General features: G+C 43.2%; 8 protein-coding genes across 19 annotated transcripts; 4 read left to right on the forward strand and 4 right to left on the reverse strand.

The window, feature by feature from the left end:
* Positions 1-5893: 5893 nt before the first annotated feature.
* Positions 5894-7977, reverse strand: foxd1 (forkhead box D1). Its single transcript, XM_054757262.1, has one exon. The coding sequence runs from the start codon at positions 7674-7676 to the stop codon at positions 6657-6659; it is 1020 nt and encodes a 339-aa protein (XP_054613237.1). The 5' UTR covers positions 7677-7977; the 3' UTR covers positions 5894-6656.
* Positions 7978-10705: 2728 nt separating this feature from the next.
* btf3 (basic transcription factor 3) lies at positions 10706-13350 on the forward strand. 3 transcript variants are annotated; one of them, XM_054757264.1, is made up of 6 exons: positions 10706-10766; positions 11424-11492; positions 11985-12098; positions 12172-12373; positions 12833-12889; positions 13005-13350. In XM_054757264.1, the coding sequence occupies exons 2-6, from the start codon at positions 11424-11426 to the stop codon at positions 13049-13051; spliced, it is 489 nt and encodes a 162-aa protein (XP_054613239.1). In that variant the 5' UTR covers positions 10706-10766; the 3' UTR covers positions 13052-13350. The 3 variants fall into 3 exon arrangements, with proteins under 3 accessions (XP_054613239.1, XP_054613240.1, XP_054613241.1); XM_054757265.1 differs by having other exon boundaries at positions 10730-10829; XM_054757266.1 differs by lacking the exon at positions 10706-10766 and adding an exon at positions 10836-11335.
* A 64-nt stretch (positions 13351-13414) lies between these two features.
* ankra2 (ankyrin repeat, family A (RFXANK-like), 2) lies at positions 13415-16388 on the reverse strand. The gene is made up of 8 exons (XM_054757263.1): positions 15759-16388; positions 15512-15670; positions 15385-15450; positions 14879-14976; positions 14676-14801; positions 14541-14607; positions 14387-14467; positions 13415-13894 (listed from the first exon to the last, which is right to left on the reverse strand). The coding sequence occupies exons 1-8, from the start codon at positions 16057-16059 to the stop codon at positions 13839-13841; spliced, it is 954 nt and encodes a 317-aa protein (XP_054613238.1). The 5' UTR covers positions 16060-16388; the 3' UTR covers positions 13415-13838.
* Positions 16389-20364: 3976 nt separating this feature from the next.
* On the forward strand, positions 20365-27545 carry tor1 (torsin family 1). Of its 4 annotated transcripts, none has more exons than XM_054756851.1 (5): positions 20365-20677; positions 22036-22301; positions 22363-22538; positions 23511-23638; positions 23719-27542. In XM_054756851.1, exons 1-5 carry the CDS (start codon positions 20488-20490, stop codon positions 23961-23963), a joined length of 1005 nt encoding a protein of 334 aa, XP_054612826.1. In that variant the 5' UTR covers positions 20365-20487; the 3' UTR covers positions 23964-27542. The 4 variants fall into 4 exon arrangements, with proteins under 4 accessions (XP_054612826.1, XP_054612824.1, XP_054612825.1 ...); XM_054756852.1 differs by lacking the exon at positions 20365-20677 and adding an exon at positions 20906-21209 and having other exon boundaries at positions 23719-27543; XM_054756849.1 differs by having other exon boundaries at positions 23511-27544.
* nsa2 (NSA2 ribosome biogenesis homolog (S. cerevisiae)) lies at positions 21909-28522 on the reverse strand. 2 transcript variants are annotated; one of them, XM_054756854.1, is made up of 8 exons: positions 28355-28522; positions 27067-27254; positions 26855-27005; positions 26598-26777; positions 26055-26247; positions 24503-24716; positions 23708-23923; positions 21921-23617 (listed from the first exon to the last, which is right to left on the reverse strand). In XM_054756854.1, exons 1-6 carry the CDS (start codon positions 28355-28357, stop codon positions 24649-24651), a joined length of 783 nt encoding a protein of 260 aa, XP_054612829.1. In that variant the 5' UTR covers positions 28358-28522; the 3' UTR covers positions 21921-23617; positions 23708-23923; positions 24503-24648. The 2 variants fall into 2 exon arrangements, with proteins under 2 accessions (XP_054612828.1, XP_054612829.1); XM_054756853.1 differs by having other exon boundaries at positions 21909-23617; positions 23708-24716.
* Positions 28523-28656: 134 nt separating this feature from the next.
* Positions 28657-41160, forward strand: gfm2 (GTP dependent ribosome recycling factor mitochondrial 2). Of its 4 annotated transcripts, none has more exons than XM_054756843.1 (21): positions 28657-28993; positions 29071-29143; positions 29231-29276; positions 29357-29454; positions 29526-29651; positions 29727-29815; positions 29898-29986; positions 30053-30113; positions 30199-30384; positions 31093-31173; positions 31260-31408; positions 31594-31734; positions 31804-31903; positions 31969-32155; positions 32221-32297; positions 32367-32505; positions 32569-32739; positions 33640-33755; positions 33844-34026; positions 34132-34278; positions 34445-41160. In XM_054756843.1, the coding sequence occupies exons 1-20, from the start codon at positions 28985-28987 to the stop codon at positions 34258-34260; spliced, it is 2250 nt and encodes a 749-aa protein (XP_054612818.1). In that variant the 5' UTR covers positions 28657-28984; the 3' UTR covers positions 34261-34278; positions 34445-41160. The 4 variants fall into 4 exon arrangements, with proteins under 4 accessions (XP_054612818.1, XP_054612816.1, XP_054612819.1 ...); XM_054756841.1 differs by having other exon boundaries at positions 28681-28993; positions 36278-41158; XM_054756844.1 differs by having other exon boundaries at positions 28681-28993; positions 36308-41158.
* On the reverse strand, positions 34317-44434 carry hexb (hexosaminidase B (beta polypeptide)). Of its 3 annotated transcripts, none has more exons than XM_054756846.1 (14): positions 44104-44429; positions 42849-43000; positions 42528-42593; positions 40493-40539; positions 40302-40412; positions 40116-40217; positions 39463-39595; positions 39202-39382; positions 39021-39107; positions 38867-38939; positions 37357-37537; positions 36328-36418; positions 35829-35933; positions 34318-34534 (listed from the first exon to the last, which is right to left on the reverse strand). In XM_054756846.1, the coding sequence occupies exons 1-14, from the start codon at positions 44361-44363 to the stop codon at positions 34471-34473; spliced, it is 1653 nt and encodes a 550-aa protein (XP_054612821.1). In that variant the 5' UTR covers positions 44364-44429; the 3' UTR covers positions 34318-34470. The 3 variants fall into 3 exon arrangements, with proteins under 3 accessions (XP_054612823.1, XP_054612821.1, XP_054612822.1); XM_054756847.1 differs by lacking the exon at positions 37357-37537 and adding an exon at positions 37684-37858 and having other exon boundaries at positions 34319-34534; positions 44104-44427; XM_054756848.1 differs by lacking the exon at positions 40116-40217 and having other exon boundaries at positions 34317-34534; positions 44104-44434.
* Positions 44435-45453: 1019 nt separating this feature from the next.
* enc1 (ectodermal-neural cortex 1) lies at positions 45454-59046 on the forward strand. Its single transcript, XM_054757619.1, has 3 exons — positions 45454-45760; positions 51304-53112; positions 56153-59046. The coding sequence occupies exon 2, from the start codon at positions 51310-51312 to the stop codon at positions 53083-53085; it is 1776 nt and encodes a 591-aa protein (XP_054613594.1). The 5' UTR covers positions 45454-45760; positions 51304-51309; the 3' UTR covers positions 53086-53112; positions 56153-59046.
* Positions 59047-68739: the final 9693 nt, after the last annotated feature.

Here is a 68739-nt window from a genome sequence, read left to right on the forward strand (position 1 = left end):
TCTTTTCTGTGCGTTCGAAAGATATACAAACAGCTAAAAAGAGGCAGCTAAGAATGCACATAATGACATGCAACTATTCCTCCTATAAAACCTTCTGAAAAAACTCCAAAAAGTGCTCAAAACTCTCCATTTACATAATGTGACCCTCAAATGTGACCCTCAAAATACAGCAAAATACTGTAAGTATTCCATGTTATCATGAATGTACCTGTTACTACATGCTCACAGCATAGATATAAACCATAAAACCCTGTTGGAGGTTTTTGGAGGTGTTTTAATAGCGGGGCTTTCTCGGAGGAATAAGCGTGTCCCATTACGTGCATGAATGAGCTTCCTCTTTTTTTAAGAAATTACCATAATTAATTACTAACAGTCTAGTCTCTCTTGGCTGCTCAGCTTCCAGTCGTGTACGTAGTGTACTGTGTGTTCGGAAACTGTGTTCGCCCACTCAGATTTCAGCTTCTGTGTGTTGCCATGTCAGTCTAATATGCCCAGGGCCTTCAGAATCAGGAGTGCTGGCCCATGTCACTACACTATTAGCGCTATTAGCGCTGTTGTTACTATTAGCAATGAGATTGTTTCTTTAACCAATCAAATTTAAGATTCACATCATAGAGCCAGCTAGCTGGCCCTCAAGAAAATCACCATTTCTCCATCCTCTGATTGGTTGGTCAGAGCGAAACTGTTGGAAAACCACAGTGACTGATAGAGGTGGAAAAATCAACATCTCTGGCGAGTAGATATATTTTATTTTAGCGTTTTATTTTTATGTTTTTGTCATATAATTACATAAATATTGTGTTAGACTTCATTATTTTTGTAAGTGACTGGCTAGCTCAGTGAGTAACAACGTTCAAATTCCAGTCAACATCATTCATTTATTTATTTTTTTTTAATTATTCTGAGAACAATTGTGGTTGTTAAGTCCTCACTGAAGGCCCAGATGCCAAATGCACCGCCCGCCACCGTTTGCAGCTAACGTGTGAACAAGCCGTGATCAGAACATGACATGTATGAATCAAGTAACTAACTAACTGCCGTCACCACAAAACACCATTCCTTGTGTCTTTGCAGCTCACTGAGATGGAAACATCACCAAGCAACCAGCTCGCTAACTGCTTAACTGACCGCTCAACTAGACACACTGTGTCTAATAACTTCAAAGCCGTGTTTCGTATTTGCAACTAGCTAACTAACCAGCTGGTGATGGTAACATAAACCTCTCACTTTGCGTCGTTGCAACTAACTAACCACACGCCACTGACTCATTAGCAACGAGCTAACGGTGATCAAAACATCAACTTTGGCAAGCGTGTCTGTGCAACCAGTCAGCGTCAAATGGAAACAAATGATGGAGCAAGAAGGGAGGAAAGGAAACACACCGTAGGACGTAAGGAAATAAGGATGGATGAAGGAAGGAAGCAAACTGCACGTTGTAGGATAGGGGTCAGGGGTGTCCAGAGTGCGGCCAGGGAGCCATTTGTGGCCTGCGGTTGTCTTTTTATTGACACATTCTAAGATTATAATGTAACAAGAAAAGTGCAACTAAAAAAAAACAAACAGCAAAAATGGAAAAAAACTGCAGTAATTTTACAATAAAGTCAAAATATTGAGAGAAAAAAGTCTTAATTTTATGAGAACATCATTATATAATGAGGAAAATAATATTGAAAGTCATAACGTTATGAGAAACAAAACAAAATAAAGTTGTATGAAAAGTTACATGAAGGGAATCAAGTCATACGAGAAGTAAATGTACAAAGATTATTTAAGATGAAAGTGTAAAGCGTTAGGGGAAAAAAAACAGCAAAAACGGGGAAATGTTTTTAAAAAAAGGCAAAAATGGGAAAAAAAAGAGCAAAGACTGACGTTTATACTAAATACGCTTTATCACCTACAAAATATCAATGTGGCAAAGTTGCGTCCTTTCATTTTTCACGCCCTGGCCCCTCGCTGGAAGACGTTTGGGCACCCCTGGTGAAGGACATAACGGGAAGACCGACGGAAGAGAAAGAGAAAAATGAAAAGAAGGCGCAGCGTCGAGGAAGGAGAAGTATGGCGTGCAGCAGTGATGGTAAAAGAGCGTGAAAGCGTTTAATGAGCTCGCCCGCTTGCAAAGTGGACTGTTGAACGTGAAAAGATTGAGGAGCTTTTCAAACACTTTTTTTCTGTACTTTTTTTCTTTTCTTTTACTTTCAAGACTCGGTCTTCTGTTCTCTCCTTGGTTTGCTGTCTTTTCTTTCTTCACTCGGGCCGTCTTTTGTCAACCTGCGACACTTTGTCTCTCCTTGAAAAGACATCAAGTGAAAACTTTTTCATCAACTTTCCAATGAGGGGATCATGTGACCACACGCACGACATCAAACCACGCTGGCACTTTACTACTTGATCCTGAAGAACTCTAAATGACCTACATTATTCTTTTTAAACATTAGCACACGTAAATATGATAATAAATGTGTAGGAGTTCCTTCATATTTGGGATTTATTGTCATTTTATTGTAATTGATGTATTTACTGTCACAAACAATCTAAATGATATTTTTAACGTCGCACAGAATTTCCTACCACACACTTTTAGTCATAGTTCAATAATTCACGTCTTTTCTTCTTCTTATTCCTTACGAGCGTAAAACACAACTATTACTCTCTCAAACCTTTTTCTGTCAATTATGAATTCTATTTTTTGTCAAGGAAATGTCTTATTAATTATATTTTAATTGTATTCATCATATTTTCAATTGACTGTCACTTTTTCAACTTTAATTCCGTTTTCATTTAAAATCATGTACAAACTGAAGCTCTTAAAAAAATAAATACACACACACACACACACACACACACACACATACTTTTTTATAGTGGGGGGGGGGGATCCCATTTCCCATTTGGACGGTGAAGACAAAAACAAGGAAAAAATCCCCAAATTCTTGTTGAGGAGCCAAAGAGTTGAATGTCATAAAAATAAAAAAATGATGAATGGTGTGGGGGGGGGGGAGTCCTCTGTGGCTTCTCGGCGTCTCGATGAGTCTGAGAGTGTTGCGTGCTATCCCCTCTCCTCCTGCCCTTTGACCCCGGCGGGATCAACTGCTCAGCAAGCGTCAGTCATGCCCCTGCAGGCTGATAGCCACATGATCTGGACTGCTCGTCGTTTAAAACAAAAACCAAAACAAAAAGACATTTGCAGGCATTTTGAACAACTGGACGTTTAATGAGACTTTTCAGATGTTCACATTTACATGCAGGAGCTGTCATTCATCCAAAATGATTTGACAGAAAAATATTTTATACTGGTTGATTTTTACTATTTAGATTGATGTTGTATTTGGTAGTCTGGTGTAAAAGAGTATATCTTTCTCATTTGCTTCTACACATCACAGGTATTATTGTATACATGCTTTATATGTTATTTGTATGTATTTTTCATCATTTATATTTCATATGCTTTTAATCAGGCTGATTATAGTACTTCAACGTTTGTGTTTGCATTTTGCGGTGGTGTATAAAAGTACATTTGCAGTGTTTGCTTATTTAACCGGACATCACATGTATTATTTTATACATAGTTTCTATTTTATGAATGTTTCATATGTAATATTGTGTATATGATGCAGCGCTGCATAGCTTATTCAGGTCTCTCTTGCTCCATTACTATGCTTACAATGCTTGTCTTTCCGTTCTTCTTATTTCATTTGTATTATTTTAGCACTTTTTAGCTTTAACCCTTTTTATGGATATGGATTTTATGTGCCTATTTACTTATTTGATTTGCTTATACATACATATATGTGTGTGTGTGTGTGTGTGTGTGTGTGTGTGTGTGTGTGTAAAATGCTGTCTGCACTGTGAAATTGGTTATACGTTCAGCCTACATATTAGCTAAAACTTTTACAAAGTTGAATAAATGCTCTGCATTTTTTTATTTATTTCAGAGCTTTTCTAATATTGGTTTAATTCTTTGCTTACTTAACTACAGGTCATGGGTTATGTATAATCTAATATATAATGCAGCACCACAATACCTTACACAGGTCTCTGTGTCATTAAACCATGTGTGCAGTGTTTATTTTAGAGAGTTTTTTTTAACAATTATTTGATTTATTTTACTATATATTACTTTTTACTACTTCTTAATCCTACTAAAAGTACTTTTTAAAAAAATAACATTTGTATGTATATTTTTCCCCACCACAAGCTTAAAAAACAACAGTAAAGTTGAGTCAATTGTCTGCATTATTTGATAGTTTTCTATCTCTTTCTAATATTTTGGATGATTTGCTTATTGAACTGCAGGTCTCAGGTTATACGGTATGTGATGTGTACTACAGCACCCCAGCACCCCACACGGGCCTCTGTTGCGCCTTGTGTACAATGTGTGTTTCACATTTACTTCTACTTTTTAACACTTCCAAAAGTACTTTTTTGAATAGCATTTTTTACTTCTTTTCTGGTCTACAAACTTACAAAACCGTAAAGTCGAGTTCATGGTCTGCATTATGTTAGTTTTAGAGGTGTTTCTTTTTTTTGGATGATGTACTGATGGAACTACAAGTCACAGGTGTTATTTTATATATAATGCAGAGCTGTGCAACCCCTTACGCAGTGTCTATCATACATGTTTGGATTAGTATGCATGTGTGTGTTCAGGGTTTTTAAAAATGATTCTTTAGTGTTTTTTTCTAATGCATTTCAATGACATTCGTAACTTTCACAGTACTGTACTTTATTTCCATGGCTGCATGGTTACAGTGTCTGCTACCTATGTTGGCTGTATAGGACAAAAAGAAACGTTGAGTTGCTGGACTTATACTGTTTTGAGTGTTTTAGAGCTGCTGCTTAACCTAAACCAAAATATTTGGAATCGACAGTGTTTTTTGTGAAATGAAAAATGATACTATTGTCAAAGGCGGAACTGTTGATGCAGCTGTGCACGTGTACCTAATATTACCACTTCGCGTGTGTGTGTGTGTGTGTTTCGTGCACACCAACACATTATGCGTGTGTGTTTTCATGCAAAACACGAGACTTCTTCATTTGGCTCATCAGCAGACAATAAGGTGCGTGTGCGTGTGCGCGTGTGTTAGTGGGTTTACTGCGATAACTGTCACACGTTTTGTTGTATTTTTATTGCGTCCTCCTCCCTCTTCGTGTGTTTTCTTAGTGTGTTTGTTTGTCAATACGTCACACTGACCGCCTCCCACGTTGCGTGTGACATCATCACGCAATGCGTGTCCTCTCTTGGCCCAGTGAACTAGCTGCGAGCGATGCACCGATTTAGCTGCTATCTACGATACACACTTTGGCTGGGGAGTGTATGGCCTTGTGGGAAGGGGGGCGGCGGGGGTTGTGATGCAGACACGCTCAGTGGACGCGTGAACGCAGACAGTCACGGAAGCAGGCGTGCACAAACGCTGCACGTGACGCACACATTATTACACTTTCAAAAAATAAAAACACAAACATCCCCGATTTGTGCAAATGTTGCTGTTGGGAGAGTTGAATGAGAGCAGAACATTGCGTGAGGAGTGCGCACATCACATGCACCTGAGCGTGAGAGGGGTCACACGCAGCCCCCACCCCCACCCCACCCCTCCAAGTGTGTGACATTCGTTCATAACAAATGTTGATAAAAATACGCGTTGGTACTTCAATTAGCAACTGCATTACTACTAATAATCAGAACACTAATGTGTGGAATAAAACACATTATTAGATGTGTAACATATAGCGCATCACTTTAAAAAGGGGCTTAAAAACTGAAATTAGCGGCTGAAATACTATTAATAATGCTCATAATAAATATAAATATTAGGCCACCGTTAGATTTGTTCAAAATGTGACACTAGTGCATCACTTAAAAAAACACTTTAATGATTAAATTAAATGAGCAACTAAAAAGATGCTAACAATAGTATACGGTATACATCATGTGAGAAAAGGTCTAATACCACCAAGATTTGTTCCAAATGTGACATTAGGGCATCACTTTTGTAATAAACGAGTAAGTAGCTGTTGACGTTGGTAAAGATGCAAGTGTGGAGAAAAGTACTCGTCCGCCGTTAGATTTGTTGGGTGTAAGATCGCATTGCATTTGACGTAAAAAACACATGTATGTAAAGCACCTACATTTGAAGGCATAAGGATAAATGTGAAAGACTTTTTGCTGAAAGCGTCGTCAAAAGAACAAAACTACATAGTGATGGCCCAATACTTGAACTGCACTTGAAACAAATTCTTCCTCTAAAAGAAAATAGCACACGTCATGTCCACCATTCTTGCCCAAAAATGTTAAATTTTTATTACTGAAATAAACACACACTGCATATTATAAATGTATGACTTTTTTTTACTCTTTTTGTTTTTTATTACAAAGTTTAAAATCAAAAAAGCTTCCAAATGGTGAGATTTGCCAAACTAATAATAATAATAATAAAAAAACACGTGTTTGCCACAAATCCATGATTATTTTTTGTCTTCTTAAACAACATGTGATCATTATAAATCCTGAGAGCAGACAAGGTCAACACGTCCTGATTGAAGGTCAAAGAATTAACATAAATATCTTCTCAAACTGTCCCTCCAATAAACATACAAAAATAATCCTACCTTCACTTTATTTGTGTCTTTGTGTTTTTCAGTCTCTGTTCCGCAGCATTTTAACTCACCACCCGGCTGGGGAAGTTCTCCAGAGGGTGTAAGACGGCTCCAGGGTGCTGCTGAGGCCCCAGCGAGGAGGGCAGCACCGGCACGACGACCGGGGAAGTCCTGGAGGGGCTCGGCGAGCCTCCCCCGATGATGCTCTCTATGGAGAAGGGGGACCTCTGCACCGGGGAGCTGGACTTGTTCACGCCCTGCAGACCCGAGCCGAGCTGGGGGTAGAACCTAGTCCTGGCTCTGTCCGTGGAGGGGCCGGTGGGCATGATGGAGGGTGTGGGTATGATGGTCCCGGTGTGTCTGGAGTGCTGCTGTTGCTGCTGCTGCTGCTGCTGCTGGAAGGCCAACAGTGCCGAGTGTGTGTGGTAGGACTGCAGCTGGAGGCCGTACCCCCCACAGCCGTAGCCTCCGTAGCCGTACGCGGCTGCCGCCGCCGCCGCTGCCGGAAGGAAGCCGCTGTGCTCCCGCAGCAAGTCCTGCGTCTGCTGCCGCTTGAATCGTTTCCTCCTCCGCAGAAAGCTGCCGTTGTCGAACATGTCCGCCGACTCCGGGTCCAGGGTCCAGTAGTTGCCCTTGCCGGGGTTCCCGGGCTCCCTGGGGATCTTGACGAAGCAGTCGTTGAGGGACAAGTTGTGCCGGATGGAGTTCTGCCAGGCCGGGAACTTCTCCCGGTAGTACGGGAAGCGGTTGCTGATGAAGTCGCAAATCTCGCTAAGGGTGAGTCTCTTCTTGGGGCTCTGCAGGATGGCCATGGTGATTAAGGCGATGTACGAGTAAGGCGGCTTCACCAAGGGGTTCTTGCCCGCTGACGGCTTGTAGGCGTCCCGCCCTGACACGGAGCTTTCTAGGCACGGAGGAGGATGAGGTGGAGGTGGAGGATGCGGAGGAGGAGAGCCGCCCTGCACGAGGATGCCGTCCGAGTAGGAGCGTCCGTGCTCGGCCTCCTCCCCCTCGCCCACCACGTCGATGTCGGTCTCTTCCGAGAGGATGGAGGCATCCGACATCTCTGAGCTCAGAGTCATGGCTCTCACGCCCGCCTGGGTCCACCGAGGCCGGATGGGGAAGAGCCGCCGTGACCCCCTCCCTCGACAAAACTCATGTGAGGAGGAGGAGGAGGGAGGAGACGGTGAGTGACGGAGGGCTCGAATGGGAGACGAGAGCTTGTCTGTCCCGCTATGTCCATATGCTTCCAGGTGGCTCGGCGTCCGGGGACGAGCCGGGCCGAGCAGGGAGACGCTGAACGCCGCAGTGGGGCCCGAGGTGAATCCGGGAGGGGGCGGACCATCCGGGCTTGTTTATACAGCCGGCTTGGTCACGTGACGGGCGACGTCACACTGGCCAATGAGAAGACAGAGAAACAATAACAAAGTGAGTTTTTGTAAAAAAAAAAAAAAAAAAAAAAGTCATTATCTAAAATTAGTAGGTGTTGGTCATGGGGGGCCAACGTTAGACTCTTTATATGAAATCTGTTTCACATGAGGCATCAGACAAAACATGTTTAATAACAACCAATTAGTATATTAGAGACAATTGTGAATGTGTGCCACGCAGGAAAAACAATTCAAAGACAAAATAGTGCCTGCAGGTAAATAACCACTGCACGAAATGTTGAATCCGGTGTTGTGTTATTGGAAGGCCATCCTGCAGTGTTTGCGTGATGTGCTGCTTATCAACATGATCCGCCAGCCATTTGTAACGGAAAAGAGTCAGCTGTTAACTCCAATCAGTCACCGGTCACGCAGAGCATGCAAGACCCACATTTCACCGCCTGTGTCGTGCGTGGAAACATTTTTCTATGAATGACATTTTACTGTGTGTGTGTGTGCGTGTGCGTGTGTGGCGCGCCCAATCACACGCTTCTTTTGCTCCAACGAAACAAAAAATATATATTATTTTTTTCCTCTTTTCTACCCCTCAGGGTCGCACTATCCTGTTAATAACATCAAAAAGTGTTTTTAAGGCTCTGAATTCAAGTAATGCAGTGTGTAGTGACTTATTAGAATACCATACAAATAACTGTCTTCTTTGCAAATTCATACATATGAGATTATGGCACAACTGCATCAGAAGGTTGGATGCAATATGTTAGTTTATTTCTGACATAGTGACAATAATAATTGTCTTGTTTTTCTCCCTTAATTTCGTCAGCAGCTATTGTTCTACTTGTTACAAACAGGCGTTTAAAAGATATTAAATTAAGACATCACATTCTGTTGAGGTGACAAAATAATAATATGATTGTACAGTACATTCTTCCTATCGTTTGTTTGTGAGTTTTAGTTTTCAACATTTATGTGCAAAAACAAAAATTATAAAAGCAGTTAAATATAACGTATTTGTGATTTATTGTGACTGTTTCTGCTCGGATTTGAAAGGTGGAGTGTGTGTGTGTGTGTGTGTGTGTGTGTGTGCAGATGTTTTCTTTCAGCGCCACCTGGTGGCGATTATTTCCTCACATGCCACATTTTTAATTCACGGCCTTGTAGTATAAAACTGTTCAATGTCCCAATTTGATAATAAATAATATTTTTTCTTTTCAGGTAAAATTTGAATTAATTAGTTGGCATGCAGGTAACCATGAATTAAACTGTAAATATTGCTTCAAAAGTACAATCATCATAGGGAATAAACACGTTAACATCGCTGCTAAATGACAAAGTGTGGCATTTACAGATAGTTAATGCTATTTTTCATTTGGACAAAAAGGCAAATGAATTAAAAAAGGATACCATTTTTAAAAATCTGTGAGGAAAAAAAATGAAAATACACATCCTGTACATTTAACCTTTTAATTATGAGCAGTGTTTATTATAGTATAGTAGTATATATATATATATATATATATATATATATATATAGTACTATATATACTATATATGCATACGTGAAAAAAACACCAAAGTTGATGAAGCTCTTGTTCTTGTGTCATATGTTGTATGTTTTAAAATGTAGTTTTCAAGTTAAGTAATACATTTGAGTAATTATATATGCTTTAAAAGAGAACGCGTAAATCCACTTTTAACCTGAACACAACGTACACTCTCTGTATTTCCATCATACCTGCGTGTTAAAGACATCAAATGAACACTTGCAGGAGAAAAATGCAAGTCTCGAGCACATTTTCACACGTTTGGTGTTGTAGCCAAAGGAACCGAATGTCGCCAGGGTCTGCGGGACATGTGATTTACAGTGTGTATCACACACACACAGCATTTCTGTGCAGACTCACACATAAAGGAAATGCATACAATAGGAAAGAAATTGTCCCTTAAACTGAGGAATTTATACTCCTAAATTGTTGTTAGACTTTGCATGTGATAAGTGTGCTCAGCTTTCAAAATAAAGCAATGTTGTTAAAGCTGTTAAAGGAATACTGCACTTTTTGGAATTTCCTTTAACGTCACAGGCAGGAGAAAAAAAGAGCGCTTGATTTGCTCACCTGCACAGTATGGGTATTCTTGCCTCATCAGAGCGTTTTTTTTTTAAATTATCGGTTATCAGAGCTATTTTAAATTTTATCGGATTTATCCGTATGACGTCATAATTCCCTTCTATCGGCCCGGTACTTATCGTGCACCCCTAGTTAACACAGTCCTGTTGTGTAAAATTAGTTCACATGAATACTCCACGGCTACTAACCCTGTCTGTAAAGAAGTCAGCAAGGAACTACATCAGCTTTCAGTTGGCTAATCTTTTCGTACCTGACAGGTTCGACAGCCCACTTGCGGTCTCCCTCAGAGTGGACACGTGAAAAGAACTATTTAGAATATACAGTTTAAATGTTAGACTAAATGAAACTCATTGGACTTGTAACACTTATTGCAGGTATCAAAACTAAAGGAAATGTCATGTAAAAGAGGCTTGTTGGGCATATTTATGTTATGATATGTCAAATGTTTCCACAAAACGCAATGATTAAGAATAAACGTGTACAAATCAAGTTAAAACAAACAATTATGGCGAACCTCGCTGCCTGCAAAACTAAACGCAGGGCATACAAACCCTGTTACGGCGCATGCGCAGATTTTCCCCACTTTTTTCGCCGACGTCACTTCCGCCATCCTCTCCAGCCTCCATCTTGCTTCCCGCATGTGACTGCTGTTAGTTTGCAGGTCAGTGTGGAGCCTTAAATACCCTTTTGGCCGCGTTGTTTGCGCCCGCTCGGACGGCAAGAGGTAACCCAGAAGTCTCTCCCAGTCCTCTAGAGTTGGCAAATCCGACGGAAGTGTCGTTCTTAAGCTTGCCCGCGTTTATGCCTCCGTGCTAAACGTGCTGGGAAACAGCAGCCGACAAGTAGACGCTTCCGAAGCTCAACCGCACTTTCTTCCTCGTCTTCTTGCTGTTAGGGTGCCTAAGAACCTCCCCGACAGCTATAGCTTCATTATTTATCCTTTTCAAAACACAACAGCGTGAAACTATTCGGCTGTTTCCGTTGTAGCTTTTAGCTTAGCTTCCAAGCTAACAGCACTTGACCTAACATGGTATCTTATTAAAATGAAGTGCTTCATATTGCGTCGATATTGATGGACGCCATGTAGAAAGATGGTTTGATTTGGTGAAGGTGTGTACATTACCCTTGGCAGGTGATGGTATGGTAAATCACGTGGTGTTTGCTGGCTAATGCAATTGTAGCTTTTTTGTGCTCATAAGCATTAAGTAGACGGACTGGCCACAACATTAGGTACACCTGCACACCCTTGCAATTGTATTGTGCAGGTCTACTTAGTTTTGAAATGTAACATTAATATCTGCTGTCTTTTTGTTTCCAGATGAAAGAAACAGTTATGAATCAGGAAAAATTAGCTAAACTGCAGGCGCAAGTTCGCATTGGTGGAAAGGTAAGACAAAATGCAAACTTTGTCTTAAAAGGACAACTGCACATCCACAATCCTTATGTGAGACATGAACACACATCTCTCTTTATTGTGCTTTCTAAAGGTATAAAAACAGCTGAAAAGAGGCAACTAATGAATGCCCCAGATGGGACATGCCTATTAGGCCTAGAAATCCTGCTATTAAAAAAAGGTTTTATGGTATTATATCCATGCTGTGAGCAGGTCCAAACGGGCACATTCATAACATGGAATGCTTACAGTATTTTTTGGTCCTTTTGAGCATTAGCAGAACTTCCTTCTTGTGTGCATTGATTTCACATAGCAACATAGAAAGGAACACTACACCAAGCGTTAATTTTTGCAAAAACAGCAGCAGTGACGGCAGCTCCACTATGTAGCCCCTCACTGCAAGGCGACAAAGGCTTCTGCCGTTTGGACAGAGGGTCCAAACTCAGTTTTTAAAAGAAGTCATGAAGAGTTTTTGGTGTGTTGCAGGGTAGCGCCCGGCGAAAGAAGAAGGTGGTCCACAGGACGGCGACGGCGGACGACAAGAAGCTGCAGTTCTCTTTGAAGAAACTGGGAGTGAACAACATCTCTGGCATCGAGGAGGTACGTCCCTCCACGGCTGGCGTTGATCTCGTCATGCTCAGCCTTAACGGTGCACGCACGTGTGTGTTTGCAGGTGAACATGTTCACCAACCAAGGCACGGTGGTTCACTTCAACAACCCCAAAGTGCAGGCCTCACTGGCCGCCAACACTTTCACCATCACGGGACACGCGGAGACCAAGCAGCTGACGGAGATGCTGCCTGGAATCCTCAACCAGCTGGGAGCAGACAGCCTGAGCAGCCTGAGGAGGCTGGCTGAGGCCTTGCCCAAACAAGGTCAGTCTGTCACTTTTCCATGTCACCGTTTGAGCAGACGTTCCAGGGGGGACTTTATGGTTTTCTGTTTTTTTTAAGAATGATATAGTTTAAGTTTTCTAAATGCAACACTACTTAAAAAAAAAAAAACAACCTCACTTCCTCTTGTGAAATGACAGTATGTCATATTGTCATTGTTGCTCTTTGAATACGTGAATACAATTTAGTCTCAATGGCTTCCATACTGTATTTGTGTTTTAGTTCATTTAGCCATTGGTATGCTTGAAAATGTGGAGTGCAAAAAATGTGTACTATTTGCTCAAATATGCAGATTTTTTTGAATAATAGGCTGTAGTCGACCACGAAACAGCCATCATGTTTGAAAAACCACGATGGACTGAGGGAGCAAAGTTGGAATCGTGATGTAGCGAGGGACGACTAATCTGATTCAAACTCTAAAAATGCAATTTTTTTTTTCAGCCACAGATGGAAAAGCGCCAATCGCTGCAGTCGAAGAAGAAGACGACGAAGTTCCAGGTGAGACCTTCATGGTCCTCTTCAAAGATAACCACATCACTCAACAGATGGACTCGTTAGCGTCACACTTTGAGTGGTGCAGTTCCAAATTGACACCTTATGTTGCCTCTTTCAGATCTGGTGGAGAACTTTGACGAGGCGTCCAAGGATGAGGCGAACTAACGAGAGGAAGTCTGAACTCTCTGGAGCATCGCAGCTCGAGGCGGTCGTGTGGGATCTTTTAAAACTTCCAGGGGACGTAACGTCAACATTTACCTGAGAACGTTGTGTTCAGGTAAAACGCGCCTAGTTAGGATCCTTTCGCCTCTTTCTTTATTGGACTCTCCCACTGCTCCTTGTGGTCCAGCCCCACTGAACAATCGTGTGTAAAATGTCTTAATGACTCCATTACTCAACCCTCACGCTGCTTCAGTGGCCTTGTTAATACCGCCGTGTCTGGAATTAAAGTGTATCTACTGTCACTCATCCTCTTTGATCTTGTTTCCTCACGTTTGTCTGACAGCCAAGGAAGTGCAAAGACAGCTTGAAACATGAACATTTTAATGACATGTTTGCCTGTAAAAAAACAGCCAACACATTTGCTCATCTATTGGCCAGGGAGGCTAGTTTACTCTTGCAGAGAGTATCAGGCATCTATTAGGGCAGGATGTTACCCGTTTCCAATCACTTAATCATTTCAAGTCGACAATTAACACTTTGTCTCAACACTCCAGTTATCAGCTTTGCATGTCAGCACATAGTCCACTATCTGACTAAACACGAGGTTAGTGACTCATAACACAAACAAAAATACAGCTCGTCTTCATTTAACTTATTCAAATAAATTAAAAAGTACTCAAAGTGCACTCCTACATAAGTAGTCTTACTTTAAAAAGTAAGAACATTAAATGCATGAAATAAATAAACGTGTCCAAACCACAATAATAAGTGTGCACGCGGGGGGGGGGGCTCACTCTCTGATGGCCATCAATAACCTCAGCAGGTGTCCTTCCATCACCTGTTGAACTAAACACACACACACACACACAATAGCATTAGCAGCCAACAAAGTACATCACCTGCACATTATTAATCGGACGGGCACAGTTTGACGCTAGGGGTGTGATGAGACGATATGAGATTGTAAGACTGCTTTTAAGAAAAGTACAATGAAAATCTGACTAATTTCCACTACATTAGATTGCATCGCCCATTCACGCTGCTCTATGGAACAAATGCACCAAGGTGCTGCAGCCAATGCACAGAGTGAACTCTCTTTCTGCCTGTTTAGAAGCAGGGACGAGGAAAACATGCACATGGCAGTACAATGAGTATCCAGTTCACTTTCATTTATTATCGTCCCAGGCCTGTTGCCCACGAGGCCCCAAATGAAAAATCTTGTCCTGTTTTAATGTAGTTAGTTCTAGTGAGCCATCTGACACAGGAACAGACTATTTCTGATGCTCTTACATTGTGTTGGACCTCGGGTTCCAGCTACAAAGATTTTACTTTACATACCGTTGCGATGGCCCATGGCCACGGCCATGTCCATGGGGTTGAAGCCCGAGTCGGACTCCACGGTGGGATCAGCGCCGCTCTCTGGAGAAAGAAAGGGAAAAAAAATTGACATGGATGGAGGTGTGCAGGTAGGATTTGTTGTGTTTGTACCCACCGAGCAGCAGTTCCACACAGCGCACATGGTTCCCGTGGACGGCGTACAGCAGGGGGGCTCCGCCATTCTGAAAGCGGTGACACTCATCAGGTCACATGGTCCCACGGTTAACAATTTGCAGAACGTGAAGCTCACCCAGTCATACTCGTTGACATCCACGCCGCAGTCTATGAGCATCTTGACGATGTCCGTGTATCCTTTACTGCACGCCAGAGACAACGCGCTCTCCCTGCCTTTGGCGAGGACGTTGGGGTCTGCGCCCTGCAGCAGAGGACGGAGTGTGTAGTCTTTAAATGTACGCAAACATTACACACTTGATGCTATGACATGTTTCTTACATTCTGGAGGAGAAACTCCACGACAGCAATTTGTCCATGTGCAGCCGCCCACATCAGAGGAGTGAAACCTTCCTCGTCCTGCAGGTTGATCACCGTTTCTGGAAACATCAAAAGACACGATCACTGTATTCATTGTGTACAAATACATGCTACCGGTACGAGTAGGATGCACCCATCCACACTCTAACTTCAGATCCCAATGCAGTAATGCCTGGTTAAATACTTCCAGACCAGACTGCGATAATTGACTGTCTGCAAAATAGGATTCAATATTAATAAATGGACACAGTATTTTATTTTGTGTGGCCGTGAATGCTTCAGGCGGGGGGTGTTTGAAGCGCTACAGAGGACAGGACATGGTTAATTAATTACGCATTGCATTAACGAATTACGCATTGCGTACCAAAACACACCCTAACTCAGCTGTTCAATCTCGAAATGAATACAAGTGGTCTACTGGCGGCGTACGCATTGTATACAAAAGGAATGCGTGAAGATGTTCCCACCTTGTTCGATCCTGCTGGCCAGAAACACCATTTCACCTTGAGCTGCCAGCTGATGGATGGATAAAGCTACAAGGATACAAATATTCATAAGAAATGTGAACGAGAAAGCTCGAGAGAGGTGACGTACAATGCACCAGGAGAGGTGTGGAGGACACTTCGTTGCCGCGGTGCTTGTTGGTGAGGGTGGTGGACTGCTTGATGGGGGAGAAGTGTTTGGTGGTGGATGGAGTGTACACATGGCGCACTTGGATCCCCGGTGAGGGTGATGTCTGGATGTTGCATTCAGCTGAAATACAAAACATCATCATGACACGAGGGAAGAGCAGAAAAGTGTCAATCAAAAGTGACAATGAGAATCTGAATGGGATTTTTACCTTTGAAGAGAACCGACGCCACCTCCAGGTCAGAGTTGACCTGGTCCTGGATGTTCTTGCTGTCCTCCTCGTTGAGCGACTTGACGAACCTGGAGCAGACGTTCATGTCAAAGCGGTTGGGCAGGATGAACTTTATCCCCATGGCCACGTTGGGGTTGCCGGCCTCGTCCGGGTGAACGGGCCCTGACTGCTCGGTCTTGATGGCGCCCAGGTGAGGCAAGACGCACAGGCCCTCCATGTCCTCGGGACCAAGGGGGCAGCCGGGTGTGCCCTCCGAGGCCGACCCTGACACACTGTCCATCCTCGGGTCAGGGAGTTGTTCCGCTGTGTACCAGTATCACTATGAAGTTCACTCGCCACTGCTAACAACCAACTTTGGTTAACACGCTAGCTACATACTAACATAGCAGGTGTCGCTATAGTCTCCTTATTTACAACGAAGGATCCGAATGTCCAGTTAACGACTCGGAATAAACTAATAATTATCTGACCTGCTTCGAATAAAATAAAAACTGCAAAAGCGCTCACTTATTACTTTCAATTATTTCCCAAACAGCAAAACGATTGTTTTTCTAGCTAGCGCCATCTTGCTTGTTTGCCTTCTTCGTTGGTCAGAAGGCATCTAGCTGGCGGCGTTAGCGCCGCCTGCTGGTATGTATTTTACCCTCAAATATACCAAACATCACTGTTGAAAGATAACGTTTTAAAAAAATCAAAATTAGGCAACCTTTTTTTGTTGAATTTTCTTCCCGCTAACCTTTTTCTTGATTTTATATATATATACACAGATATATACAGACCCTTTCCAAAAAATTAGAATGTCATGGAAAAGTTGTTTAATTTCCATAATTCCATTCAAAAAGTTAAACTTTCATAGTTTATAGATTCAGGGCCCACAATTTAAACGATTTCAAGTATTTGTTTATTTTTACATAATTTGGGCTTCCAGCTCATAAAACCCACGAAAACAGGAATTCCAAAAATTAGAATACTGTGAAGAAATCACCATTTACTTCTCAGTTTTTGCAGGAAAAAAAAAGAAAGAAATTAGGATCACATCAAATCAATCAAAATATGGTACTTTCAAAACGATATGCCAATCTTCAATACTTGGTTGGGAATCCCTTTGCCTTAATCACTGCCTCGATGCCACGTGGCATTGAAGCAATCAGCCTGTGGCATTGCCTGGGAGTTATGGAAGCCCAGATTTCCTTGATGCTTGCTGTCAGCTCTTCTTTGTTGTTGGGTCTGGTGCCCCTCATTTTCCTCTTGAGAATACCCCATAGATTCTCAATGGGGTTTAGGTCCGGTGAGTTTGGCATGGGCATCAAACCAGGTTTTGGTGCTTCTGGCGGTATGGGCAGGGGCCAGGTCCTGCTGGAAGATGAAATCTGCATCTCCATACAGATCCTCAGCAGAAGGAATCATGAAGTCCTCTAAAACATTCTGGTAGACTGTTGCGGTGACCTTGGATTTAAGAAAGCAGAGTTTACCAACACCTGCACCGGACATTGCACCCCAAATCATGACGGACTGTGGATATTTCACACTGGACCTCAGGCAGCTTGGGTTCTGTTCCTCACCCGTCTTCCTCCAAACCCTTGGACCGTGATTCCCAAATGAAAGGCACACTTTACTTTCATGGGAAAAGAGGACCTTGGACCACTGGCCAACAGTCCAGTCCTTCTTCTCCTTGGCCCGGTGGAGACGCTTCCTACATTGGCTCAGGTTCAGAAGTGGCTTGACCCGAGGAACCCGACAGTTGTAGCCCATCTCCCGGATGCGTCTGAATGCCTCATTCCACTCTTTCTGGATCTCTGCCAGATTCTTGAATCTTCCCTGTTTGATAATCCGCTGAAGCCCACGGTCATCTCTTTTGCTGGTGCATCTTCTCCTGCCACATTTTGCCCTTCCTCTAGACTTTCCATTGATATGCTTGGACACAGCACTCTGAACAACCAGCCTCCTTAGCTATGAACTTTTGTGGCTTACCCATCCTATGGAGGGTATCAATGATGGTCTTCTGGCCAGTTGTCATGTCTGCAGTCTTCCCCATATTGAACCCAACTGAGACAATTGAACCAAACTGAAGCAATTTAATGACACCTGGGGAAGCCTGTGCAGGTGATTTGAGTTTAGTAGATGATTAGTGTGTGACACTCAGTTTAAAACATTCATGCCCTGCAAAATTTGGGCTGATTTCTTCACAGTATTCTAATTTTTTTAATTCCTGTTTTCGTGGGTTTAATGAGCTGGAAGCCCAAATTATGTAAAAATAAACAAATAAATACTTGAAATCGTTTAAATTGTGGGCCCTGAATCTATAATCTATGAAAGTTTAACTTTTTGAATGGAATTATGGAAATTAAACAACTTTTCCATGACATTCTCATTTTTTGGAAAGGGTCTGTATATATCTGTGTATGTATATATATATATATATATATATATATACACACACATATACATATATATATATATATACACACATATATATATATACACACACACATATACATATATATATAGACTGCTCCAAAAAATTAAAGGAACACTTGGAAAACACATCAGATCTAAACTGGGGGGAAATGATGTTGAATATGTTTCCTGATAATAAGTGGGTGATGTATTAGTAACAAAATGATGCCACATCATTTGATAGAAATGAAAATGATCACCCTATAGAGGGGGAAATCAAAGTGTGGCCCCCACGTGCTTGTACGCATGCCTGACAACGTGGGGGCATGCTCCTAATGAGACTACAGATGGTGTTCTGGGGGATCTCCTCCCAGATCTGGACCAGCGCATCAATGAGCGCCTGGACAGTCTGAGGAGCAACCTGGCGGCGCCGGATGGACCTAAACATAATGTCCCAGAGGTGTTCTATTGGGTTTAGGTCAGGTGAACGTAGACGCCAGTCAACGGTATCAATTCCTTCATCCTCCAGGAACTACCTGCATACACTAGCCACATGAGGTCGGGCATTGTCGTGGACCAGGAGGAACCCAGGTCCCACTGCACCAGCGTAGGTTCTGACAATGGGTCCAAGGATTTCATCCCGATACCTAATAGCAGTCAGGGTGCCATTATCTAACCTGTAGAGGTCTGTGCGTCCTTCCAGGGATATGCCTCCCCAGACCATCACTGACCCACCACCAAACCGGTCATGCTAAATGATGTTGCAGGCAGCATAACGTTCTCCACGGCATCTCCAGACCCTTTCACGTCTGTCGCATGTGCTCAGGTTGAACTTGCTCTCATCAGGGAAGAGCACAGGGCACCAGTGGTGTAGTTGCCAATTCTGGTGGTCTATGGCAAATGCCAATGGAGCTCTACGGTGCTGGGCAGTGAGCACAGGGCCCACTACAGGACGTCGGGCCCTCAGGCCACCCTCATAGAGCCTGTTTCTGATTGTTTGGTCAGAAACATTCACACCAGTGGCCTGCTGGAGGTCATTTTGTAGGGCTCATCCTGTTCCTCCTTGCACAAAGGAGCAGATACCGATCCTGCTGAGGGTTGAAGGACCTTCTACGGCCCTGTCCAGCTCTCCTGGTGTAACTACCTGTCTCCTGGAATCTCCTCCATGCGTCCAGGTACCGCAGTGATGCCCTGGTCCAGATCTGGGAGGAGATCCCCCAGGACACCATCCGTAGTCTCATTAGGAGCATGCCCCCACGTTGTCAGGCATGCGTACAAGCACGTGGGGGCCACACAAACTACTGAGAATCATTTTGAGTTGCTACAATGACATTTTAGCTAAATGGACCAGTGTGCTGCATCATTTTTTCACTTTCATTTTTGGGGTGTCTTTGATTTCCCCCCTCTATAGGGTGATCATTTTCATTTCTATCAAATGATGTGGCATCATTTTGTTACTAATACATCACCCACTTATTATCAGGAAACATATTCAACATCATTTCCCCCCCAGCTTACATCTGATGTGTTTTTCAAGTGTTCCTTTAATTTTTTTGAGCAGTGTATGTGTGTATATACAGTATATGCTCCCATTGTTATGAGATCAACTCAAAGATCTAAAACTTTTTCCACATACACAATTTCACCATTTTTCTCAAATATTGTTCACAAATCTGTCTAAATCTGTGATAGTGAGCACTTCTCCTTTGCTGATAAAATCCATCCAACCTCACAGGTGTGCCATATCAAGATGCTGATTAGACACCATGATTAGTGCACAGGTGTAAAAATGGGAGCAAAAACAACAAACAAGTGTTGCGTTTATATTTTTGTTGAGTGTACATATATATACATACATACATACATACATACATGTATGTATGTACATAGGTACAGTATATGTGTGTGTATATACTGTATACACGCATAAGTAAACACACGTACATACACACGTATGTACCTTATGGCACTAATATAATATACAGTATATATTATATGGCCGCACGGTGGCTGAGTGGTTAGCATGTTATAGATATATATATACATATATGTCCATACACACACACATATTCTCTAATTATAATCATATGAAATATAATTAAGATGATCACTGTTTATTCAACATTGTCTTATTTTCTGAATGTTTGCGTCTTTAAAACAAAAAGTGCATGTTACCGTTGCCTGGTGACGTCATGATCCGGGTCCCAAATGCATGGCTTCCGGTGTTGGCAGTGTTGACTTTTTGAAGAGGAAAATAGCTTTCCAGGCTTAAAAGGTCCATCTATCTGCATGAATTGTGGCTCATCTCGACATGAAGCTGCACGTCTTGTTGTTGTCGACGCTCCTGTGCTCCGGCACCACGGAGGCCATCGAGCCAATCAGCACCAGCATCGCGGTGGGCATGGCGGCGGCTTTAACGGGTTTCTTAGCGAGCTACCAGAACATTTTCTACTACTTCAACGAATGCTGTCGCCCCGAGTGGATTTTTTTCAATAGAACAGGTAACACACACGCTTGTTTTCTGATTTAATTTGCACACAAGATCCCCAGACTGTACCAACAGGTGTTTTATGTTAGCTAATGTTACGCCACGAGTTATTAATGCTTGCAATTGAGCAAGTACAATGCGTAACTCTAAATGTTAAACAATCATAATGTATACTTTACATACAATTTACCCCAAAACAGCAACCCTTAACGCGTGGTTTGTCCCACGTTGATGACGTACACGGAAGTGATATTGTTGTTCATGGAAAGCTCGCTGCCCCTGGTAGTTGGCGCGGTTTCTTTCAGACATGCTTATTTCCTCAACAAATTAACCGCTTTTATTCTGAATTGTTGTGTTTTCGACGATGAAAAGCGCACACGTGGGTCTGTGGCTACATGTTTTATCCACCACCGCTGTGCTTGTTAGCGCGTTTGATCCGTTCACGACGACGGTCTTGGTCGGTGTGGGCGCCGCTTTGAGCAGAAGCATTTACAATTATTTACACGAAAACTGTGATCATAAATGGATTGCCTTCAACGCCACTGGTGAGTTTGTTTGGAAAATACATTTACTGTTATCTTTGTAAGCGCAAACAATTGTATACCCCACCCAAGAGATGCATTATAAGGCAAATCAATGGTTTGTTCTCACCATGCTTGATTTACACATTAGATGACGGCATGAAGTGCGAGTTAAGAGTTTGTATTTGAAATGATAATATGGGTCAAGTGCTGCCTGGAGGAGTTGGCCACGTTAGGAATGTTACTTGACCACATCCTTATCTCCTTTATACGCTAAATACTAATACTTTATTCTCGTCCAATGACTCTTTCTTGTAAATGTATAACTATTGCGTTTCTCAGAAAATGACAGGTTTATTCTAGCGAATTACTACTTACTGTTTGCACTATTACGACGGTATTATAATAAACATTGACTTTAATTCCAGTAAAAACGCGATTATTTTCTTGTATTACTTTTGTTTTTCCTTGTATTACATTTTGTTTTCTCTAACTTTCTTACATTTGTGTCTGCAATTTTACGACTGTACAGTATATGAAAATGTAATTTGATTTTATTCCAGTTAAAGTACTATTTTTTTGTTGTGATAAACCTTTTCCAATTGTTATTCAATAATTTTCTAGGGGAAAATTAAAAGTTAAAAAAAGTAATAATGGTGGGTTTTTTGGATGTGTAATATTTTTTTCAATATTACAACTGTTTGTTTGGGACAACTTTTTTTGGCAAAATGCTAATTTATTCTCCAAGAAAAGCTTGTAGTGAAATTCCCAGCCAGCTTAGATGACTATCGTCATATTTGTACGCATTGTTGACTGTTGAATTACAACTAATATTCCCAATGTCTTGCAGGTCTGGAGGCCAGCCTGCAGACTAAACTGTTCGGGCAGCACATCGCGTCACACATCATCCTGAAGGCGGTGAGCGGCTTCATGAGCAACGACAACCCCAAGAAGCCGTTGGTGCTCTCCCTGCACGGCTGGACCGGCACGGGCAAGAACTATGTCAGCTCGCTCATCGCCGAGAGCATCTACAAGGAGGGAATGGACAGCAAGTTTGTGCACGTCTTCACGTCCGAGCTACACTTTCCCCACGCCTCTCAGATGGACACCTACAAGGTAAGACGTCGTACGGTTCCTAACGCTTGTGATGGTTCTCATGCTGCGCTTCTTCTGTCAGACTCAGCTGCAGCAGTGGATTAAAGGCAACGTCAGCAGCTGTGCTCAGTCCATGTTCATCTTTGACGAGATGGATAAGATGCACCCAGGGCTGATTGACAGCATCAAGCCGTACCTGGACTACTATGACAAGGTGGACGGCGTCTCCTACCGCAAAGCCATCTTCATCTTCCTCAGGTGAGGCCGTTTTGCACCTTGATGCACCTTTGCCATGTTGATATTTTGTAAAGCAACACATGCAGATATGCTAACACCTTAGGGATATATATATATATTTTTAAACTCAGCTTTGTCACAGAGGTGAAAAAAAAAATATCAATAGTATCCAAATATTTCAACTGACTTCTTAGTTAGTTGTTAGTATTTGTGCATGTTCTTTTCGTAATATTGTGACTTTATTTCCGTTATAACCTTTTTGTTTCTTATATTTCAACTCTGATACTAAATTGACACTTTTCCTCATAAGAGTACAAATTTATTCTCATAAAATTGCAAGAAATTCACATTAGAACAACTTTTCTCTTCATAGTTTGAGTTTATTCTCAAAACATTTGTTTTTTCCATTTATGCCGTTTTTTTTAAATTAAAATGTAAACTTTCCTCTGAATGTCCATTAACGACTCAGTAGAAACTAATAACTACCGTATGTCATGTCAATTCTGACCCATAATATTTTGACTTCATTCTTGTTAAATAACCTTCCCCCAACCTAATTTTCCAAAAATTACAACTTTATTCGTTTGGTTTGTTTCTCATGTTACAACTTTTAAAGTCTTAAAAAATGTATATATATATATATTTTTTCCCCTCATAGTACAATTTTATTCTCATAAAACTGCAACTTTTCTCTTGTTAGAATACAATTTTTTTTCTGTTAATATTTTGACTTTATTCTCATGATTGCAACTGCTCCCCCCCCCCCCATACGTTGCTAATACATACTTAAAGAAATCATAGAAAATATTGAAAAATGCCAGAATAGTCAAAAATTAACAGTGTAGGAATTTTACAAAATTAAACTCGAGTTCATTTTTATTTTAAAATTTACTGAGAATTCTAACTATATTTTTATATCCAAAACGGAGTCTGTAAATGATGCTAAGATCTGCACCATTTAAAGCGAGCACCTGTTTTTGACTGTCGCCATAGCAACGCTGGAGGCGAGAGCATCATACAGACTGCTTTAGATTTCTGGAACGCAGGTCGGGATCGAGACGAGATGGAGCTGAAAGACCTGGAGACGTCGCTCTCTCTGTCTGTGTTCAACAACAAGAGAAGTGAGCTCATAGATCCATGCTTAGAAATAATAAGACCATTGCTATTCATTTCAAATCAACATTCCAAACCTGTCCCTCAGGCGGTCTGTGGCACACGAGCCTCATCGACAAGAACCTGGTGGACTTCTTTGTGCCCTTCCTGCCACTGGAGTACCGGCACGTGCTGCAGTGCGCCAAGGCCGCTATGGAGGCGCGAGGCCTCAAGCCCGACCCCGCTGTGGCCGACAAAGTGGCGAGGGATTTGGTCTACTTCCCCAAATCTGAGCGCGTCTTCTCTGTGAAGGGCTGCAAGACCATAGAGAGCAAGCTGGACTTCTATACATAGCGGACACTGCGTACTAAGGAAGCAAGGAAGGGAAGGAGCATTCGCCAACGACTGCCAAATCAAGTCAAGCAAGCGGGAGCTGTCTGAACTCACGACGTCAGCAGTGTCGCCAACGTTGACCGACAGACATCGATGTCCTCCAAGAATATTGAAGTTTTTTTCTATTTTAAAAAAGTGTTTTAAGATGTATACTTTTAGTCCTTTTTCCAGATACACACGGCTTCATTCTTTTATTTATACGTCCACTGTTGATAGCTGCTCACATTTAAGCAGCAACTAATCAGTGATTGTTGATGTATCCGGACCACTTTGGAGCTTCATAAAGTCCCAATACTGCCAATTAGTGAATTAATTAACAGGAGATGAAAGCTTTGCTGCTTTCCAAAACGTCTGTTGTTTCATCATCATCTTCAGGCCCCCCAAGTTCTAAAGTGTACACGGACATCACATCTTTTTGTTTCACTTGCTCCAGAAGGTGAACTGGTGAGCATAGTGAAAATAAAAACATGAGCTTTTCTTCCTTTTAACAAGGTACTCACGTGTTTACTTCAACATCAACTTTATTCACATCAAAAGGCTTCCTCTCAGTGTCCATCGTTGCCAGAAGTCCTCATGTCTCGCTGCTTCAGCAGGCACAGGTTTTTTTTGTTTAATTTTTTTTTTTTTTTTTTTTTTTTAAAGAGTCTTAAACAAGCAGAACTGCATTAATGCAGCCGTCGTTCTCAGGGTTGTTCGTCACCTGGGCGTATTTACCTGAGAAAGTCAAGAAACATGTTCAGTCAGTTTGTTTCACTTGGTGTACTGAGAAAAATGTAGTGATGGTGAAAAGAAGCTTGATGAAGCACTCCAGACAAATGGTTTGCTCTTGGTTCAAGGCTCCATGGTGCCGTCAGCTGGTAAAGATACCATACCGTCAACAGTTTAAAATGATATACAGTACAGATGTCCTTCGCTATAATCACGGTTCCAATATCGCTCCCACACATTGCAATTTAAAAAAAAATTTAATGATGGCTATTTTGTGGTTGACTACGACCTGTTAGTCCAAAAAATATTGAAAGACAAGTTCTACGTAGTATTGTGGTCACTAGGCATCAGTAATGTTATGAGCCATGATGTTAGATTACGTCACCTTTCACACTGCATGTAGACTGGCTACTGAGCCAGCAGACATGCCATGGTTGACACGGACATGCACACGCTCTGAGCAGCCAGTGTAATGCCACGGAGGTCTCTGGCAAACCTTATGCACTTTTCAAACGGCGCAGCACTGGCGTTTCAGGTGGATAAGGTTTCTTGTGCTCATCACGGAGCATCGGGTACAACTAGTACGCAACATGTCTTCCTCAGTAAGGGAAGCGTTTACAAGTGAGGGGAAGTTACGACAGGCCATTAACGTTAGAGGCAGGAGAAAAGGAGCGCTTTATTTTCTCACCCGCACAGTACAGTTGAAAAGGCGTAGTGGCTGCTTTAGAGTTGGGACACCGTGGAAAGACTCCGGTCAGAGAATCATTTAATCATATTTATTATGTAGGTGGATGAGCTCTTTTAGGAATGTATATGTGTGGTCTTGTTGAGTCACACAAAGGATGGACACTTTACACTCCACATGGGAAGCAAGATCAAAGTAGCAAACTGCTACCAGTGCTCAGCTTGTTCTTTTTCTAAGAAGGTTGCATTCAAGTGCATCACGTACCTCCCAGGCACAAGTTGCTGCTGCGTTCTTGGACATCACAGAAAAATGCTACAAATGTTCTGCTTATTAGAGACATCAATGTCTCACAAACAGACTTTCAGACAGTACGGATAACCTTGCCTCATTGGAGTGTTAAAAAAAAATCTTTTCGGAACTATTTTTAATGTTATTGGATTTATTGGTGTAACGTCATAATTCCCTCATATCGGCATTCATGCAAGCCTTGGCACATCTCATGACATCACTAGAAAAACCTAATAATTTGGGTTAGCGTTGGGGTGAGCAAACAGTGTAAGGAATATCTTGTATCAGCTACTTTACAAGCAACCCACAAAAGGAGCATAGCGCCCTCTGTGGTTGTGGAGGTTGACTGTAGCTAACCAAAATCTGCTTACCCCACACCACTTTTCCTCCTTGCGTGACCAAGCCCAGCTCACTGACGTTGACCTCGATGACCGTCCCCTTGGTGATGACCCCCAGCGAGGTGTATAGGGGGGAGGAGGGGTTCTTTTTCACTCCCAGGATGGGCAGGCAGAAGGTGGCCTTCAGCTCGGGGTGCGTGACGTGAGCCTTCTTGAAGCGCAGGCCCTGGCGTCACACATTGAGGACAAGCAAATGTGATGCTTTGAGGAGGCGAGGCCATTTCAGCTTCTTCTTCATACATAAGACATTTACTATATTTTCCCCTCATTTTTGGGTTAAATTTTATTTCTCCACTGTGCCACAGGCCACAAATGGCCCCTTGCCATACACTGGACATGCCTGCTTTTTATAACTCTAGATTCCTTTGTCAGTAGCGAACGCAAAACTGAAGTCAGTGAAATGCAGCATAATGTGTACCTGGAGAGCAGCAAAGGGTGTAAAAAAAAAAATGCATGCACAGTACAAAAATGTGTACATGTTGGCAGGTTTGCCTTCATGGAGGTGTGTGCGCTCACCATGGGTCGGATGAAGCGCTCATATTTGGGAGGTTTCCGGGTGAAGCCGTCGCCCACAAAGCAGACTTTGGTCACCATTCTCTTCCACGCTTTCTTCTGTCTCTTTCCCGTGCGGATGACTTTGAGCACTTCCGTCTCTCCTTGTGCTCGCACCTTTGGCAGCGGTACTTCCCATTTGCCCTGGACACAGGACACACTGGAGGTTAAAACAAGACGCAAAAGGTGGCTGAGGAGGCAGACCTGAAGCTCGCACTCACCGCCTTCTCTTTTCTCTTCTGCTTGATCATGTTAGAGAGGACTTTGGCTCTGGACTGACCCTCTCGGTCCAGCAGGTAGGCTGGAACGGCGCCCTGTGGTGTCTTGTCGTCGTTCTTCTGCTTAGTCTTCCTCTGCTCGTGCATTTTGATGCTGCGCAGAGGCACACTGTGAGCAACAGCACGGCCAAAACGGCAACCTCGTTCATACTCACGTCTTCTTCATCTGGATCTTCTCGGCGTGCCTCTGCTTGTGGTACAGTTTGGCCTTGAGGCCGATCATCTTCCTGGCTTTATGTGACCGCTCGTGGGCTTCGCGGCTCTCCTTCTTCCTCTTCTTCTCGTGGTGGTTTAGGCGGTAGCCATGCCGCTTGCGGTGCAGCTCAATGTGCTCGTTCTGAGGCTGTGGAAGGATCACAACAACAATTTACATCTGCAGCTGATGGATGAGATCCTTTTTACATCCAAGTAAATTGGTGGAATAAAATTGCTAATAAACATTTAAATGATGTAGATAAACATGGGCAGCGTGCATGCATATTCATTAGGCAAATGAATATTTTGAGCATACACATTTTAAAAAAAAATACACATTCCTAAACTGTAGAAACTTGAATGTTTGGACTTAAACATATGTAGTGATGTTTATGTGTGTAAAAGAAGCTATAATAAAGAAGCCAACTATCTTAAGTAAGAAAATGTTTGCCTTATGTTGATATGCCACGTTAACTCCCAAAATTGGAGCATGATATTAATTAATAACGTATGTTTTGGTTAGGGCCACACAGTCAGGAGACCAGGAAGATCTGGGTTTGAATCTCTGGGCATCTGGACATCTCTGCTCTCCCTGCGCGTGCATGAGTTTTGTCCGGGTACTCCGGTTTCCTCCAACACTCCAAAAACATGCATGTTAGGTTAATTGGAGACTCTAAATTGTGAGTGTATGAGTGTGAGTGTGAATGGTTGTTTGTCTATATGTGCCCTGTGATTGACTGGCGACCAGTCCAGGGTGTACCCCGCCTCTCGTCAGCTGGGATAGGCCGAGTGAGGATAAGCGGCATAGAAGATGAATGTTTTGGGCAATAACAGGTTGAATTTCTAAGTCGTATTTTTTGTGCTTAACAAAACAATAGCTCATCAATAGTAACATAAAAACTCAAACTCTAAAACCCAAAAACCCTTTTCAAATAAAACTTTCTTGCCAAAGTTGGTTTGTTTATAGCCTTAGCACAACTCAACATCACCATTAGTTTTAAGTGAACAAAGAAATATGATTTCAGTCACAAAGCCTCCCACAAAAGACAACATTTTCGTTTCCTTTTACAAACTCCCCCGATACCAACACAGATGAAACATTCTCCACCAACACAATCTGTCAACAACTCAAACTAACTAACTTGAGTCCGCCACATGGGGACTAGCTAGCGTTAGCATGACGTGCTACCGCGTTAAACTGTCTCCTAACATCTTAAAAAAAAACATCTCCGGTGGTCGACTACTTACCATGCTGTGTTGCGAGTGTTCAACGTTTCGATGAATGTGTCGCTGGTGAAAAAGTAAGCGCAGACGTCGAGGGGTTGATGTTTTTATTCTTGTGGCTCGGGCTGTTTCAGGTGGCGTTAACCCGAAGCCAAGATAGAGGAACTACGTCAACGTCACTTCCGGTATTGCGCGTCGATTTAACGCGAATATTACTGATAGTTGTGAGTAAAATAATGTTTTAAACTAGCTCTACATCATTGATAATTTACTCTATGTAATCGAACCATGTGTTTTAAAATTATTATACTGAATTAAACACATTTATAATGGAATTGAGCGATTCGCTTTATTGCAGGAACTACAATCCCCGTACATGTTTTTGTTGGGATGTATTTTGGAGCTGGACTTAAAGAAAATGTGACTTCTGACAGTTGTAGGAAAAGCTGCTGTCTTTGTGGCGATAATTGGGCTAATTCGTGTTTTGGTATTTTTTTTTTACTGGCCTACAAAAAGCCACGATGTTTGTAGTTTTACCTGATCCTGGCTCTGTATGACTGATAAAATACAGAGCATCGTCTCTTGCGAAGAAAAAAAGACTGGAGGTCACACGGACATTATTAGAGAATGTGGACATCATTCGGCATTTGAAGGATGTTTTGGGTAAAATGACGTTTCCGAACCGTGCTGTCAGCTTTATTACCGTGCAAGTTTCGTGAGACGTTCACTGTCGTTTGTAGGAAATATCAAGGGCTGTGCTGCAGTACCGCAGATGGAGCTGCTTTCTAAAAAGGAATCACAGCTTTCTGCCAGGTAAGATGAACTACCCAATTGGTTGTTCTTTACATTAAAAAATAAAATTCCTCTAACGGATATATACTGTATATATATTTTACATAGATGATGTCAAATCACTGCGGTCTGTGGTCAACCCTGATGTGTCCAAGTAAGTTATTTAATTTAAAAAAAAGTTATTTATATTGTTAGGATTTAGGATTCATATAAACCTGCAAACTGTGTATACAGGATCCGCAACATCGGCATCATGGCCCACATTGACGCGGGAAAGACCACCACCACAGAGAGGATGCTTTATTACTCTGGCTATACCAGAGCATTGGGCGGTGAGTGTGGCACACTGTTAAGTCATGTCCAATCATGCATGTCCTTTTAACGCTTCTTAGTGGCCTTCCAGATGTGGATGATGGTGACACAGTGACCGACTTCATGGCTCAAGAGCGTGAGCGTGGAATCACCATCCAGTCTGCGGCGGTTACGTTTGACTGGAAAGGCCACAGATTCAACCTGATAGACACCCCAGGTACCAACTCTCAAGTTTGTCATTTGACGAAGACTGTCAGCGGAGGGAGGCATTTAAATCCGACTTTGACGGCAGGTCATGTGGATTTCACTCTGGAGGTAGAGCGGGCTCTCCGTGTTCTCGACGGTGCTGTGGCCGTGTTCGATGCATCTGCAGGTGTTGAGGTTCGAACTTCTACATCTTCTTGTTTTAAAAAAAACAAACAAAGTGAAGTTGTTTAATAATCTGCTCACTTGGATCCTTCAGGCCCAGACTTTGACTGTGTGGAGGCAAGCAGAGAAGCATCACATTCCGTGTGTTTGTTTCCTCAATAAGATGGACAAGCCTGCAGCCAAGTAAAGCAATATTTTACCTTTTGATTTAAATGATTCCACACAAAACTGACTGTGCCTTTCTTTCAGCCTGAGTTTTTCCATTGAGAGCATCAGACAGAAGTTGAAAGCCAATCCAGTCCTCCTTCAGGTAAAATTAATGGGGGGAAAAAAAGAAATGTATGACAACTCCCATCAGCGTACAGGACCCAACACTACTACTGCATCCATGGTAGATTCCAGTCGGTAGAGGCAAGAATTTCTCTGGCGTAGTTGACTTGTTGACCAATCAGAGGCTGACGTGGAAGATGAACAAGCGGGAGGACGACGGGCGCTTTTTTGCCGCCAAACCTCTCAGCGAGGTGAAGGAACCGGAGCTCATGGAGGAGGTCCGCCAGGCCAGGGCAGCTTTAATTGAGCAGGCAGGTACATCTTTTTTTAACATTTTCACACTACAGTCGTCCTTCGTTTATAGCAGCAGTTAATTGGTTCCAGACTCTCCGAGATATAGGATTCAATGTTCATAAATTTAATATTTTTGTAGTTAGAACGAAGAAAACCTGTTTCACTTTCTAAATACGGTTTTTAACATTATTAGAGCCCTGTAGACATGAAATAAACACCCCTATAATCACCATTACACTCCTTTTATTCATTGTTTACACCGATGTGCACAACTACAGTATTATGCTGCCAGGACTCTAGATGGCCGCTAGCTTGCGACCGAACAAGCTAGCGAGCCAACTAGTGAGCCTCGAATTTATACTTAAGGGTTTCAAACGGAGTGTGAAGAAGGATAAAGTAAGAAGCCACAAACTTACCACTTCCACACGGAATGGGAGGATAAACTTTTTTTTCCCACTCTGCATCCATGGCTGGCTACATGCAGTGCACGGTAGGGTAATGTAAGAAGGATGGATGTCTCATCCATGTAATATTACTGCTGCCTAGTGACCAGAATGCTACATATCACTTGTATTTCAGTATGTTGACTAATAACAGACCATAGTCTACTGTGAAACAGCCATCATTTATTCATTTCTGAAAAATGAGGGAGTGATAATGGAACCGTGATATTGCGAGGGACGGCTGTATTTGCGGACACTTTCATTTAATGTTGTCAATCTCAGGTCGCAGATCTGGATGATGACTTTGCTGAGGTGCTGCTGACGGACTTTGGGGACAACTTTGATGCCGTTCCTTCAATAAAAGTGAGTTGTTGTTGTTGTATGGCCAGCAGCCACATTGTGTTACTATGAATACAAACTAAACGAGGTTGTTGAATATTTGTTGACAGCTCCAAGAGGCCCTGCGGCGGATCACTTTGGCCCGTAAAGGAGTCCCGGTGCTCTGTGGCAGTTCTCTGCACAACAAAGGCGTTCAGCCTCTCCTGGACGCCATCGCCGCCTTCCTGCCGGCCCCCGACGAGAGGCCCCACGCCCTGGTGTGAGTGAAATAGCCCCCTACCTTCTACAGTGACTCACTACTGCCTCTTGGGGCAGAAATTAGTTGTACAAGCAAATAACATACTTCCTCAAAAAGCAGCCAGTTCTAACTACATGAATAGCGGCGTGCTGTAATGTTTCTCAGCCAGCATTCAAGCTCCATCCTTTTTGTTTTTCTCTGTGCAGACGCTGGTACAAGGACGACTTGTGCGCTCTGGCCTTCAAGGTTCTCCACGACAAGCAACGCGGCCCTCTGGTCTTTCTGCGCATCTACTCGGGCACACTGAAAGCACAAACGGCGCTCCACAACATCAACAGGAACAGCACGTAAGTCACTGCAGAGGAGGTTTAAATGCCAAAGCGTCAACATGCCTGAATCCAGTCTTTCCTCTCCAGCGAGAGGATGAGCAGACTTCTCGTGCCCTTTGCTGACCAACACGTAGAAATCACTTCCATGACGGCGGGAAACATCGCTCTGACTGTTGGACTCAAACAGGTGAGCCCCCCCCCGGTCCTCTTCCTCATTTTTGTTCTTTCTCATACGTTCCTTCTCTTTAAAAGACGGTAACAGGAGACACCATCGTCTCATCAAAAGCGTCTGCTGCAGCCGCCGCCCGTCGGGCGCACAATGAGGGAAAAACAAGCAAGGGACGTGGCCAACAAACCAGCGTGGTCCTTTCAGGAGTGGAAGTCCCCGATCCGGTCTTCTTCTGCACCATTGAGCCGCCCACCATGGCCAAACAGGCTGGTCAGTCTTTGAGGGAAGGTTCCCCAGCGTCATTCCTCACCATTCATTGAGTCCTTTCTTTCCAGATCTTGAGAACGCGCTGAACAACCTCCAGAGAGAAGACCCCAGTCTCAAAGTCAGGCTCGACCCGGATTCTGGACAGGTAGACCACATGGCTGGATCAGGCAGCTCTTCCAGACTATGAGTCGACTTCCCACAATTCTGTCTGCAGACTATCTTGTGCGGGATGGGAGAGCTGCACATCGAGATAATCCAGGATCGCATCCGACGGGAATACGGCATTGAGACTCACCTGGGCCCTCTCCAGGTCGCGTACAGAGAGACTATTCTCCATGAAGCCTCTGCTACAGGTACTACTAATGCCTCCTCGAATCGCGTGTCCATTCTCTAACTATCCTTGGTTCCTGATGTAGACACGCTGGACCGCACAGTCGGCGAGAGGAGACACGTGGTGACAGTGGAGCTGGTCGTCCAACCAGGTGACGAGTCGTCTCAAGTGGCGTTTGTGGAGGACGCCGCCGGGATGTTGTCTGACAGCGTGAGAGAGGCGGTGGAAAACGGACTGCATAGCTCGTATCTCCAAGGTGAACTTCTTTAGGTTTTCTGATCTTTGATGCTAGCGACCATCTCAGGAACAATCAAGAGCTTAAAGGAAAAATGCACTTCTTTTTGGAATTTTGCCCATCATCAACAATCCTTATGTGAGACATTCACACACGTCTGTTTTCTAAATGTATAAAAACAGCTAAAAAGAGGCAGCTCATAAATGCACATAATGGGACACACCTATTCAGTCTAGGAAGCCTGCTAGGAAAACACCTCCAACAAGGTTTTATATCCATGCTGTGAGCATATAGTAATTCATGATAACATGTAATACTTACAGTATTTTGCCCTATTTTGGTCATTTTAAGCATTAGTGGAACTTCCTTCCTGGGCGCAGTGATTTCACATAGCAAGATAGAAAGGAACGCTACACCTAGCGTAAACTTTTCCAAACTCAAAAACTAAAACACAGCAGCAGTGGCGGAAGCTCCGATATGTAGCGTTACCTTTCGCTAGTGGCCTGAGGCATTGTGAGCAAGTGTGTGGTGAAGCTAGTAGCTAGCCGTCTAGTGGCTAGCCGGTGTGGTGTGGCAAGGTGTCACTACGCCGGTAAAGTAATTTTTAGGCGTAACAATGTTAATAAAAATGTGGCTGTCGCTTGGTTAACATGCAGGTCACCTTATGTAAATGGAGCGTTGTTGGCGCTTTTTAGAGGTTTTTTCAGAAGGCTTTATAGGCGAAATAGGTGCGTCCCATTACGTGCATTCTTAGCTGCCTCTTTTTAGCCGTCTTTATACTTTTAGAACGCACAGGAGACGTGTGTTGATGTCTCACATAAGGATTGTGGATGATGGGCAAAATACCAAACACTTTTCCTTTAAGCCATGCTTCTACCAAGTTCTGGAGATGAAATCCTGCACTTGTCTTTCCTCCTCCAGGTCCCCTGCTGGGCTACCCTGTACAGGGAGTGTCCACCCGGATCCAAAGCGTCAACACAGAACCGGGAACGTCTCCAGCCATGGTCTCTGCCTGCGTGTCTCGTTGCATGCTCAAGGTTAGCAGCAGACTTGACGCCATTTTTTTTTTTTTTTTACTGCATCTCCACCAGTGTGTGCATTTGCTACATCCGTCATTCCGTGTAGGCCCTGAGGCTCGCTGGAGGACAGCTGCTGGAGCCCATAATGTCCTTGGAGGTGACTGTGGAGGAGGAACACCTCGGTACCGTGCTGGCCGACCTGGCCCAGAGACGAGGGACGGTCAGGGACATCCAGAGTCGTCATGACAACAAGGTGCTGCTGGCCAGTGTGCCTTTGGCGGAGACGAGGGTGAGTGAAAGATCCAGAGCAGGATGAATAATAAGTTTGCGTGTTCATGTAACGTATTGTGAATTGGAAAAAGAAGTGTAGTGTTGTTGAAATTGCTTGTTCAAGGGCTATTCCACTATCCTGCGCACGCTGACCTCAGGGAAGGCCACCTTCTCCTTGGAACTGGACACCTATGAGGCCATGAGCACACAGGACCAGAACGTACTCCTAAGACGCACGGCTGGTTTTCTGTAACCACATAAGCTATTCATGGTGAGATGGATAAAAGGTGTACATATGTAAAGAAGTGTGACGTGACCATGTGACATGTCAGCTTTTGTATTCACAATCAGTTTTACAAACATTACAAAAGAGTGCATTGATCAGAGCATTTGGAGTATCGTGATAAAGCTTCACATTTGATTTCTTCATTTTCCAGTATTTCCCTCTTCCTGCTGCCTGTCTTCAGATTCCCTTGTACTCGTAAGGGCAGTAGCTGGAGAACAGCGGCTCAGCGGGGATGCCGCGCCTTCGATGACAAAACAATAATTCCCATGTGCATCTTTGTTCAAGAAAAACTGCACTTTTTTTTGCAATTTTGCCCATTCTCCACAATCGTTACGTGAAACATGACGTTATGCATGTAACGGGACACCTATTCAGACTACAATGCCCTAAAAAACTCCAAAATGTTCTATTTACATAACTGACCTGTATATAAACCAAGCTACAGCGACACTGTGATTGTAGCAGCCAACACGAAGAACTATTTTTCCGGCGATGTATCACAATCAACATCATGGTGACTTACTCCATGGACAGTTGTCCATCTGGTCCAGCTGGTCTGGGGGCGTCTTTTCCAGTGGATTTTGGATAGGTGGAAAAAAAAAGTTTCTACCACTGCAGGGTTTGTTAGCGCTAACAATTCTTAGTTCGTTGTGATGCAATGTCCTCGCCGTACACACGAAGGCTTTCCATCGATGGTAACACCGTATGCCGCTCAGTGCAGCAGAAACACTCCCATTTCTGCCGGCATGGCTTGGCAAGCTCCACATTTACACCACCAAGTCATGCCGGTCCTGCCTCTCTCGGCCCCCACCTGCTCCGACGCTTCACTCTTCTCTTGCCCACTCAGCTTCTAAAACCTGCAGCTCATCCTTTGTCCAAAAGTAGTCGGTGGTGGCGGCTCTCTCAACGTCTGCCGTGATTAATGGTAGCAAACATGCTGCTGTTGTTGACGGAGGTAGCGTTATAGTTCTTATCTATGTTGCTATGTGAAATCAATGCGCCCAGGAAAGAAGTCCCGGTAATGTAGAAGTTCCGGTGATGTTTAAAATGATCAAAATACAGCAAAATGCTGTAAGTCTTACATGTTATCATGAAGGTACCTGTAGTACAGCATGGATATAGAACCATAAAACCTTCTTTTTTAGGGCTTTATAGTCTAAATAGGTATGTCCCATTACAGCTCCCTCATGCTAACAGTTTTTCTAGATTTAAGAGTTTTGATTGTTGTATATGTAGTAAAACAGGTGGTTAATTCTTGTTGTGTTCATTGTCCCAAAAAAAAGAAAGAAAACACAAGAAAATGAATAAGAACAAAAGAAACATTAATACCACCATTAATACCACCATAAATTAAGCAACAAGAACAGAAGAGACATGAATACAAACAAACAAATAAATAAATAAATAAATAAAGTGTTATGGGTGTGTCCTCTTAGAACGCGCAGAGAAGGGAAAGAAGTGTGTTCATGTTTCACATAAGGATTGTGGATGGCCGCTTTTCCTTTAAGGACGATGCGTGGTTGGATGTTACTCACTCGACCATGCGACAGCGATGCACTGACAGTCTGTTGTAGGCGTCGCTGATGTCTGTCACGGTCTTGGCGCTCCACAGACGCTCGGCCACAGCGCTGGCACGGGGCCTGCAGACGATCATGGTGGTCATGTGACACATAGTGTAAATGATTGTTTTTAGGATCAAAGGTTGGCTGGGATATCATTTATTGTTTCTTTTGTGTAGTCGGTGTGGACCATTTAGACATGTTTTTGGGCAAACACCACACACCACGTACTATTACTACACAGAGTGGTACGAAATGAATGGAGTGAAGTTCCCAGATTGGCAAAGTTAGCACGTTAATACCAGGAATTGTGACAATGACATGCTTGTATTTTTACTTTATTTTGTTATACTTGGCTCGTGCATGTGAGTGGTAAGATTTAACATTTTTACATTCAGAAAAATGTCTTTTCTTGGGTATTTCAGGTTTTCCTGATCCTCGGTTTCATTTCTCAGGAAAGTTATCCAAGTCTTACCAGAGTCTGGGTGTGAGGTTGGTGGCGTCCACGTACTCCCCCCACAAGCAGGCTTCTCCACCAATCACAAGCTTCTTCTGTTCATCAGTTCCTGTTTTGGCACGGAAACACAGTCAGGACTCTGTGTTCATGATGACTATGATGCAATAAAATGTTTTCCTGCAAGAGGTGCAACAGGCTTACACTTAACTGCACAGGAGTGATCGTAAGGTTTTGTGTCTGCGTAGCCGAGTTCTGATACAGTAAGAGCCGAGCAAAGTCATTCGTGGCCTTTTACAGCTAAGGCGTGGAAATCATGTCTGACAAAAGGAACCTCTCCAGTCGGAAAAAATATCTGTAAAAGTGACAGCAGGCTTACAGCCACCCTCAAAAGGACTAAAGCGGTGTTTACACTTACACGCATCTTGCCTCCGCATTGTCTGCGATTTGCCATGGCAATACGCGTCATGTATTTATTTACAGCACGAAATTGTCCATAGGTATGAATGTGAGTGTGAATGGTGCCCTACGATTGGCTGGTGACCAGTCCAGGGTGTACCCTGCCTCTCACCTGAAGGCAGCTGGGATAGGCTCCAGCATACCCCCACGACCCTAATGATGATAAGTGGCATAGAAAAAGGATGTGTGGCATGAAATGACCACGCACGACTTATTTACACCTTGACAAGTAGTGTTTATGTCTAGTGTGTGTGACAATAGCACGCGCAACGCTCATTGTTTACATGTCGGTTGCGGCGCGTTCACGACTATTTCACTGAAATTATGAGTGCCACAAATGTTGAACATTTCAAAATGTTCTTTGCGCACTGGCATGCAGCACCGCGCTTTTTACACATGCTTCACATCTGTTTACCACCAATTTACTCATTGGCAAGCAAAATTGCGTACCCCTGCGGGGACGAAGTGCATGCAAGTGTGGCTTAGACAGGCTTTAGACATGGATTCTCCGTTATTTCCTATGGGAACAAATCAGGGTGTGTTGGACCCTAGAGGTGTCCACTGTACTTTGGCGCTCATGCTGACACCAACCCTGGAAGTCCTGGGGATCGGCCTTGTAATGGCCCTGCCAGTCCTGGCCGTAGGCGATACGGTTCAGGTACCAGGGGGTGGAGAGCAGGGTCTGGTACCCCGACGACGTGACTTTTGCCATCTCATTCTGGTATTGCTGCTGGGTCCCTTTCCACACGTGGATGAGTGTGTCTGCTTTCAGCTACACAACACACACACACACAGGAAAAGCAGCGTTGTCATAAATACCGTTCAAATGAGCCTTGCCTTTGCCCCTCCCTGTTCTCTTTGCGTGTACTTTTAAGTGTAAGCCTGTTGATGAAAAAGCAAACAGGTCGCCTGACTGACCGTTAAAGTTGAGCGGTTCAACCGTGTAGTACTTCTGCCAGTCCTGGGCGTAGCTAATGTAATCTAGGTACCAGGGGGCCGAGAGGATGGTGGTGTACCCGGCGGCCGTCACGTTGTGCATTTCCTCGTCGGCCCCGCCACCCATCCACACGTGAACGACGGTGTCGGGGTTCAACTGCAACGGTTCAGCTGCTGTGTTTAGGTTAAACTCACTGGTGTACAAACAACAACAAACTTTGTAGAGTTTGTTGAAGAGAGTGAAACTTAAAGGTATAAAGATAAGGACTGCCACCAGACGGCCAGCTAAAAATAACCATCTGTAGTCGCTGGATCATCTGATTCATTCATCAGCAAATTCCCATGAATTGTTGACAACTACTTTGGTCTTCTTTAAAGGGTCCTTAAATACTGTATATTTTTTCTGTGGCTATTTTGCACAAAACATAACGTAATATGGATGAGGGGGCAGCAGCACTTCCTGCTGGTGGGGTCTGTCAGGTAGGTTTAAAATTCACTTGGAACAGGGGTGTCCAAAATGCAACCCAGGGCACATTCTAAAAATATGAAATATATTCAAAAATGAAAACATTTGCAGTAATTTTACAAGAATGGAGTCAAAAAGAGAAAAAAGTTGTCTTCTAATAAGAAAATATTTTTTTACAAGAATAAACTCATAATATTATGAGGAGAAATAATGTCATTTTAGTACCATAAAGTTGAAGTATTAACCCCCCCAAAAAACACAAAATAAAGTTGTCACCTTTGGAAAATTAGGTTAGGGAAAAAGTTATATGGGAATAAAGAAAAAATTTAATGTGAATAAAGTTATAATATTACGAAAAGAAAATTAACAAAAATTATTAAAAGAAAATAGTTGAAATATTTGGTAAATAAAAAAAAAAACCAACATAATTGGGGGGAAAAAAAGACCACAGACCACAAAGCTGAGATGCAGTTTTTTTTAAAATATACTGGACATAACTTCTTAGCATATCTACTACAAAATATCAAAGTGTCAAAGTTACATCGTTTCATTTTTCACGATGTGACCCTCGCTGGAAAAATTTGGACACCTCTGAGTTAGAATGTAAATCATACAAGTGCTAAAGTATCACTACAGCTAATGAATTAGCATCACCAAGAACAAATGAGTGCACCTTTAACATTCCTTCTCATCTTTTACCTTAACGCCATTGTCGAAGACCTCCTGCCAGATCATGTAGCCCTTTTTGGTGGAGGCCACGATGTCCAAAAGTCTACAGAACAAATCTTCAAATTATTGAAGATACAATATTTGTCAATTGTAATCACATATTATATCAAAATACGCAAGCCACCTTTGAATATAAAAGGATTCCAGCTTCCCGTAGTCTTGTCCGAAACCTTGCTGCTCCATGAACCTCTGGATGTCAGGGTTGGACTTCCTGCAGGAAAATAGGAAACGTTGGTTGGAACGTTTGTTGCCAAGGAGATGTCAACAACAACAGGAAGAAGTATACAATAAGAGCCGGGTCGCACCAGCAGGTGAAGTCCACCTCGTCGCCTCCCAGGTGAACGTAGGCATCAGGGAAGACGATGCTGATCTCCTGGAAGAGCTGGCTCATGAAGTCGTACGTGGTGTTGAGGATGGGGTTGACCGGGCCAAAGCTGCCCGACGGTTTGGATCCGGCGAAGCAGGGCGTCAGCAGGTCTGACTGTCCTGGGAAGAGAGAGGATAAAGGCTGAGCCCGTTACTTTTTGATAAAATTGGGAATAAAAACGAAGTCTGATAATACAAACCTTTTCCCCAAGACTGCGTGTGACCTGGCGTGTCAAACTCTGGAATGACCCGGATGCCTCGGAGGCGAGCAAACTCGATAATCATCTTCACGTCGGCCGGAGTGTACACATGAGTGTACGGGTGATACGCTCCCTGAGGAAAGCAATTAAAAAAATAATAACTTGATTCCTTCTCCCTGCTTCCTCACCATTACATGTCAGGCATCTTCAAAGGGCGAGTACCGGTTACGGTCTGACTCGCGCTAAACTCATCACACAGCGACTTAACACTCAAAAGGGAGCTAGGAAATAGACAAGTACCAATACGAGTTTAAAATTAAAAAACAGCTATTTTAACTTTTTCCCCATAATTCACTGCATCCAAGCAAAGCATTCATTGGAGGACAAGCGGCATAGAAAATGGCTGGATGGATGGTGCTGCAATGCTGCCTCTGTCCACCAGAGGAGCCCTCAGGGAGGCTGACATCATTGCAGTGCCCTGGCAGGCACCAATTCATTAAATGAATTTAATTTCAAAATTCTTTATTGCACAAGCCTAGTCGGTACAGTTAATAAAGACTATACAGTAAATGGCCACAGTTTGACCCTGGAACAGATTAATTACTATCCTAAAGGTTGGAACAGATTCTACCCGAATTAAGAGCCTCCCTGACCTTCTGGCTGAGCTGCGGGAATTTTCGGCTCAGGTACGGGAAGGATGGATCGTCGACGATGTGCCAGTGAAAGACATTAAACTTGTTCATTGCCATGGTTTCCTGGAGTTCGGGGTATGACAGATGAGAGCCAAATAAACTGAAGCATATAAATATTTGGGAAAGGAGCTGCGTTAAGTCATGTACCAGGTTGGCCAAAATGACTTTGACGGGCAGGAAGTGTCGAGAGGTGTCCAGCAAGATGCCTCGATGCGCAAACCTGGGGAAGTCACTGATGGATGTTAAATTGACATTTTTCTGAAAAGACAAAGCAACATTGAAAGTTATGTTGCATGAAGATGAACAAAATAACAATAAAAATAAAATGGTCTACTTACTGCACCAAATTCATCTTCGTACACCAACTGGCTAAACGTTTCCAGGCCTGAATGAATGAGACGGAATGATCATGTCATGAATATCAGAAAAATGTATTGGGTGAAATGAATGACGTATTAGATCGGGGTGTCCAAAGTGTGGCCCAGGGGCCATTTGCAGCCCGCTGCTTGTTCTTTTGGCCCGCGGAAAACTGGAAAAATAAATAATAAATAAATAATAATAATATAAATAATAATAAATAATAATAATAAATAATATAAATAATAATAATAAATAAATAAACAGCACAAATAGGAAAAACAGAGCAAAACGCAAAGAGTTTGGTTGATACTTGATTGATGTTTATGATAATAACTCATAATAAAAGAAGGCTTCGTCTTTAAAAAAAATAAAACATACTGTATGCCATATATACACACATACACACACACACACACACATACACACACACACACTAGGTCCCCAACTTACGAACATCCGACTTGCGAACATTCGCGGATACGAACACAAGCCGACTGGTCTATATTTTATTTTATTTTACCTTGTAGTCGCTCAATCAGTATTTCTACTGCTACTGTACATGCTTGACCAGTAGAGGGCACTGTGACACTGCTAATGGGACCAACAGACGCTGGGCAGAGAAAGCTACCGTAAATGCAAAGCTAAGTTGTAGTTGTATGATACAACCTGGACAGAGCGTGTGATTAAAGTTTATGAAGAGTTAATAGGCCTGCTTAATTCTACACCACCCACAGAACACTACCTCTTTTAGAAGAGTCTAACCACGATGACGACTTGTCCTTTTTTTCCCCCAATATCTCCTCCTCCATCTCTACAACGACATATGCTCGACCACTCCTCTTCAAAAGGTAAATCACATTTATCATTACATATTATTATATCACTTTTATTATAGTTTTATTTCATTAATTATCCTGGTTTAATATTACTACTGCATCCAAACTCATATTTACATACATACACATATACTGTATATGTATACACGTACATGTAGTACCTATATCATCGCTAATATTACCTTTTCTCAGACTTAAGAACAATTCGACTTAAGAACGGTCGTCTGGAACCAATTGTGTTCATAAGTTTGTGTGAGACAATGTGCACTGGTCAATACTGTAATGCCGCTTGTTGTGGGGAAGGAGAGACTCATGTCGCCGATGCACTTTAATCGTTTTATAAGAGCGGTTTATTAACCTAGTAGTTCTTTCCAACTTTTATCCACAGTCCCACAGTGCCCTCTACTGGTCAACATGTAACAGTATAATTATATGTATCTGCAAACACAACAAGCTTCTAATCACAGACATGTTAATATGTGCGCGCACAAATTCAAAATGGCCACCAACCTGTCTATAACGGCCACTTTTGCTGTTTCCCTTTAGTGGCCGCTATAGACAGGTTTGACTTATATAGTAGGGCTGGGTGATTTGGGATTAACTGTACCACCAACCTTGATTTCGGTTAATGTACAATTATCCCACTTTCAACTACCAAAAATATTTGCATAATTTTGAAACAAGTGAAGTTAATATGCACAAATGAACAATTTAGGGTTCTTTATTGGAACAATGGAACTGAAAACATCCAACTAGAATGAAAATCTTTTGTGAAAAAAAAAATTCACATTTGATTTTCCTAAAAAAGGGGGAAAAAATACTCCTCGCAATAAAAAAAAAAAAACCTTATTTAGAATACATGACATCTTATGCAAACAAAACAAACGTTGCCGTGTCAAAATAGAAAACAATGAATCTCTTATACAAGAATACTTTAAAAAACCCAAGGTTTTTTTTTTTTATTTTTATTTTTTAGCCGTTTTACAAAACAAAAAAATACATACAAATATGAAAGTGGCCCCCCGCATCCTAACTATGCGGCCCTCAGTGGAAAAGGTTTGGACACCCCTGTATTAGATGACACAAAATTAGCTTAATAGCATCTTTATTATTTATTGCTGGTAGGCTGATGGGAGCATTAAGAGATTACTGTGACAAACAGAAAATACTGATGTACCATGAAGGGCTCCCCAAACTTTGGGCGCCTTAAGGACAGCAAATGGTTGATCCACAAACAGTTGATCTGCAGAAACATAAACAAGTTTTTCTTCAGTTGCTATTACTATACCAAAGGTCTTACAACACCAGTCAGTCAGTCAGTGGCCACTTGACAACTCTTATTGTCCGTTTTAAAACAATTATCCTTCAGATATTTGTCTGGCATTTTCCCTTTTTCATGTTTATGTGACCTATAAACATGAAATAGGTCAATGACACGCTTAAGTTATTACAAGACCACAGCCTGGTCATAATTTTATAGAATGAGAGGTGAACTTACAGGACTCGTCTGCTGTCACACTGGGGTATTGCTCACATCCTGGCTCCGGGTCGGTGATCAACACCTGCAGCCCCATCAGCCCAGCAGAGTCAGTCCACTCGTCTTTAAGTGGCCATGTCTTTTTAACGCCGCCAAAGAAGTACTCATAATACCTAAAGAAACAAAAAAAGAGGATGTTTTCCCTCCCTGGTGTCATGTGATTTGTTTGTGTTACAAAGTCTCAGTTTACAGTGTTACATTTGGTGTTATCACTCTCACAATGGTCACTGCAAGTTCAACATGGCACGTCATGGCAAGGAGCTCTTCTGCAGATGTGGAAAAAGAAGCATTGCCTCCCAGGGCTGCCCAAACTTTTTACAACAAAGGCAACATAAGGGCCACTTCGATATTTTGTAAATCAATGCATGCTACCAAGTTAGATATACACTGCTCACAAAAATTAGAGGAACACTTGGAAAACACATCAGATCTAAACTGGGGGGAAAATGATGTTGAATATGTTTCCTGATAATAAGTGGGTGATGTATTAGTAACAAAATGATGCCACATCATTTGATAGAAATGAAAATGATCACCCTATAGAGGGGGGAAATCAAAGACACCCCAAAAATGAAAGTGAAAAAATGATGCAGCACACTGGTCCATTTAGCTAAAATGTCATTGTAGCAACTCAAAATGATTCTCAGTAGTTTGTGTGGCCCCCACGTGCTTTTTTTTTTTTTTTTTTTAACCAACCTAATGTTTTGTTTCTCATCATATTATAACTTTAAAAAATATGCTATTCTCGTAAAATTACTTTGGACTTTTTCTCTTTTTGCTGCCATTGTTTTTTTTTTTTTTTCTTGTTAAATTATATTTTTAGAATGTGCTGCCGGCCAATAAAGAAAAACTAAACAAAAAAAACAGCCGCCAGCTCCAATAAACCCGGGCCACACTTTAGACACCCCTGCTCTATACAAAGACGTTTTAGGCTAAAGCCCTTAAAGTGAACTGTAGGATGGTGGCCGACACCATTTACAATGGTGTGCATGACTGTCATGAGGCCGAAAAGGGATAATAAACACTGCTTCGTCCTACTCCTTTCCGTACATGTTGAATTGCGTAAACGTGACCAAGTGATACAACTTGTTAAACGATACCGTACCATTGGTATCGATAATATCGATATTTGGATGGATCCGCTCAGCCGCCGGAGTAGAAAGCATTAGCAGAGGCGCGCAAAGTAAACAAACGGCAAACAGTGGAATTATCTTACCTCCTGTAGGCATTCTGAAGGAGGCTACAGCTCGGCCCCGCGGTCGACAGTTTGGCATCAAATATTTGGAAAGTGTCCCTGGCCAACTTGAAAGATACTGCTGAGATTTGCACATTCTGCGGCAGCGGCCACAAGGAGCCAAACTTAGAGCTCTGCAGGGCGATTTCCTCGATCCCCTCATCGATAAAGTCATCCCGTCGCCCCCGGCAAGAGGACAAGACCACCAGAAGGACGACAAGTTGGGTCGCAGCTGCGAACATGTTCCGTCAAATGTAGCGTCCAAGTCATGTGACCTACGATGCACCGCAAGCCGCGTTGTGTCCGGGAGGCGGGGCCAAGTGCCACATACGGAAGTACATGGAAAACTGATTTAAAGGGGTAGCTGTCTATTTCGAGTTCTTAATACTGTATTACAGCTACCTGTATATTTCCACAATGTAGATAAAAGTACCCGTCTATTTTTAGGTTTCTGAAGGCGAAAACGGAGTATCGCATAGGTTTCCAACTTTTTTACATATGTTTACATCTTTTTCGCTTGATTTATGCCTTTGCCCTTTGTAGCGATGTTTGCAAATGATCACGTCACGTTAACAAAGATCGACCAGCTAAGGTCTTGTCTGTTTTTCCCCACAGTGCGTGCTGCATTATCTTATTGGCCACTAGATGCCACTCTTCTCACACATAGTTCCAGCCTTTTTTGTCGGTTTATAGTTTGTCCCCACAATCCAGATGTTTATTCTAAAGCAAAATGAGTCTGCATCCTATTTTTTGGACGAATTTATGTAACTAAATAAGGTATTTTGATATTACACTGCATTCAGTATGTATGGTGGAGTGCAGGTCTATATTACTGCAATAATATCAATATTATGACATTATCGCACATTAATACCTAAAAGCAAAGTACTGTATTACTATCAGCGTAATGGCATCTCCTGCCATGGCTCTCATTGCATTGTGCAGATGTACCAAATTCAATGGCCAATGAGTGAAATTGGGCTTTCATGGCTATGGTAAACATTTTTGTGAAAATATATTTTAATATAAATACATATTCACAATTGGGTGCTATACTGGTAAAGTTTGGCTTTCTTTTACAACACAAGCATCAATTCAGCGGTTCCCAGAGGAAACCGGAAGTGATGGATTTGGAAAACATTATATACAGACTTGCAAGCAAATAATGAGGAGGAATCGTGTGTGCGTTTGTGTGTGTGTGTGTGAGTGTGTGTGCGGTGAAACTGCCAATCATGGTTTTGCATACGAACTCCCCCCCCCAGCTCTCACTTCATTTGCTCCACTAGGTGACGGCTCCTCCCTCCTCCCCTCCCCGCTGGAGACACACACAACAAGCATCACAAGCACGGAGGACTGGCAGCTCAGTCAGTTAGTCAGTCAGTCAGACTGAGAAGTAGAAGACGAGCAGCACCGCCTCCGAACCTCATCGGCAGCTTACCCGGTCAAAGCCCGTCCTCTTCCGAGCCCCAAAACACACGCACACACACACATCCTGGGAGCTGCAGAAGATCGGCTCGGGGATTCAGCTGCTTTGCTCCGGGAGAAGCGAGGAGAGCGCGGCGGCATCGTGGCTCTCTCACCACGGGCATGTCTGAGGGATTCCACGGGCGAGGTTGAACTCCTGCTTTCCCCCAAAGAGGTAAGGCTTTTTACTGCATCCCAGCAGCCAATCAATTAGATCATTAATTACAAAAATTAAAGATGTTAATAAAAGGTACGCATTCATCATCGCAGCAGGCTTGAAGACAAAAGATTTGTACTGCATCAAGATGAACTACTACTACCACAACAACTACGACGTAACCTTATTACGTATGCACCAACACATACTGTATATTCTCTGAAAATAAGAAACCAGTTGCCTTGAGTTACACCAAGCAGCAGTTGAAGATGTTTACATACTGTAGTGCTTGTACAAGTGGTGAGAAGTGCACTGTACTACTTCCAAGGATGTTCGTTGTAGCTTTTGGTAACATTCTGAACATTGATGATGATATCAAGTGCTTATCATGTCAACTGCCTCATCATAAAATATGTGTAAACTGGGTCTAAAGCTAAAGTTTATTCTGGATCTGATCCTGATTGAAATGTAATATGGAAAAAGCAATTGAAGCAACTGAATCCAGTTGAATGTTGTTATTTATATTTAAGAATTGGCATCACGTTGACTGCCGAGAAAGGGTGCAACGCAAAGAAGGAATGTGCCTTAGCACTTCAGACTTTGCAAATTGAATATACATCTCCTTATAAATAACTAATAACTACGGGTGTCACAAGACGAGACCATACACGAGATTGGGTCTACGAGACGAGATTTTAACCTTACTTTTAAGAAAAGTACAATGAAAAAAATACCCAAAACATATGACAATATATTGCAATATAGTAATTTAATTTCTACTACGTTGGTTTTAGCACCTTGGCATGTTTGTTCCACAGAACAATGACATGAACGGAGTGAGCCCTTTTGTCAGTAATACAGTTTCTTTGTCTTTGTGGGTGCAGGCGGGGCCGGTAGCGTACACACAGAGTGCAGAGGAGCGTAATGTAGTAGAAATTAAATGAGCAGATTGCAATATATTGTCATAGATTTGTTCATTGTACTGTTCTTAAAAGTGATGTCAAAAGCTTGTGTTGAATCGTTCTCGTAGACACAATCTTGTGTATCGTCTCACCCCTCATAAATACGAACCCCTCTATTCCTCTTTACAAACCCAACTGGTGGAGGCAGATGACCGCCCCCTCCTGTCTACTCAGAGTTCCTTCCTTCCCTGTTTCAGACACATGGTTGTGAAACAAACCTTCTGGCACAGACTCGTTTAACAGGCGCTATCACGTGTCACAATTCTCTGATGGCAAGTCAATTTTATTTATTTTTTTCCCCGACACAGGGTTGTGGTTTAAATGCGTTAAAAGCGGCGTGCGCGACATGTGTGACGACAGCTGGCTCCAGACTGTAAATTAGATCCAGGGGAGGGTTGATGCTGATCGATGGTCGTCCTACATGTCCTCCTTTGCTTTCCTTTTTGTCTCTTTCTTCCAAGTGGGCTAGGCCCATTTGATCCCCATGTTTACTTGCGAAGGACGGGCTGCCCCCCCCCCCCCCCACCCCCCCACCCCACCACCACCACCACCACTGCATTCCCATCCCTCTTCCTCTAGTCTACGATTGTGAACACCTGGCAATGATTTGAAGCTAGCCGGGCCTCAGATGGAGAGCAGAGGCGTCATCCTTTCTCACTGGGACGCTCCCAGTGTTGTTTTGTGAAGTCACTCACAAACCTTATGGCAGTTTTAGGGTCTATTAGAAAGAATTATTACATTCATTCTTGTGCTAACTTCCCCATTGGGATACCAATAACAATGGGTGATGTTATCCTTTTGTTCTAAATTATCATAATCATTAAATAGCCATAAAGAAGCCTAAGTAAAGTCTTTTAAATGATGCAAACAACAACAGGGAAGAGTTGGATGCAACTGATAAGCACTGATTGCTAGGATGAGCTCATCGCTCCATTAGTCATGTCTAATGAGTACAAACCGGCTTATATTTTGAACAGTCCTCCCTTCATCTTCAGTGTAACTGGAGTATTTATTCCAACAAACACTGCAGTTTCTTCATGTGATGTCTTTGATCGGCATTACTTCCCACACAAATAAAAGGTTCCCAAAAAAAATACAAATCTCCATGAAACGGAGAGTGTGAGAATGACTGTTACCCGCAGATTAATCTCGATTTAACGGTCGCTCAAAGCAGGAAATGAGTCCATTGGCAGCCGTTTGAATTCACTTCAATCTCTTTGGTGTACTAATTGCGTCTCCTCTATTAAATCACAAGACTTGCTAATTATAACGCAGTGACAAACCTCCCTGATTTAATGCATGATTTCACCAGGACCTCTTTTTCTAATTTAATCATTTTTAGCATTCAATTAGAAATTGGAAAAGAGAAAACACGAGGATCAGAATTGGCGCTGTGTGTGTGTGATCTTAGCCAAACTAAAGGGTGACACGTTGTCGTCTTTGTGGTAGGCGGAATGTGATCGGGCCTGTTGAGCCGAGGTCGCGCTCTGTTTGATATTTTATGCAAGCGTGAGTAAATGCTTCGTCTTCCTTGTGGCTCACATTCAGTCATACTAGTTTCAAGCTACGTCCACACTGCAGGATATGATTTTTTATTAAAATCTGATTTTTTTATGTGGTCGTTCACATTACCATAAAAATGCGAGTTGTTAATGTGAACACAAAGTGCTCAAAAGCACACCGTGAAACACACTGCACAACCAAAGACAAGAAAAAATAGACCTGTGAAGAAAAAAAACACTTCAATAAAAACCACACACAACAATAAAAACAATAAATAAAATGGAGTATCAAGTCTGTGCAAACAAAATTGCACTTCAATAAATAATGAACATTGGGTATTATTCCTTAAAAGGAACACAAATTAATGAAGCTATAGGGGTGATGCCTGCGGGACGCAGCACAAGGCAAAATGTGTGCGAGTGTAAACAACGCTTTACTCCTCGCTTGTACCACACTGTGCGTGTACTCGCTAGTGTCGCCAGTGTCCTGGGACGCTAGCCTGAAAGACTTGTATACACACATGTAGCATTCATATAATCTTTAAGCTAAGATATGTATCAAGTCACCCAACAATGGTTGTTGGTGTTCCAGATTGTGGTTGTGAACTGATCTAATCGCTTTCTACTTTGTATGCTTTACAATCCATTGAATCCTTCCTCTTACTCACATTTTATTACCTTGTTAGCCATTTGCACCTGCCCGCAGTCTTGCTAAGCTAACATCGCCTTTGTGAACTTTTACTGTACACATACTTGGAATGCCTGGAAGTGTGGAACACACACATCCTGCATGTCAAACATTGTTTTTGAGCTTAAGTGTTGGCTGACTGGCGCTGAGAGCATGTACATACGTACGTACGTATGTTCACCTGGAATCCCAAGCATCTCTGTCATCCACATCTACCTCATCATGTCAGGTGTGTAGGAACGTGCGGCCAGTTGTTTTAATGCTTCACATTCTCCTTATACGCTGCAGGAATGACGCACACCAAAAACCTTCACGCATGATTGTGTCCTCGAGAGGGAGAGGGAGAGAGAGTGCGGGAGAGCGCGGTCCAGGGTTTTGAGGGCGGTGATGTAACCGTAGGAAACTGACCCGAAGCGCAAAGAGAAAGAGGGGCAACTTTATAATGTTGTACGTCGCTAATAAAAAACACTGTGAACCTGGCGATGCAGAGAAAATGAAAAGTCTAGAAATACAAGACATTTTACTATTACTACTACTTTTTAATGTTTGGAGAATGTTTTCATAGCGCGTTTAATTTGAAGAGGTCGCTTCACTTTTTGTTTTCTGATGTCCCAAGGCTGCAACGGTCTACTATAAGGTTGTTTTTACACGAGCACTAACTCTATCTTTTTAGTCAAAGTATAGCCTAAAGTGAAATGAGGATTTGCTCTCAATGGGCCTCATTCACGAACATCTTCTTAAAAGTCTTCTTAAGAAGTGTACTTAAGAAGGGGTTGGAAACTGCACCACATTCACGACACGTTCTTAAGTAGGGATAATCGTTGGCACCGGTGTTCTTAGGTTGATGAATGCCAACTGCGATGCCCGTGCATGTAAGGCCTAATTTGCATAGGTCACCGCCTATTATTTCCTATATAAGGTCAAAAAATGTGCCGTGCGCAACAGGCAGCTGGACGCGGAGATGGCAACACGCAAGGGCAAGACTGAGGAGCAGCTGGACAACAAACGAAAGAAAAAGTTCAATCCTACTGAAATAGAGGTGCTTTTACAAGGAGTGAGCGAACACAAGACCACCTTATTTTCACGTGTATCCACCGGTCATCAGGCCATCCAAAAAGACTCGGCATGGAGCACCATTGCAGGAAACATAAATGCCGTTTCCACGGAGAAACGCGCCACCGCAGAGGTTAAAAAGAACTGTTTTGACTTAAAATAGACTAAAAAAAAAAAGATTGGACTGCACCAGAGGGATCTGGAGGAAACGGGAGGTGGGCCATCAATCAGAAACCAAACCATTTCGGAAACTCTAGAAAATATTTACACAATCATGATGGAAAAATAAAGTCAAAATACATAGTTTGTGTGTGACAATGTATTTTTTCTGTGGTTACATTTGATTAATTAATACAGCAGCCCCGTGCTCTGGCTCAAGACGTGGCTGGGGGCGCATGTCGTTATCTGGGGGTGCTACGTGCGCAATAGACACACCACGTTTCATTGCGATGTTATTCTGATGATCCTGCACACCTGCAAGAACAGAGAGGGAAGCCTGAAGCCTGAAGCGGGACATCAAATATTGGTGGCTTTCAGCAAATAAATCTAATGGTCCCTTTACATTCTCTCTCTGCAGCGCACGTCCAGACAGCCTTTTTTTTTTTGATGAATTGGGATTTGAATATATATTTATCCATGGAGTGTATTTTAGTTGTTTTGATGATAAATAATTGTTGGGATATTTTATTTGCACTACATTTTTTGGGATCAGGTTGCAAAATCCATCATGAGGGCGATTGCGCATTGAAAGTGCAAGCTTTGCTTGTGCGTAAGAGTCCTCCTGAGCGTTCGTAGAATTTGTTCTTAGATCTAAGAACTGTGAGTTGAGAACACGTTTCGTGAATGACAAAAATCTTCGTAAGAAGGCTTTAAGAACACATTTGTGCGTAAGAACGTTTCGTGAATGAGGCCCATTGTGTGCAAATGTGGCAAAGTTATCAAGAAGCCGTGAGTGCTGCCTTCCTGTGTGGAATGAGCTCTGAGCGAGGACAGACCAAGGACAGAACAAGACTATTGGGGGACTTTTTGGAGTCCTGCTGCTCTGCTTATTTCTCCAACAGGCACTCACTTGGATGATAGATATTTGCTGGATAAACAAACAACAACCTCTACCCCCGCATCCTGAAGAAGGCTCTCGTTATCTGCTCAACTTCCTTGACTCACTCTCACAGTGTTTTGCAAATAGCAGTCACAGGACCTCCTCCCTAATGCCTCGCTAGCTCTTGGGAAAGCTTGCAGCACTCTTGTTGCAAAATGCTCACTGTTTGTGTTGAGGACGCTGTTGCTGCAATATTCACTTCTGTTTGCATAAACAAATGAATGGTTCTGAGAGACTGTTTTATTTTTGTTTTTCAGGATTCAATGAAAATGTCTGTGTGTGTCCACGAGAACCGGAAATCTCGGGCCAGCACCGGCTCCATGAACATCTACCTGTTCCACAAGTCTTCATATGCCGACAGTGTCCTCATGCACCTCAACTCTCTGCGGCAGCAACGGCTCTTCACGGACGTGCTGCTTCACGCCGGCAGCCGCTCCTTCCCATGCCACCGCGCTGTGCTGGCAGCTTGCAGCCGCTACTTTGAGGCCATGTTCAGTGGCGGGCTGAGGGAGAGCCAAGCTAGCGAGGTTGACTTCCATGACTCCATCCACCCGGAGGTCCTAGAGCTCCTGCTGGATTACGCATACTCGTCACGGGTGGTCATTAACGAGGAGAATGCGGAGTCGCTTCTGGAAGCTGGGGACATGCTGGAGTTCCAGGACATCCGAGATGCCTGTGCGGAATTCCTGGAGAGGAACCTTCACCCATCCAACTGCCTTGGCATGCTGCTGCTTTCAGACGCCCATCAGTGTACCAAGCTGTCTGAGCTCTCCTGGAGCATGTGCCTCAACAACTTCCCTGCCATTTGCAAGACGGAAGACTTCCTCCAACTGCCCAAAGACATGGTGGTCCAGCTGTTATCCCACGAGGAGCTGGAGACTGAAGATGAGCGGCTTGTTTATGAGGCTGCCCTGAACTGGATCAACTACGACCTGGAGAGACGGCACTGCGACCTTCCTGAACTCCTCAGAACGGTCCGCCTGGCCCTTCTGCCCGCCATCTTCCTGATGGAGAACGTCTCAACTGAGGAGCTGATCAACGCCCAGGCCAAGAGCAAGGAGCTGGTGGACGAGGCCATCCGCTGCAAGCTGAAGATCCTGCAGAATGACGGCGTGGTCAATAGTCAGTGTGCTCGACCTCGGAAAACCAGCCATGCCCTCTTTCTGCTGGGGGGGCAGACATTCATGTGTGACAAGCTATACCTGGTGGACCAGAAGGCCAAGGAGATCATTCCTAAAGCGGACATCCCGAGCCCGAGAAAGGAATTCAGCGCCTGTGCCATCGGTTGTAAGGTGTACATCACAGGGGGGCGGGGCTCAGAGAATGGTGTGTCCAAAGACGTCTGGGTCTATGATACAGTCCATGAAGAATGGTCCAAAGCGGCACCAATGCTCATCGCAAGATTCGGTCATGGCTCAGCCGAACTGAAGCACTGCCTGTATGTAGTCGGAGGTCACACAGCGGCAACCGGCTGCCTCCCCGCCTCACCGTCCGTGTCGCTCAAACAAGTGGAGCAGTTCGACCCGGTGGCCAACAAGTGGACCATGGTGGCGCCTCTGAGAGAGGGTGTGAGCAATGCGGCGGTGGTCAGTGTCAAACTCAAGCTCTTTGCTTTCGGGGGAACCAGCGTCACCCACGACAAGCTGCCGAAGGTGCAGTGCTACGACCCCCAGGAGAACCGTTGGACTGTACCGGCATCCTGTCCGCAACCATGGCGCTACACTGCCGCTGCCGTGCTGGGAAACCAAATCTTTGTCATGGGCGGAGACACTGAGTTCTCTGCTTGCTCAGCGTACAAGTTCAGCAGCGAGAGCTACCAGTGGACTAAAGTGGGCGACGTGACGGCCAAGCGCATGAGCTGCCAGGCCGTGGCGTCGGGGAACAAACTATACGTGGTGGGGGGGTACTTTGGCACCCAGCGCTGTAAAACCTTGGACTGCTACGACCCCACGCTAGATGCTTGGAACAGCATCACCACGGTACCGTACTCTCTCATTCCCACCGCCTTTGTCAGCACCTGGAAGCATCTGCCGGCCTGAAGACCTCAACTAGACTCATTCCATGAGGTATGTCCAACATCCCATCCCATAGAAACACTGGTCATGCTCTTACATTACTGTACTCTGGTGAGATACTTTCAATTCAAAGCCGTTTGTGCGTAGAACACATGGGTCAAAATGCAATCTCTTTGACCTTTAATTGTCCTTCCCTCCACTTGTGTATTGGAATGCATGGGAAAATCCAAAAGATGTGCAGTGGGATACATTGTGGTCATCGCTGGTGGTACGCCCATGCATTACTAGAATTCTTTGGGTGTGAATTAGAGTTCGGTTATGTGGGATATCAGAGTAAAGAAATGTAAAGAATTTGTGGACCAAATAATCTCACGGTTGGTTAGTGATTGCGAGCTCTTCAATGATTCCTAAGTGTCCCGGTTAACGGTACAGAAAACAGAAAGGAATGTCAGGAGGGAGGGAGGCAAGTAGCAGGGGGTTGGGGTTGACGAAGGCCTGCAAGCGTGAAGTGACTGATGTGGCTGTGGGGACGTGCCAAAGGACAGAGAGGATAATTGAAGGAGAATAGGATACTTTTATTGCTCCTGTGGGGGAACTTCGAGCGGGAAAAGAAAGGGGTTTGCCAATTAAACGGTGCCGCACGCCAGCAGGCCGCAACGCCCCGGCGAGGCTAATCCACTCTCCGCCACCTCCCTTTGATGAGGTTACGCTCCTGACGCCGGGTGAGAAGAAGCAGAGGCTGCGTCGGAAACTATTCATCAAGGGTTACGAGCGGTGTTTGGCGGGGGTGGGGCAGGGAGTGTGCCAACATGGTGAGACATACATCTGCCCTGATAACCTCTTTTTCTATCCAATTCCACCATGTAAAACAGTTCACATGTTGGCCTTTTCAGCTTCCTTTTGTTGGGCTACCAGCCGTAGCTAAACATGTTGCTGTCCAATGACTGGACAACAGTAGCGATGTCATGAGATCTCGTGAGAATCTTGCGTTCTTGTGATAATAAATAAATAAATTAATCATGTATTAATCATCAGTTAATAAATGAAAACAAACTTGCCCACCTCAAACACATTCAGTTTGATGCAGAGCCTTCGTCCCGCTCTGCTCCAGCGCCAGCTGCCTGAGAGCCCAGAACAGTCAACACTCACTGAGACGTTTGGTCGACAACGTAAATACAAACGGAGCAGCGCAGGGAAAGGTGACATATTAAGAGGAACGATTGCATTATTATGATATATTATTATTATTTATTATCATAACATGTGTAATTTATTTGGTTTCCAAAAATGTTGACAATATTGTTTAGCATCAATTTTTGGGACAATTAACATTTCAAAATGCACCTGCAGTGTTTGTGACTCAGTTTTCTCCAGTACAATTTGAATCAGGTGAAGCCTGAAGGGATAGTTTGGATTTTTTGACATGAAGCTGTATGACATCCCCATTAGCAGTGGACTATATCAATACCCCCACCCCTCATCCCCCATTTGGTCCCATCAAAAAAAGTCAGACCTCACAAATCGCTCGCTTCATCACATACACACGAATGGAGTGGCGACAGTGCGCAGGGACACGGCGGGAGAAAAATATAATGCCAAGCGATTTGTGAGGTCTGATTTTTGAGGCCAATGTATTACACTTTTGAACGCATATTGTTTTGAGAAGCCAAACTTTTTACTTAAATGACCCAACAACTAAGCAGAACTACGTTCCCCGTCATGGAAATCCGACCAGAACTGGACTCGCGGGGGATCAAATGGGGAGGTAAGTCACGATGGGGATGTCATATAACTTCATGTAAAAAAATCCAAACGATCCTTTAATCAGGTTTCCAATGCGGGACGTCAATAGCTGCATCACTGCTTTGTGTCACTTTTGTTGACTGCTTCAGCGACTTACACAGTGGTGTCCTGCTTTGTCATCACTGGAAACACAATCCTCATCATGATTTACCCATGTCAACCATGGCCAACGGAATTGAACTGTACTGTAGCTTTAGCGTCCTTTGTTTTGTTGGCTCGCCTTCCTGACCTCCTTCTCAGCCCGCCAACGCACGATGATGGTAATCAGGCTAGACGTAGGAGGCGCCCTGGTAGTCGTCAGGCGCCGCAGGCCATGGGAGGCATCACCCACACATGGCTGCCAACTCTCAACAAATCACAGAGGTGTAGGCGAGTGAGTCCTCATCTGTCGTGTACATGCTCGTTGGGTAAAGCCTCTGGAAGCGGCTAATAGCAGCCACAGTGGCTAACCCCACGCAGGATTACTCCCTCTAAGTCCACTGACTCTAGCGTCTCCAAGGCAGCGGCACACTGTATCCAGTGAAGGGTATAATCCTGCCACTTATTTAAACCTCAGCTCGTCTTTTGTCCGCCTGCTTGACTGCCACCGTTGGGGCTGACAGCCTGTTTGTAAAGACGAAAAGGGAAGAAAACTGTCTGAGGAAAAAATATGTCCTGGTACTTACAAGAGGAACTGTAATGTCAGAATATCTGACAGTGATCTTCTTGATGCTAACATGAACCAAAATACATTACAAGTGCCAACCAAGCCAGTTCTTTCAGAGGGAGAAAGATACAGTTTTTAAAAACATCCGCTTAGCCTTGAATGAAAAGTCATACTATAATTTATGGCTTTGGGGTTGTTTTGTTTCTCTTAAGCAGTGTTGCAAACTTGGAGACTTTGTCGCTAAATGTGGTGACTAGGAACAAATCTAGCGACTTTTTCTGGCACCGTGAAACAAGTAGTCCTAACTGCAAGATAAAAGGTACCAGGTGCAAGCCAAGATAAAATATTACAATTATTTTATTTTGATGAAGTGATGGCCAATTTTAAATTAACAAACAAAGAATCAATCTGTAGTTCTAAATGTAATTAACATGATTTTTACTCACTTTTGTCTCTCCTACGAGGTTATGCTTTTTTCCCACAGCATCTGTGACCGCGTCATATGCAAATAACAAATATGCAAATTAGCCAATGACATCATCTAGCTGCTTCTAGGACATCCAATAGATATTTTTCTTACTGAGGAGTTTGCAACAGTGTCTATAAGACACTTCCCACTCATGCATTCCTCTTCTCTTTCAGATTTTGCGTCATCTACTGCACTCCGACTGAAGAGGCACTCAAAGAGAACGACTTCACCTCTGAGAGGAAAAGGAGCTCATGCCAAACAAAACAACCAGACTGCTGCTTGCTTGTTGTGGACTTGTGTGGGACATTTCACCCAAACACCACCACCATCACCACCACGTACTGCACTGTATAGCATGTACAGTATTTAGACTTACTGATGCACACATGGCACAATGGAGGCGCAAAGCTCTTCATCCTCTAATAAGCTCCTTTCTTTGACCTGCCCCCCTCAACCCACCTCAATTGCTTCTACCCGAGGCGTGTGCACGTGGAGCTGTTGCCACTTGATGAAAAGTGGCAGCTGACGTTGATGATCTGCTAAGAGTTTTGGGTGCCTGAGTTTGGGGGGGTACGACCTTGTTTTTCTGTTTGGCACCTCAGCTTTGACGTCCTCCGTGCTCACAGCAGGCCATCACTCGGCTGGACGCGAAGCCTCCGCTTCCTGTTAGTGTGCTCATCTTTTTTTGTGTTTTGAAACAGCATGTGCCCTCGTAGTGACTCAGCACAACTGGCATGAACTTTAATATGTGCTCAGCTTGCGGTGTCCTTCCTTAATTTATACGTGTTTAATCCTATTTATTTCTCCTCTGTGTGAATGTTTGAGGAGGGAAGGGGGTGGGGGGCTGTCCTGCATGGTCATGTGATCTCAGCAGGCCTTCATTGTGCAGTCTTAATGAGAGGAGGGGGAGGCTCAGATTACCCACAGTGTGCGGCTGTTAAGGCCGCGGGGGTCGCCCCAACCCCGTGAAAAGAATTCCAACTTCGGTCCAAACTTGCCTTAAATCAGACGCCCCCACCCCCTCATCCCAGGCCCTAAAAAGTGCACCGATGCAACAATTAACCAGTAAGGAGGCAAGTGTCATGTGACCAATGGAGAGGAGTGGGCCTGACGAGGCTAAGAATGTGGCGGTCCCTGCAGCTGTCTGCGGGACAAATGGGTATTTTGGGGGGGGCTATGTGGAGTGTTTAGGTCACATGTCGGAGCTCCCAGTCTTCCTCCCCATGATCCAGAAAACTGTGCAGTGATAAGGGCAGACACCGCAGTGCTTTTTTTTCACCATAGTGTCAAATAATTATGCTGTCCTGCGGGGGTTTTGCTGACAAAGAGCTCATTGGAAGCCATTTTGGCCATTTGGCTGTATACAAAAATGAGTCCAAATTAGGGATGCTCCAATCGATGAGTATCGACCGAATAATGCCTTCAAAAGTCAGTCACAAAAAATGATCGGCATGCGGCGGTAAACTCTACATGTGTGCTGTGTCACGTAGGGTTGCCAACACCCGTATTGAGTCAACAAGGGACGCACTTTGTCCCGTATTGCTGCGAGAATCAAAACTGGTCTAATCAAACCTATTGCCGTTCGACTTTTCTTGCATCTTTGTTTACACGCTCTGCCTAGCTAGCTTGCTAGTTAGAGTTATCCGCCTAGCTTTCTGGTGTTCGAACTTCAAATGTAACCTTTTACAACAGTGACATTTTGTTGTTAAAACAAACAAGCAGTGTGGTTAGTTTGGAGCTCGGTTTTGCCCCATGGTCAAGTGGATATCACATTAAAGGGGTTTGTACTGACTATTTAAAGTGTTACTGAAGAACTTTACAGTCTTGTTGTGATTACACTAATTATGTCTTGTCCTCCAAACACTATTTGTATGTGCTTGTGGAACATAAACCTTATGATGCTGATACTATCACAGGGATCTCCTAGCTTGCCAGCTGATTTTGAGTAACTCACCAAAGGGTCAAAGGATACTTGCTTCAACTCTGTGTAGTTTCTTATTATACGTGTTGAATTCAGACTTTACTTTATGTGGAGATGTGCTTGGCAAATAATGTAGTGTACAATTTAATGATGAATGTTGGAGACCCTGCAACCTGGACACCGAATTTATTCTGTTTTAAGTTAAGCAAGCCAGATTTCTATTTAACAATGATATTCATTTGTATTATTTTATTCTGTTAATTTTGTTATCTTCAACTGAAAGATAAATTATTGAACAATTTATTTCCCATGTATTCATATTACTCCAAAATGTGCATTCAATTAAATTCAATTCAGATTTGTGTCAAATAGTACAAAAATTGTTTTACAAAAATAAAGGCAATAATTACCTATTTGCCAGAGGCTTTTGGAATTGTCTAACAGCGGCCCTCATCATAAATACATGGAAAAATGTACAGTTAATCCATGTGATCGGTATCGGACAATCTCACTCATGGATGATCGGAATCGGCAGCATAAAACCCTGATCGGAGCATCCCTAATCTAAATATGAGCTTTGACTAGAATCCAAAACAAAGTAGTGCGCTAACCCGGTGCAAAGGGTTCTCAACATGCGAGTTACACGTGCAATCAAGAATTGATCAAAAAAGTTTGAAAGACCAAAAACAAAGTGACAATGTGTCAACTTGTTGCTACAGTATGTGAAATGTCTTAAATGTTCTCGTCTTGGTGATCTATTGACATAAAAGAATAACTTGGCTTGGCTTTACTTTTTCCCCACACAACGCAACAATTCCCAAACATCATCTTCTCCTCTTCTCCCAACATCGCCACCAGCTCCATCAGAGCGCTACCTCCCCCGCACAAGACGGGTCTCCGTGGAAACGGACACTTATGAATGAGCCTTGCTTTTTGTATCCGGATGTCCTCCTCTGCTTAGTCTGGGAATGGTGGGAGCGCCGCAGCTTTCCCTCCCACCGCCATCGCCATCACAACAGTGTGTTGTCATTATGTCATGACGTTTCATTTCTACTTCCATGGCATTATTTTGTATAGATTTTTTTTCACAATGTGAAATCCATGGCTGAATAAACATGAGAGGTTTTCCCTCTTGGCTGTACAGAATCTCTGTGTCGTCGTGCCCGTCATTCCATATTCAGGTGAATGCATTCACGTTGCCGAGATATTAAAGGCAGTCTATCATGCATGCGAGCTTGACGACGGACTGGAATCATCTCATCAGCGCACTCTGGCTTTGCTTCCTGCACAAGAAGAGGCGCCACATACTTTCCTTTTCTCTCTGCAGTCACCTTGGCAACCATTATCTGCAAAACTGTGGGGGCTGGAGGAGAACATGAAATCTTAAAAAGCACCTCTCTCCTCCCCCAGCCCCTCCTTTCTCACACTTGTCATCAATCAATTGCATCACATTAAAAAAAAAAAGCGTCAGTTGCTGCATTTTGCTGCAAGTTCTCCAGTCCAGTTCGTGTGTTTACATTCCTCGCTCTGACACCAGTTTGAGAAACACCAGTCTGACTGGATCCTGACCCTCGTGAGCCCATAATGGAGGATTTGGGTGGGGTGCTAAAGAAATAAACAATCTCTACACAGGGATGTTGCAAGAAGCCTCTCAGCCACTAAAATATTTTCACCAGCCGTCTGTGTGTGTGTGGCCTGCAAACAAAGGCTGACATTTAAGGTGAAATGTGGAGGCGCTGTGTGTGGGGGGGCCCCCCCTTTGACCTCCCCACCTCATCTAACAGCCCCCACATTAATTACGACAGGAAGTTGAATTTCCTGTCCGGCAGGAAGCTGGACTTAACACCCCCCCCACCTCCTTCCCTCACAAGTCACCCACAGCACAGAGGCCATGTCTGGAACCTCCAAGGCATCCACAAGTCCATTGGGTACTCTTATCTGGGCTGAACCGACCCTGTGGACCAGTATTTTTGCCTTTGCGTTTGACCCCATTTGAAACGAACAAACATCAACCAGTCAAGCATTCACACGCACACACACACTGATACAATACAGCTAAAGCTGAGGTTATTTGGGGGGGGGAAAGGATGGACTACTTTACTTGGAGGATGAACACTGACACATGTAAGAATAGGCCAGCCATAACCGATAATAGGACTCATTCACTGTATGCAAATCAATCAAGCACACCAGACGTTATTGTTCCACCTTTTTTCTGTGTCGCTGTTCGGTACCCACGTCATTTCGGGGGACAAACTCTTTCTGCCTTTGCAGGTAGTATCAGTCAGTACGTTTACATGCACCAAGAACAAAAGAAATTACTGCATGAACTGGCGTAAAACTAGCGTGAAAACACCTTAATTAGATTGTGTTTGGCTTTTTAGAAGTCAGATCAACGTACCTAGATTATGCAATTGGAACGTTTTCTCTCTTGCATGTCTGTGCTACTGGAGCGGAGCTGGCGTTCTGTGCGCATGCCAGTCTCCACGCCGGGATGCAACCCTGAATTAACTGTGGCCAAGTTCGAGCATCGATGGGAACCGGGACTAACATTCCAATTCTCCCGGGATTGTTAAAATGTTTTTATTTAGATTCGTAGTTTCGATGCCCACTTCGCAGACCGGAAAAAATAGCCGCAAACACCAACAAAGACGAAGCCGGCGAGCACCAGTGAAGAAGTGGCTAAAAGGTTTGGCTTAACTTCATAAAAAAGAGCGGTCAGCTCAGTGCAACACAATGATATCATGCAAAGGAGGGTGCATGATCAACATGACTAATGTTCCCACATTCATGGTGTACAAATAACAGTACCTCGTCTTTGATGCACTATGTGCGACTCGTCTAAGCAATTAGAATCAGGGAAGTCGAACAATAAATGACGTCTGTCTCATGCCAATGTAAGCCAGGGTTTCAGGATGCTAGCTGATGTGGAAATAAAGGACGGGAGCTACTGCTAGGCAAGTTTATTCATTTGCACAGTCTGTCTCTGTTAGCGACAGTCAAGGGACCTTCTCAACTCACGCAACACACTTCCGGCCTTCAAAATAAGAGAGTTTTGAGCTATATCCTGTTTGTGTTAACAAAATAAGGGTGTCATAAAAATAGCTTACACCAACATTGAGGCAGCAAACAAAGTATACTACTTTTCAAAAGTAAACATCTTTTGTGAAAGTGTACTCCTATAAAATGAAACGCCATAACATTTATATCCAAGGTGAATGGTTTGATATTTACGCACTGGTTGAAAATATCCCTGTAAGACATTCATAGTAAAGCTGATAAAAAGTTCATATCATTAAACATTTCATGCAGAAGTTCAGACATTTCATCCCCAAAATAACCCAGCTCTGGTTAGCACCCGAATTTAAACTTTTACGACCCTGCCTCTTAAAAGCATCGGAATCGAAAATCGTTAGGAACCAGAATCGACAGACAGACAAAAACTTTTAAGTGCCCCTCTTTATGTTGACTAATACTGTGTTTTAATGACAAGACTTACTGTAAGTGTTAACTGGCTGTTAGCAAGACAGAGATCCGGTTGTCTTTTGCGTCCGTGCGTGCCTTCACAATAAAGGCCATATTCATTGCAATTTACTGCCGCGTTCTGGTCAGAGCCCACGCTGCTGATTACAATGCGTTAAGACACAACACAAATACTCCAGGCAAACACGGCTGTTCGAGTGAAGGCAGGATTTTTCAAACAGCTCTCACACTGTTTGTCATTGGGTGTACCTGATGTTGGGGATGGAATGTAATAAGCCTTCGAGTCGGAATGCTGCAAAATGACAAGAAAAGCACACAGATATAATCTTGAAAACAAACAAGACACGCTCAAGCTTCTGACTGTATTTACTTGAGTTAACTGCATGCCGTTGTTAACGGGGAAAAAAAATCCACATCCGAGTCAAATATTTGTCAGGCAAACACAATTTTATACCAATTCCAACCCCCACCAACATTTATTTCCCCGAGGGTGAGGATGATTGGAGGAGATGTGTTTTATCTGGGTCAACATACAGCGAGTGTAGGTGGATCGCAAAGAAGAAGAATAAGCAGAAGAGGCCGCCTGCTGAGTGAATGTTTCTTATTGCAAACAGGGTGGAGCCGCTTGAAACCATTCCAGACATGCACTCATACATGCACACATCCTGCCATGCTGTCAGAGATGTTGTCAAAATGAGGAACGCGAGCCCGGGGTCGAGCTCACGATGACCTCAAGTATTACATCAGCTTGAAGAGCGTGAACGCCTCAGGCAAGCCAACCGCGACGATGCCAGCGCATCGATCCTCCATCTCCAAGAGTAGAAGTCATGAAGATGACGTTTTCTTCTGGTCCAGTGTAGGGATGGGCTTAATAACCGATTCAACTAAAACAGATGGGTAAAAGAAAAGTAGACTTTTTTTTAAATTTTTGCCCATCATGCACAATCCTTATGTGAGACATGAACACACATCTTTCTCTTTTCTGTGCGTCCTAAAGATATAAAAACAGCTAAAAAGGAGCAGGTAATTAATGTGCGTAATGGGACGCACCTATTCCGCCGGAAAGCCCGCTATTAAAACACCTCCAAAATTCATGATAACATGTAATACTTACAGTATTTTGGTCATTTTAAGCATTAGTGCAACTTCTGTCCTGGGAGCATTGATTTCACATAGCAACATAGAAAGGAACGCTACACCTAGCGTTAACTTTTCCAAACTCAAAAACAAAAGGATCACCACTTAATTTTCCTCCTATTTCATAGTTGTTTATTTATCTATGATAGCAGTACGAGAAAAATGTTTTATTAAGTGAGTACTTTCATTTTGTTATTGTTTTTTCAAGGGTTTTTTTGGTGTTAGGAGCACTTTAAGCATCCATCCATCCATCAATTTTCTATGCCGCTTCTCCTCATTAGGGTCGCGGGGGTACGCTGGAGCCTATCCCAGCTGACTTCGGGCGAGAGGCGAGGTAGACCCTGGACCGGTCGCCAGCCAATGGCAGGGCACATATGGACAAACAACCATTCACACTCACATTCATACCTATGGACAATTTAGACTCGCCAATTAACCTAACATGCATGTTTTTGGAATGAGGGAGGAAGCCGGAGTACCCGGAGAAAACCCACGCACGCACGGGGAGAACATGCAAACTCCACACAGAAATGCCCCAAGGGAGAATCGAACCCAGGTCTTCCCGATTGTGACTGTGTGGCCAACATGCTAACCACAAGACCACCGTGCGGCTGCACTTTAAGCAATTGAAGCTAAAAATGGAGTGCACCCTGTTGAAAAAAACAGCATACACCAGCATGGAAATGATGCTGGTCTATGCTGGTCAGTGCTGGTATGCTGGTTTAGCACCAGCATACCAGCACAAAAACACAACATATGCTGGTCTATGATGGTCTTGCTGGTCAGTGCTGGTCTATGCTGGTTTTTACAGCAGGGCAAAACTTGCTCCAAATGCTTCAGAAATGTTGCTTCTTTCCAAGTGCTCTCTTCATTTTCAGGACGAGCGCATCTTCATTAGCTTTGTTTATCCAAGTCAATGCCTCTCTTTGCTTGTGTGTTATCATGCGAGAGCTGAGAGAAAATGGATGAGAGGTAATTAAGGTCTTCTCTCGCACACAATAGCTTCTCTTTCTTCTTTCATTTCAGCCTCCTTTTGTCTCTTGCCCGTGTCATTATCGTAACCCTCACCCCCGTAATCTCTTTGACCCCCTTAGGAAACATACCCCTGTGAGTTCCTTACTTTGTAGCCACGAGATTATTTAGCACTCAAGCAGCACCTTTTTTCAAAAGTTCCGTAATTATCGCAAAAAACGTGACTAACCTTGGCTTTCTATGACTGCGCTCACTGTGGGTAAACTTAATAGAAAAGAGATGAGACGGCCGACACTGCACTCAAGCTAAACATGCTAGTTAGTTAGCTTTGGAAGTAGCTTTCCACAGCCAAGAAAGCTGTTCTCAGATGTTTGTAGTCTTGTCAGTATGGTAGGGGTGTCTCCGAATACAGCTGTCCCTCATTAATTGGTTCCAGATCTGTCTGCAATCAATGAATTTCTGCGATATAGGAGTCAATGTTAATAAATGGAATATTATTGTACTGTAGTTAAGAGTATAGAAAACCTCTTTATGACTTTCTAAAGGTTTTTTAATCATTAGAGCCCTGTAGACATGAAATAACACCCCTATAGTCACCTTTACACTTCTATCATTCATTGTTTACATCACATTGTTCAACTTTTATGCTGCAGGGACTCAAGACCATAGACAGACAGACGCTGCATCGAGCCGTTCGTCAACGTCGCCGCCATATTGGATGGGTCAAGGCTGCGCTGTACATGAATACAAGTAAATATACTTACTTTCATAAAGCGCTTTTCTACAAAGAAATTTAAGTTAATTCCTCTCGTTTATACATTCACACACGCACTAATATGCTTGGGAAAAAGTTAGGCACACGTGCACCCCGCATACCTAATTAGAGCGAGGCAATGCACGTTCAGATGTTTCATACGTCCTCCATGCGTGTCGAGATCTTACTCCTTCATGGCCGCCACAACTACGTTCTCCACGAACGCAGAGACTTGGGGAACGCCAAAGCCAGGCTTAAAGCAGGTAAGGCTGTCAGGCCAACTTTAACTCTGCTAAAAGAGTCTTGGCAAGTTGTTGTCAAGCCTGATGTGTGATATGCCCACTTGGTTTCAGTTTTATTCATCTTGTATTCTGTGTCACTAAATAAATGATGGTACTGTTGTTGCACACCATGCTTATTTCTTTATCTGAGTGTTTTAGTCTTTTTTCTTTTAGGTGGAAAAAGTTGAACAATTAGTTGACTATGGATAAAATGTAATGAATCAGATTTGACTATGAAAATGCTGAGTCGAAGACAAGCCTACAACATGGAGACAAACCACTTTATGGTGGTCGCTAAAACATGGCCGTACACAAGATTTTGTGCTTTAATTTCTGTAACAACTTAAGAAGGACATGACCCAGATTAGCCTCCCAAAAGAGCTCACTCGTTTTAGCCACAGCGGTCTCATTCTGTCAGTCACTAAGCAAAATGTGGGCCCACTGCTGACTAAGTTTGCGGTCATTCCCCTGGACTTCTTGCCGACCCGTTGATTTGGAGTTAACGAGATAAGCTAGCTTGTCCAGATGGGCTATAAAACATACCTTGAGAACAATATCTACGCAAACAAGTTCAGTTAGTTGACACAGAAATGAGGCTCACCTTGCTAAAATCCCCTGAAAAAGCATTCCAAAGCAACAGGTGGCATGAAGAAAGTTATCTGTGGAAAAGGCACAATGGCAAGTGAAGAAAAAAGGAACATCTTGCGGCTCACGCTGAAACCAAAAGTTAACAAAACAAACCTCTGCTGGGGTTAGACGTTTATGAAAGTTTGGACATCAAGTTTAGTTTGATAGTTTTAGCACACGTTGTGATTGAAAGCAGAATAGAAGTCTGACATTTTCTTCAGCAAACGGCTCTGGGAGGCCTCCTCCCTCCCCCGACATCGCAGGTTTACGATGCCCCTCGGCTGCCTCAATCCAAACATCACCTCAGCCTCTGGAAGCGCTCCAGCTTTTTCATGTTGACATGATGTGTTTGGGGGTCATTAGTACACACTTATTAAGCGCTCAGGGAGGCTTTTAAGGCCACCGACCGATGGCGGGCTTATCTCAGACTTTCAGCGAGATGAAACGCGCCGTGGCCTCATAAGATGGATGTAATAACCGCTGGGGCTGAGTCACTGCGGGCGGTGAGCTCGTAACGTTGTTTATGTTCTCTTTGAAACGGCTTTGTTGGCTCTTTTAATCAGCGCCGCGTGAAGGTATTGGCCCTGCAATTTCTGCACTTTAATGGATGTTCACTGAGGTGCGGTTTGTGGATCGCAATGGAAGGTACGTCACTCAGGTGCGTGAAGTCCTTAAAAGTATACACACTTTAAAAGTAAACACCGCACCATTTTCCCTTCATGTGACAATCAATTAAAGTCAACCTTCTCATTAAGGAAGGAAATTCATGTGCGCACTCGGTTATCTTCTTCCATTCTTCAGATGCCCTTTTCAAAGAGACAACAAGAGGGAATGACGATGATAACGTGTCTGCCAGGACCTTTATCTGGGCTCTGTGACCTTTACTGGCCAAACATCATTTTACCCCGTCAGTCATCTTCACCCACATTCTTTTAGCAAAGGACATCCAAGGACAAGACTTTGGTAGGAGAGACAGGTACATAATAAATAAATAAATAAATAAATAAATAAATAAATAAATAAATAAAAGTAAAAATATAATTTAACAAGATAATAAAAAACAAACAAACCAAACAAAAATGGAAAAATCTGCAGTAATATTACAAGAATTAAGTCAAAATATTTAAAAAATAGTTCGTATCAATGGGGAAAAAATATAATGATTATAATTTACAAGAATAATGTAATATTTTAAGGGAAAACAACATCATTTTAGTAGCATAAAGTTGAAATATTAAAAGAAAGAGTCATTTAATAGTAATAGTTATAGTAATAGTTAATTTTTGTAATACTATGAAAAGCAAACAAAACAACAAATAAAGTTGTAATTTTTGGGAAAATTACATTGCAGAATTTTATGAGAACAAAGTAAAAAAAAATAGGGGGAATAAAGTCATAATTACAAGAAGAAAATGTACTGGAAGAAAGTTGAAATAGTTGGAAATGTAAAAAAAACAAAAAAACAACAGAAATGAATATAACAGACAAAATATTATGAGAAAAAAGATGTATTTTATCAAGAAACTATAGAGTTGAAATATAGTTAAATAGAGTTGAAATATTAAAGAAAAAGTAATAATATTATGAGAAACAAACAAACATAATAAAGTTGCAATTTTTGGAAAATTAGGTTGAGGACAAAGTTATAATATTGTGGGAATAAAGTCCAAATATTATGGGAATAAAGTCATAAGAGTAATAAGAGAAGAAAATTTATGAAGATTATTTAAAAAGAAAGTTGATATTTGAGGAAAAAAAACAGCGAAAATGGCAAAAAGAAGCGCAAACCGCAAAGTTCATACTAATAATACACATTTCCACCTATACCACAAAGCTGAGATGCAGTTCTTAGCATATCTCCATGTGTTTACAAAACACCAACGTGGCAAAGTTGCATCCTTTCATCTGTCACTACGTGGCCCTCACTGGAAAAGGTTTTCACAGCCCTGTGCTATTACGTCTCCAGAATGGGATACAATGGATTCATAGTCAACCGTCTGTCACCAAAGAGATTTTTCTATGATCTTTTTCCGGGGACAAACACAGGTTCCAGTATTATTTGGACCACATTCGAATATTGCGTGCTTGTAACAGCAATGGAGATGTCAACATGGGTTAAAAATATTGCTATCTTTCTTCAATTTTGCCGTTTCTAACATTTCGAAAGAGTAAAACGATCATATTTCTTGACTAAACATGCATTTGATTATGTGGCAAACAAATAAAAAGCGTCTTGTACTGACAGTACTGACTCTGAAAGCGTCGTAAAGGTTGCCATTGAGATAAACAGAACTACAGAGATGGGTGGCTTCTTCCTCAAACTTGAGAAATGAGATGTTTTTTAAGGGGGGGGGATGATCTTGTGACTCACTGTGTTCTGCTGCAGACCGACCGCGCCTGTCAGATAAAGGTCATGTGTGCAAACAACTCCGGGCCAAGTTGGAACAAAACAAAGAGAAAGTAACAGTTTGCATGGGGGGGCAGCACGACGGATGACGTAAGGTAGCTTCAGAGCCACCTTATGAAGGAGTGTTAGCCACCACCACTTCAAGCAGCAAAGTCTGCTGAATGAAAGCAGCAGCGGTAGGGTGGAAATGTGGGGTTGGGGTGAGGGGAGGGGGTGTCTTGGGGCCTAGCAGGAAGTCTTTGAGTTTGGAATTAGCAGAAGAAAAAATGCAGGATGTCGAACAGCTGGTTGGGATTTCAGCACAGCCCCATGTCAGGTTGTTATCAGTGCTTGTGAGGGATTTCATTGGCTCCCCTGGACCACCTGATGGGAGCTTCGTTACATCTCTGCCCCCGACAGTGGGGGGCGGCCCCTTAAACTTTTAGTATTAATCACACAAAAGTATCCTCCGCCCTGCCCCCAGTTGGACTCGCACATGTGGTCCCCATCAGGGTGTCGGCGAGCATGAAGCCAGATGAAAGGCAGCCATGCAGCTCCCAAAATGGGACGCACACGCCGCTGAGTGTCCGCGTTTGCTTGGGTGCTGGACCACACACACACACACACACACACACACACACACACTTGCAAGAAGCCACAGACACACTCAGTTGCTAGCCACAACCACTTAGATGCTCGCTTGCCAATGTACTGTGAAAACATTTCTAACCACCCAGAGCGCCGCCGCACACACGATGAGAGGTGGTTGGCGTTGCAGAGGAGCTTAATCACACGCTGGCTCATAGTCCCCCCCCACAAACATGTCAAACTTTGGTTGTGCTGTCATTCTAGCAGATGTTTTCCACTCCAGACTCAAGGGGATGGAACCAATAACACCGCCCTGCATTTTCAAACTTCTGATGATTCGGTAAAAAGTGTCAACAACTACTACTATTACTACTACTATTACTACTACTACTACTACTCCTCCTCTTACTCTTACTGTATATAATTGTGGGGTGCCGATCTCAAATTTGCCTGTAAGAAATGGTGTCACGTCAGTTAAGGATGAAATGTTCTTTTCTTTGATTTACGTTAATAATATGGATGAGGGCGGTCTCTCTGTAATCAACCAGCATTTTTGTATTCCGCCTTCCTTGGTACCATGGATCTAACAAAAGCTTTCCATACAATTAATC

The sequence above is a fragment of the Dunckerocampus dactyliophorus genome, chromosome 17, assembly GCF_027744805.1.
Source record: "Dunckerocampus dactyliophorus isolate RoL2022-P2 chromosome 17, RoL_Ddac_1.1, whole genome shotgun sequence".
Taxonomy (NCBI): domain Eukaryota; kingdom Metazoa; phylum Chordata; class Actinopteri; order Syngnathiformes; family Syngnathidae; genus Dunckerocampus; species Dunckerocampus dactyliophorus.

Coding starts and splice junctions, on each gene's coding strand:
- foxd1 (XM_054757262.1), bottom strand. CDS start 7,676: ATGACTCTGAGCTCAGAGATGTCGGATGCCTCCATCCTCTCGGAAGAG.
- btf3 (XM_054757264.1), top strand. CDS start 11,424: ATGAAAGAAACAGTTATGAATCAGGAAAAATTAGCTAAACTGCAGGCG. Junction 11,493..11,984: donor AAGTTCGCATTGGTGGAAAG/GTAAGACAAAAT, acceptor GGTGTGTTGCAG/GGTAGCGCCCGGCGAAAGAA. Junction 12,890..13,004: donor AGAAGACGACGAAGTTCCAG/GTGAGACCTTCA, acceptor TGCCTCTTTCAG/ATCTGGTGGAGAACTTTGAC.
- ankra2 (XM_054757263.1), bottom strand. CDS start 16,059: ATGGACAGTGTGTCAGGGTCGGCCTCGGAGGGCACACCCGGCTGCCCC. Junction 15,451..15,511: donor CACACCTCTCCTGGTGCATT/GTACGTCACCTC, acceptor GTATCCTTGTAG/CTTTATCCATCCATCAGCTG. Junction 14,977..15,384: donor GGCCAGCAGGATCGAACAAG/GTGGGAACATCT, acceptor TGATGTTTCCAG/AAACGGTGATCAACCTGCAG.
- tor1 (XM_054756849.1), top strand. CDS start 20,488: ATGAAGCTGCACGTCTTGTTGTTGTCGACGCTCCTGTGCTCCGGCACC. Junction 22,302..22,362: donor CTCAGATGGACACCTACAAG/GTAAGACGTCGT, acceptor TTCTTCTGTCAG/ACTCAGCTGCAGCAGTGGAT. Junction 22,539..23,510: donor GCCATCTTCATCTTCCTCAG/GTGAGGCCGTTT, acceptor CTGTCGCCATAG/CAACGCTGGAGGCGAGAGCA.
- nsa2 (XM_054756853.1), bottom strand. Junction 27,006..27,066: donor AAGATCCAGATGAAGAAGAC/GTGAGTATGAAC, acceptor GCCTCTGCGCAG/CATCAAAATGCACGAGCAGA. Junction 26,778..26,854: donor AGAAGAGAAAAGAGAAGGCG/GTGAGTGCGAGC, acceptor TCCTGTGTCCAG/GGCAAATGGGAAGTACCGCT.
- gfm2 (XM_054756843.1), top strand. Junction 30,114..30,198: donor CCAATCCAGTCCTCCTTCAG/GTAAAATTAATG, acceptor CATCCATGGTAG/ATTCCAGTCGGTAGAGGCAA. Junction 32,298..32,366: donor TCGACCCGGATTCTGGACAG/GTAGACCACATG, acceptor TTCTGTCTGCAG/ACTATCTTGTGCGGGATGGG.
- hexb (XM_054756846.1), bottom strand. CDS start 44,363: ATGTTCGCAGCTGCGACCCAACTTGTCGTCCTTCTGGTGGTCTTGTCC. Junction 40,218..40,301: donor AAGTCATTTTGGCCAACCTG/GTACATGACTTA, acceptor CCCGAACTCCAG/GAAACCATGGCAATGAACAA. Junction 39,383..39,462: donor CACGCAGTCTTGGGGAAAAG/GTTTGTATTATC, acceptor CTCTCTTCCCAG/GACAGTCAGACCTGCTGACG.
- enc1 (XM_054757619.1), top strand. CDS start 51,310: ATGAAAATGTCTGTGTGTGTCCACGAGAACCGGAAATCTCGGGCCAGC.